The sequence below is a fragment of the Lepidochelys kempii genome, chromosome 3 (assembly GCF_965140265.1).
Source record: "Lepidochelys kempii isolate rLepKem1 chromosome 3, rLepKem1.hap2, whole genome shotgun sequence".
NCBI classification, from domain to species: domain Eukaryota; kingdom Metazoa; phylum Chordata; order Testudines; family Cheloniidae; genus Lepidochelys; species Lepidochelys kempii.
In genome coordinates, this window is record NC_133258.1 from 70,051,083 (window position 1) to 70,123,171 (window position 72,089).

A 72,089-nucleotide genomic window follows, 5' to 3' on the forward strand; every position below is an offset into this window, starting at 1 on the left:
TAGGTGAAATTTAAACATCTTTGTGGTGAGCTTTACTGTAAGGCAAACAAGTAAGCAGAGAATGGTTTGTTCTTCTAAGGACCAAACAAATATATCAGGGCTTTAGCTAGACAATGTCCAAAGCCAAGGGAAGAAGCATGACTTGCTGCAGCCAAGCTCAAAGGAAAGGTATAAATCAGGATGCACGTTAGCCAAATTCTAGAGAAGAGAATGAATTATTTCATTCATTCATATGGATCTACTTTCAAGAGCTCCCTCAAGTCTCCCTAACAGAATAAAATCCCTAACTCATCCGAGCATATCCCTTTTATATTGTGTTAGAGGAACTTGGCTAATTCCCCTTAGATGGCCCAACCCTGATACCTCCAAATTGCTGAACTCAGAGCAGACACTTCCGTTCCTTTTCTAGTTAGAGGGAGAGAGGGTCAACCTTTTCCCAGCCACATTCTGGATCTGGACACAACAGGAACACCTGCGTGTGAATTAGAGCAGTGAGAAAACTCAACTATTTCTATTCAAAAGCATTTGTGTGACATTTCTTCTGGTCTGGGGTTCATAGCCTCTGGATTTTGCTTTAATTTCGAGTTTGAACAAAACTCAATGCAAAAATGTGGTTAAACCCTTGAGTTTGCCTGCTTTCTAATCAAAACCACGTGAAAGCACTGAGTTCCCCATTGTTTCCACCTGAAGCAATAAAATGGGCCAGGGTTACTCAGAACTCAGTCCTGCTCTCAGAAAAGGCTTGAAAATCTGAGATGGGTTTTGGAATTCTAACAAGACCTGAAAACAGGCCAATTGCCCCTGGTTGTAGGATATGTAACAGAAGTTTCACCACTAAGACTGAGAGGAAGGATGGTTTTGTGGTAAAGGCAGTGGTCCAGCACTAAGAAGAGTGATATTTAGTTGCTGACTTTGCTAGAGGCTTCCTGAGTGACCTATGTAAGGTATGTAATCTTCCTGTGTCTTGGTTCCTCATCTGCAAAATAGGGGATGGTGAAGATCATCCTCACGCATCTTGTTTAATTAGACTGAAACTTCTGGGCGGGAGGAAAAGTCTCTTTCCATGTGTTCATCCAATGCCAATCACAGTGGGGACCTTGGGTCTCTAGATGCTACCCAAAGAATAATTATGCTCTAATGCTAATTGTTTTTTTCTCGTGTTCAAATGTAGTATTTTATCTCTTCAGTAGATCATGCCCAGGAACCACATGCACTATAAATATATATTTGTGCGGGTTACACATGGTAAAGAAGAGTTCTAAACAAACACATACATGCAGATAGTTGGCCCAGACACTTAATTTAAAATAATTTTGTATCAACAATAATTAAAAATGTAACAATAATGCTGTAATACTGCCTGCAGTGGTTCAAAAACATGTGTACCAACCTCAGGGTAGACTGTTAGGAAGCAGGGCACAAACCCCAAACTGGTTATGGGTTTTAATATTTAGATTTCACCAACCAGTTATCAAGGATAAACTCCTCAAGCACTATAACAGCCTTAACATGGAGTGACAGACAGTCCCCTTGGGTATGCTGATCTATCTTGCCACCCAGGTGAGCATATCTCTGTGATAGATAGTCCCTTACACTGAGAATCACAGCAATACTCAGAAAGAAAAGGAGTACTTGTGGCACCTTAGAGACTAACCAATTTATTTGAGCATAAGCTTTCGTAAGCTACAGCTCACTTCATCGGATGCATTCAGGTTACTCACAGTCCTAAAGGACCAGTCACTTACCACAGGTCAGTTGCAGTTTAGATCTCACACCAAAGACAGTGCTTGTAGCCAAACCTATAATAAACTATCTACAGATTTATTAAAGAGGAAAAGGAAACCAGAAGGTTATTTACAAAGGTTAAATCAGGTAAACATAGATAGACAAATGAGTTACAATCTTAAGTTTCAAAAGATAATAGAAGCTTCTAAAATTTGCAAACTCTTTATGTCCCTTAGGGCTAATCCAGACTAAGCAGCTGGGGATATTTTGCTTATGCCTAGAAACACTTTTTGTCCCCCAGAGTCCAAGCAGTATTGAGATACCAAATTCTTTTTTGTCTGGGGTTTCTATCCCCCTCTGGTCATGTGCTCTGAGCTGCAAACTTAGCTGAAAGGAGGAGTCCACTTGCATGACTCATCTTCATCTTCATACAACAAAAGTATTTTGTCTTTCCCTTGATGCTACAGAGGGAAATGCAAGTTGCAACGTGCCACCGTAGTCATCTGGTATTGATGGACCTTTCCTTTTGGGAAGGCCATAATGCCTTCTATTTTCTCCTGTCTGGTGATTTACATAGTTACAGAGGCTCACAATACAACTGCTCAAATATTACCTTACAATATGGGATACAGATGTTAAAAGTGACATTAATGCATGCAGCAACTCACAAGCATTCAATTAAATCTAAACTCTAAACACATTCTGATAATTTTAGCACCTATTTTAACAATGCTAACACACAGGTGAGCCAAACTGATTTCAGTCATGTATTGTTAGCCTTCAACTGAGACATGGGGACCTTGGCATGAGTTGGCACCTGCCTGTTGCAATCAGACTGCCTGTTGCAATCAGACAGCAATCATTGCTGGCATGCACTTTTAACATTTTAAATAATAAAGGATAATTTTTAGTATAATTTGGTGGGCCTACCAGCTGGATGAATTTGGGATGGGGTTTTCAAATCACTCTGGTCCCACTGAAGTCAGTGGTAAAACTTCCAATGACTTCAGTGTGCTCAGATTTAGGCTGAAGAATAATGGATTTGCACATTCCATCCTTGAATTTGTTTTGATCCCACAACATAAGAACATAAGAGCAGCCATACTTGGTTGACCAGTGGTCCATCTAGCCCAGTGTCCTGTCTTCCAGCAATGGCCAATGCCGGGTGCTCCAGAGGGAATGAACAGAACAGGTAATCATCAAGTGATCCATCCTGTGTCCACTCCCAGCTTCTGGCAAATAAAGGCTAGGGACACTCAGAGCATGGGGCTGCATGCTAATTCCTGCTAATAGCCATTGATAGACTTATCCTCCATGAACTTATCTAGTTCTTTTCTGAACCCTGTTATACTTTTGGCCTTCACAGCATCCCCTGAAAAAGAGTTCCACAGGTTGACTGTGTGAGTCAACATTTTTTCTTTCTCTCTAAGGTCCCTTAGATATTCTTGAAAAATATAATGATAGTTCTAAATTTCTTCATGGGAGAAATTATAGTGTTCCTCTTTTTGACCCAAGGTGTTAGCCAAAATTTGGGGTCTTGTGGGTTGTTTCCATTAGGAGAAATTAATACTGAAGTCAGGTATTTCTTTGATGTAATCCTTTGATGTAATTATTTAGAAAGAATCTACATAAAGTCTTGTTTCCCTGAACACAGTAGGAATCAAACGGCAGGAAACAGTTTTCTTGCTCACAGTTCCAAACCTCTTTCCAGCTAGCACTCTGCCCCCAAAGCTCTCTCTCTCTCTTAGCTTTATTTCACAGTCATGCTACAAGTCTGTCTCTGGTTGTCCTTGGATTTCTGTGGCCTTCTCTGTGTGTTACACTGGTGCTTCTTTCTCCCACACACACACAGTTGCAATCCAACCAATCCCCTACTTCTGCCATTGGTATTCAACCCCTGGGAAATCTTTGGGCCACAATTCTCAACTCCAGACTTTCATGTGGCTTGTGATTTGGGTTGTGGTTCTATTAATTCAGCTATCTATTCTGTAAACGGAGCTCAATTTCTTTTTACCTTTGTCCTGCATGAAGAGCAGCTGGTATACCCACCAGCTTGAACCAGGTTTCACCCAACCCTCAGTATAACAATATGATATGACAACAAACCAGCTAAGCTCTTCCCCAAACCTCTGTGGCCTGTCTGTAGCAAAACCAACATGGTTACACTATCCATCAGGGAATGGTATGTAGTGACCTTGACAGGGGGCATATATGGTGGGGGGTGGAGGACTTTCTTCATCTGTCTATAATTATGTGGATCTACCTGCTAACCAATCTTGCCCTGCATGCGTGTGGAGAGCAGGAGAAAACTGTAGTCTTGGAGGCTATTGTAGCTTTCAGATTATGAGATGTGGAGTGACTCCAAGACCATGACGGGAGGATTTCATCTTTCTCCGATCCCTGAGAAGAAGATCTGGCTCGTTTTACTGTATACATTAAATCCAACACTCACTCGCTGCTCCTGTTGTCATCTTAGACATAGTTTTAACAAATTGAATCGTTAATTTCTGATTTGAAATTACTATAAATTGGGGACACAACTGGTCGAAAGGCTGTACTCAAAGAGTAGTTATCAATGGTTCCCTGTCAAACTGGGAGGACCTATCTAATGGGGTCCCACGGGGTCAGTGCCAGGGCCGGTACTATTCAACATTTTTATAAATGTGTTGGATAATGAAGTGGAGAGTATGATTATAAAACTTGCCAATGACGCCAAACTGGGAGGGGTTGCAAGTATTTTGGAGGACAGGATTAGAATTCAAAATGATCTTGACAAATTGGAGAATTGGTCTGAAATCACCAGGATAAAAGTCAATAAAGACAAGTGCAAAGCACTTCACTTGGGAAGGAAAAGTCAAATGCACAACTACAAAATGAGGAATAACTGGCTGGGTGGTGGTATTGCTGAAAAGGATCTGGGGGTTATAGTGGATCACAATGTGAGCAATTACTAAAAAAGGCTAATATCATTCTGGGATGTATTAATAGAAGTGTCATATGTAAGACATGGGAGGTAATTGTCCCACTCTGCTCAGTACTGGTGAGGCCTCAGCTGGAGTACCATGTCCAATTCTGGATGCCACATTTTAGGATGCGGAGAAATTCTTGGAGAGAGTCCAGATAAGAGAAACAAAAATGATAAAAGATTTAGAATACCTGACCTATGAGGAAATGTTAAAGAACTGGGCAGGTTTAGTCTTGAGAAAAGAAGACTGAGGGGGGATCTGAAAAATATTCAAATATGTGAAAGCCATGGTGGGCAACCTTTGATCCACGGGCCGCATGCGGCCCGTCAGGGTAATCCACTGGCAGGCCACAAAACAGTTTGTTTACATCAACCATGTGCAGGCACGGCCATCCGCAGCTCCCAATGGCTGCGGTTCTGTAGCAAATACTTTTATGAGGTATTCCTAGGTTTTCTGCTATTGCCACAACCATTTATCAATAAAGTCTGATAAGCAGAGATTAATTCTCACCTCAGCATTCATCTGATGCATTGAAAGCTAGCACTCTCTCGTTATCTCTCCAGCTTCTTCTTCTTGTTCCTTTTGGTTTCCCTAATTCTCTGCCCAATATTATTGTCTTCTCACCTTTCCTTTTCCTCTCCTTTTTATTTGTCTCCTTTCCACCTTTCTGTTCCTTATTACGCTTGTGTCTTTCCTCTTTCCAGATCTTCCTGTCATAGTCAAAAAAGTCACTTATGACTCTTTTGTCCCCCCCCCCACATATATTCAAAGAAGTATCTTCATTCCTTGTGTTTTTGCAGAACTGTAACACCCTAGTTTTGCTTCTGAGATTTTGGAGAGATATTTTACCGCTCTGACAGAGATTTCAGGGTTCATATCACTGAATCAGAAATATAGCTAGTACAGACTCATAAATCAGTATTACTAAGGTGTATCTCAAGAACTGAAACATTTTTATTGCAAACATCAGTGATAATATGGGCCTCAGGATTCCCCTGGAATATGGATGAGTACAAACCATTTAGGAGCAAATATTCTGGCTGATAACTGACAGCCAGCCAAAAGCAGTCCCTGATAAAGATAAATAACCTGTACTCAGGGAAATTTTTTGCATCATTAAACATGGTGAGGATATATGCTAGCAGGGGGTGGAGCTGAATCCCTAAAGAGATAAATCTAAATTACGTGCGCTGTAGTGATCATAACAGTAATGCACCATCTTGGCTAACTAGCTGACATCAACGGGGAAGGGAATTTCAGATTTAAATGAACCAGACTACAGAGCATTGCAGTGCGCATACAGATTAATTGGAACATATTCATGAATTTTTATGCTTATACTATCTGTTATTTTGATTTGTGCCAAACACTTAGGCTTGGTCTACAGTACAGCGTTAGTGTACATACTAATTCTGTCAGTGTACATACTACAGACCTGCTCCCTCCGATGCAAGTGCCCTACCACACTGACATAACTCCACCTCCGTGAGAGGCGTAGGGCTTATGTCGGTGTAGTTAGGGTGATGCAGTGTCTGTGTAGACACTACTGTGTTACTTACATCGGCTGTAAGAGAGGTAAGTGGTGGTTGTGAGTTGACCTAACATAGGTTGACTTGAGTTTCTCACATAGACATGCCCTGAGAGCTTAGAATTGTCCCAGGAGTACCTGCATCCTTTTTTCTTTTTCACTTTCTTATGTGATTTGACTACTCCCCAACTTGCTTCCCATTAATCACCCTTCACCACAGTTGCATCAGCTCTTGGATTAGGGATTTAGATAGGTAGCATCCCTTTAGTGGCACTTAAAGACAAAAAAAACCCAGGAAAGCTTAGATAGTGGTCACTCATTTAATATTTCAAAAAAGGCAGAAGAACTTTGAAATCAAAGCAGCAAAAACATTTGGTCACATATTTCAGTGTCATCTGAAGCTCTGACAATAGCAACAACAACAAGGAGAGATTTTAAATTGGATCTTTTTTTTTTTTTTTTTTACTTAAAGTGAATCAAATATCTTTTTAAAAACATTCTCCAGGGGAGTATTGTCTTGACTAGAAAAATAATTGCCAGGCTTTGAACCCCAATTTTAATTGTTTTGAAAACAAAACAAAAAAGTTTAATCTGTTGAAAAATATAAAGGACATAAATAAATAAAAATAACAAATGTTGGCAAGGTAGTGTTTGTTCAAGTATTTTTTTATTATTCATTGATTCCCTTGATATGCTGGGTGACTATGATAAATAAGGAAGTAAATTTCTAACAGTCCAAATTTTCAAATAAGCCTTTAAAATGTATTCATTTGCATCAGTTTACATTTTTAAGTTTACATTTGCAAGTCTGTTTGCTCAAATAAAACCACGCACACGTGTTTTTCACTAGTAATTGGTGCTCCAGTGTGTACTTGTGCAGTTTGCATGCAGAAATGCCCATGTAGGCAGGGAAAAAATCTGGTCTTTCAGCATATGCAAAAAGATGAACTTGCAAATTTTCTAGGTGTGTTTGACAATATGGCCCTAAGGGCTTGGTCATGACCTTTTGTGTGAAAGATAGAGACATCCTTTAGGAAAGGATACAGAAATGTAAATGTAAAGGAGAATCTCAATTTTGGTTCTTATTATTTTTAAAGTTTAGTTTCTGGCCTCTTTCCTTGCAAAGACAGCATTAAAAATGTAACCCAGTCATCAGGGATGGAAAGAAGAAGCAGCTGGACTCCACTTCTGCAGCATGAGGCTCCAGGGAGAGTGGGAACCTAAAGCCTCCCTCCCCCACGTCTCACATACACAGCTTTAATATAAAATTAACTAGTTGTGTCTGGGGAGTATCCCTAAGAAAAGTGCCACTGCCCTCCCCAAAATTCTTAGGCTGGTGCTGTACAGAGCGTAGTGACACTGTTGGGCTGGAGTCATTAACATGGACATTAGCAAAGAATTAGGGTTACCATACGTCCGTATTTTCCAAAACCTGTCTGGCTTTCTGGTTCTTAAATCACCACCCAGGAGGAATTTTTAAATATCTAAAAAAGTCTGGGACTTTGCCATTATTATTTTTCCTCAAAGAAGAGTTGATCATTCAAGAAAGAGAGTGAATGTTGATCATTCGAGAAAGAAAGTGAATGTTGATCACTCGAGAGAGTGCCCGCTTTTCCCCTCTAGCTCCCAGTGCTTGCACTGAGAAACAGCTGTTTTGTGCAGCTAGGAGGGAGGAGGGGGAACACGGTGTGCTCAGGGGAGGAGGCGGGGCTGGGGCGGGGATTTGGGGAAGGGGTCCTATGGGGCAGGGAGGGGGCAGAGTTGGGGTGGGGACTTTGGGGAAGGGGTTGGAATGGGAACGGGGCTGGGGGGCATGAGTAAATACCCCCCCCCCATGGAGTGTCCTCTTTTTTGAATGTTCAAATATGGTAACCCTACAACGAATGGCTTTGCATGCCCATCAAGAAATGCCAATGCCTGTTGCGCGTGCACTTTGTTGCATGCAAGTGCAGTAGCTATATGCCCAAAATATGCAGCTTAGAGAGGCCTTTGCAAAACAAGAAGCTTTTAAAGTTTTAACAGTGTCTGAGAGAACTCGTCCCTCAGAGAAGCAAATAAAAAATGGAAGCAAGGATTTTACAGCTTGGTTGGACCCTGTGGGGATACAGCATTTCAAAGTGGTGGCACTGTATCTCACAGTATTTATCAAAACAGGAGATTTATCAAGATTATGATGGAGTCAGTAGGTGGACAAGTCCTACTCACATGCTCGCCTGGAAGAATAATGCTTGAGTGCAGCTGAATAAATATGTACCAAATCTGTTTATCAGATTTCAGATAGCGGGGCATTTTACAAAGTGGGTGTAGTAGAGGAGATATTCTAGCAGCCATGACAGTTCAGTGTAATGTCCTGTTTCTGCAAAGCACTTAAACATGTGCTTAACTTTAAATATGTGCAGGGGTGAAAGTAAGTCCAGTGACTTACCGGTACTCTGGGGCCAGCTCTGGCCCCCGGAAGGGGCGGGGCCTAGGGCAGAAGGGGTGGGGTTGACGGGGTCAGAGCCAGCCCCAGCCCACCCTGTAAGGTAAGTGTCCCCTTCCACCGGGGTAGCAGCAGCAGCCCGGGGCTCCGGGGGCTATTTAAAGGGCCCGGGCGGTAGAAGCAAGGGAGCCCCAGGCCCTTTAAATAGCTGCTGGAGTCCTGCAGCCGCTACCCCAGGGCTCCAGCAGCGGGGCTCTGGAGGCAATTTAAAGGGCCCGGGGCTCCCCTCTTCTACCGCCCTGGCCCTTTAAATAGCCCCCGGAGCCCTGGGGAAGCGGTGGGGCTCCAGCAGCTATTTAAAGGACTGGGGCGGTAGAGGCTGCTGGAGCCCCAGGCCCTTTAAATTGCCCCCTGTGGAAGCCGGGCTGCCCCAGTACTGTGCACTGGCTCCTACCAGTACGCCTTACCAGGGCGTACTGGCTTACTTTCACCTCTGAATATGTGCCCAAGTCCCACTTATAGTGCCTAAAGTTAAACATATACTTAAGTGCTCTGCTGAATACACACCATAATGAAGAAATGGCTAGCAAGAACTCTTTATCAGGATATCTCAAGGAACGTTTATGTGTGTGAGGAGGGAAGGTACATGAGAAAGGAGGGCATGTCTGTTAGTTGCTGATCTTTTAATGTTAGAAAAGAAAACAAACGTTTTGCTAATGATTTTTATTTTAAAGAAACCCTACCTATCCAGACAAAATAGTTGATTTTAAATTTTTATGAATTGTTGTAAAGTAATTATTAATTCTTTAGAGGTAATGTTGGATCATATTAAAGAAGTTCTGTATTAAAATCACAAATGAGTTTGATTCCCCAGAGTTTAAATTCCAGGGTATTACTAATTAAGAGGTCTCTTGGTTTTTGGTACTGTTTCTCTCCCTCTCTGTGTGAAACTTGCAAGCTGCTAATTGTGTTAGTACATTCTAAGACAGAGTCTGTTCTCAAAGCAATTCACAGAGAGAGACTCAAAGCAATACTCTAACAACAGAAACAGCACCCAGAGACTCCCCGCCCTTTTGTTGTATTAACAATTGTGATTAAAATAGAGATAGAGGATGTATGTGGATGGATGCTTGGTGTGGATAATAACTGAATGATCAGGGAGGTGCCAGCCTAAGAATCCAGTGTCCATCGGCTGAAGAAGACGTCAAGTGGAAATAACCAGAGGGCCCCCCCGGAGGGCAGACTGGAATCCACCCAACAGCCTCAAGAATGGGAGAACCAAAGAACAAGATAACATCTTGGAGCCATCAGGACTGTGCTATCTGCTGATTGATTCAGCAACAGCATGATGAAGCAATTCCCATAGACTGGCATAGGAAAAAAATCCTATAAAAATAGACTCTAAAAAGTGAGAACTTTGGGGTCTGATTCTGCAAACCAACTTCCAGGAGCATCAGATGAGCATCTGACAAGGCCCTGCTCCCTCCTCATGTCCAGGCCACCTGGCCAGTGGCTTGGCATGAGCAACTCTAAGGCTGGTAACTATGATAACAACCTTGCAGAACCTGTGTGTGTGTGTGTGAGAATAAATATGAGATTGAATGGAATGTTATAGCTATAACTAACTGCTTGCTATGATTCTTTATATATTCACAATAAATGTGGTATTTTGCCTTTTTCCCTTTAATAAGATCCTGCTGGTTTTTATTTTATTGGTATAACACCCTACCTATCCAGACAAAATAGTTGATTTTAAATTTTTATGAATTGTTGTAAAGTAATTATTAATTCTTTAGAGGTAATCTAAATTCAGATTTTCTTCCCATAGAAAATTCGGATATTTTGACATTTGTATTCATCCCAAATCATGATAAATATTAAAAATATCAATATTTTGTGCTGAATAAAATTTTGAAAGATTTCAATTCAGAGCTGTCAAAATGTTTAAATTGGGCTCCATTTAATTTTGAACTGTCACTAAGCTGCCAGGGTAACTTATGGGAGTTGTAGTTTGTGGGCATCATGCTGTATGGGCAAGGCTCCTGATTTGGACCACATCTCCCATAATACTCTTTGGTTATAGGGTTTTCATGGCACATGGTCAGTGTTCAACCAGAGGAGAAACTACAGTGCATCATGGGAGATATAATCCAGCAAGAGAGCCTGGGCAATAGGAGAGAATGGGGGCATGCAGCACCTGACCTGCAACTTCCATTTGGCTTTAGGGCAATTTAAGCAAATACAGATTAATGTTGAACTGACCTAAAATGAAAAGACAAACCAAAATGTTTTGATGTGGGATGATGCAATCTGAAACAAAATATTTCATGTAAATATTCCTAGTGGAAAACTGAAATTTTTTTCAGGAAAAATCAAACTTTTATTTTGATTTTTTTGGAAGAAACCATTTGTTTCTGTTCAACACATTCTAATAGAAAATTCCTGACCAGTGCTATGATCCATAAATATAAAATGCAGGGGTCAGTTTTCATCTCATGGATTTGTACATGCGTGCCTATGTACTCAGACATACAAACACGCAATATAAAATCAAATACAAATGTAATAATCGAGTGCAGAATAAAAAAGTCTGCAACAGTCTCTGAATGCTGAATCACTCTGAATGTGCATCAATCCATTAAAAACACCATAACTTTTTAATCTGACATTTTCCCTTAAAAATAAAAAGAGGAAGAGCAATTACACTCTACTAATGCTAATGATCTGAAAAATGTTTTTCAGATCCAAGTCTTCGTTTCCTGTATCCCCTTTTCTCAGAGGCCCTGCTTCAGTAAGGTACAAAAGTCTGCATGTAACCAGTTTAAACATTGGAATAGCCCGGTAGACTTCAGTGGCTGAACTCATCACATGCCTAAAGTTACCTTCTTGCTTAAATACTGTGCTGAATCAGGGCCATGTTCCATTCTTCTCTGTTCATTTGCACTTTTCTCATTCTCCTTGCCTCTCTTCTGCCTTCTTTCTTTGTTTTCTTTATTTCTCATCCTGTTCTCTTTTCTGTCTGATCTTCCCTCTCCTCTTCCTTCCTCAATTCCCTGGCTTATTTTAAACATGTCTGAAGGCCAAGCCATTCCTCCCTCTCCGCCCCCAATAAGCAAGTGTTTTGGGGGATTCTTTGTTAAAATCCACTTTCAACACAAGTGAAAAATAAATCCATCCCTTTTTAAACTCGATTCCATGAGTATTTTATGTGTTATGTAAATGAAACGATTGGGATTCAGGGGAAATACTAAAACATCCCAGAGTGTAAAGCTTAACAGATTTTCATAATTTTTACCAACTTCTTCATTGACCCTGTAACAATACACTTTTGTTCTTTTTCTTAGATACAATATTTTCAAAGTATCACCAGTAATGCCAACGTCATTTTTGCTAAAACCACAGCTTCAAGGATACATGAGTAAGATCAGATGAAAGAGACAGACTTTTCAGCCATTATAATAATCAATGTAATATAAGCAAATCAACAGATGTTAGCATCTTACATGTGAGCTATCAATATACATGGTTCAGAGAGGGAAAAACAACTCTCACAGTGAATGCAAAGCAGACAGCATAAATCACAGCAAAAACTTAATCTAGCATGCTTTAAAGCCAATTATATTTTTAATACACTTTATCCTCAGTAGGCCCTCAAGAGGCATACACATAATGTTGGAACTTTCATTAGGATTCAAAAAATGACTTTAAATCTTTCAGTGGCAAATATTTCTAATCATTTGTAAATTTAATTAGTGAGCACCCAAGTTTGATTAGCATATTTCTGAATATGATCATACACTAAAACCAGCACCTCAACACTTTGTCAGATGAACTCTAACCTCTCTTTGGTTCTCAACACAGTGTTCCTGTAAATGAAAATTCATATATGGAACATCACAGATATATTTCTCTCTATATTATTGGAAACGCAAATGCTTCAGATTTTCTTCATTTTATTTCCTGCCTGTTCACATTCTGACATGCTTCTGCATATGAAAGATGTGACTAGTCACAAATCATATAATAAATTGCATATCTGAAAAAAACATGGATTTAGTAAATGGTGCTCCATACTTATTTCATGGTGTTCCATCTAATTGTACAGCAGTTTTATCTCATTAATTACAAGCTCGTCAAAACACGTATTGATTGCTGTTGAAGTAAATATCAAGATTTATTGATTCAAAGGGTAAAAAGACTGACCAAGGTGATGAGACAATAGGCACAATAACAAGAGTGACATCAGTATAGGTATAAATTCAGAATGCTTTTATCTAAGCTATTTGGAAATCTCTTCATCGAAAGTCATTTAACATATTCAGTTTCCATCAATTCTCCCTTTAAATTAACATTCTAAAGAAGAGACAAAGTTGGAGATCTAGAAAAATCTGATATTCACCTACGGTGAGTCTGTCAAGAAGCAAAAATGTATATAAGCTCTCTGATTGGCTCATCAGAATTAAATAGGAGTTTTCACGAGTGCAGAGGCAGGTAATCAGGATAAATTCATTTGCCTATATTGTTCAGTTCCTTGGGAAGAAGAGAAGGATAAAAACATGATTATACATCGGATGACTGTTTTTGGCCCATCATGAGCCTAGATTTTTTTTCTCCTGTATGTAATAATTTTCAATGGTACTTTTTGATATATCAATCTTGTGTATTGTGCATGAAAAATGTGAACACAACCAAGATAGATATTCTTTAAAATAAATGCATAAGTAGTGAAGTAGGATTTATCATTGACAGCTAATAATTTAAAAACATAAACCTAGATTATTTTAATTTTAATAGATTATAACTATTATATCACTAAATGTGTTGTGCTAGCCACTTAATTTTGTTCTAGTCTCATCCAGTATTTATCTGGATGTCATAAACAAATTGTTGACATTGCAGATCATGACATCGCACAACCGCTTCAGGCCTTATCACATAAATATAAGTAAAAGGGGAAACAGGGTATATCCTTTGGGGACTTTTGAGATACAAGATGTTGGCAGATGTCACATGTTGTTAGAGCTGAGTTGTCCGCTTTGCCAATGGCTTTGCCTTTGGATGGGAAACTGGAGACAGGGCAGTACCTGGAGAGATTTTTTGCACTACATGTTGGCTCTCTGAGGATTCACTGGACTATTACACTCTTCAATGACAGGTTTTAGAGTAGCAGCCGTCTTAGTCTGTATTCACAAAAAGAAAAGGAGTACTTATGGCACCTTAGATACTATGCATCCGATGAAGTGAGCTGTAGCTCACAAAAGCTTATGCTCAAATAAATCGGTTAGTCTCTAAGGTGCCACAAGTACTCCTTTTCTTTTTACTCTTCAGTGAGGATAGCAGGTTCATTTCTCTGAATTAGACCTTCATCATTGGCCTTCAGCCAGTTAAAAGATCATGGATCTGTTTCAAAATTAGTGCCTTAAATATTTCTCAGTTTTTCAGCCTTCAGTTTATGTGATAGGGCCAAACTAAGTCAGGATGGCAGGGAAATTAGTGCCATATGATCTGGCTTAAAGTATTCTGCACAGAGTTCAGCTCATGTTCAGTTGATCTTTTGTTCCAAGCAGATGAGAGCTCTTCGAGCATAAAGAACATAAGAATGGCTATTCTGGGTCAGGCCAGTGGTCCATCTAGCCCAGCATCCTGTTTTCTGACAGTGGCCAGGGCCAGATGTTTCAGAGGGAATGAACAGAACAGGGCAATTATTGAATGATCCATCCTCTGTCTTCCAGTTCCAGCCTCTGGCATTCAGAGGTTTAGGGACATCCGGACATCTTGGCTAATAGACATCGATGGGCCTACCCTCCATTAATTTACTGAATTCTTTTTTGAACCCGGTTAACAGAACAAGGAGTAATGGTCTCAAGTTGCAGTGGGGGAGTTTTAGGCTAAATATTAGGAAAAACTTTTTCACTAGGAGCGTGGTGAAGCACTGGAATGCGTTACCTAGGGAGGTGGTGGAATCTCCTTCCTTTGAGGTTTTTAAGGTCAGGCTTGACAAAGCCCTGGCTGGGATGATTTAGTTGGGGATTGGTCCTGCTGTGAGCAGGGGGTTGGACTAGATGACCTCCTGAGGTCCCTTCCAACCCTGATATTTTATGATTCTATGATTCTATGCTTTAGACTTTCACAACATCCCCTGGCAATGAGCTCCACAGCTTTTGTGAAGAAGTACTTTCCTATGTTGGTTTTAAACCTACTGCCTATTAACTTAGTTGTGTTAACCCTGGTTCTTGTGTTATTTGAGAAGGCAAATATCGCTACCTTATTCACTCTCTCCACACCATTATGGTTTTATAGACCCCCTTAGTCGGCTCTTTTCTAAGATGAACCGTCCCCATCTTTTTAATCTCTCCTCACACGGAACCTGTTCCACAACCCTAATATTTTTTGTTGCCCTTCTCTGTACTTTTCCCAATTCTAATATATATTTTTTTGAGATGAGGTGACTAGAAATGCATGGGCGTAACATGTATTTATATAGTGGCACTAGGATATTTTCCGTCTTATTATCTATCCCTTACTAATGGATTATCTATCCCTTACTCTTTTCCAAACATTCTGTTAGCTCTTTTGAAGGCTGCTGTACATTGAGTGGATGTTTTCAGAAAACTATCCAAAATGACTCCAAAATAGTTGGGATTATGTTTTCCAGTGTGCATTACTTTACATTTATCAACATTGAATTTCATCTGCCATTTTCCTTGTCTGGTCACCCAGTTTTGTGAGATCCTTTTGTAACTCTTCACAGTCAGCTTCGGACTTGACTACCTTCAATCATTTTGTATCATCTGCAAAATTTCCCACATCATTGTTTACCCCCTTTTCCAGGACCATTTATGAATATGTTGAACAGCACTGGTTCCAGTACAGATCTTTGGGGGACCCGAGTATTTACTTCTCTCCATCATGAAAACTGAAATTTATTCCTACTATTTGTTTCCTATCTTTTAAACAATTACTGAACCATGAGAGCATCTTCCCTCTTATCCCATGACAGCTTACTCTGCTTTGGTGAGAGACCGTGTCAAAGACTTTCTGAAAGTCCAAGTATACTATATCCACTGGTTCAATCTTGGCCACACATTTGTTGACCCCCTCAAAGAATTCTAATAAATTGATGAGGCATGATTTTCCTTTACAAAAGCTGTGTTGACTTGTTCTCAACATAGTGTGTTCATTTATGCATCTGATAATTTTGTTCTTCACTATCGTTTCAACCGGTTTGCCTGGAACTGAAGTTAGGCTTACCGGCTTGTAATTGCCAGGACTGCCTCTGGAGCTGTTTAAAAAAAAATCAACATCATGTAAGCTATCCTCCAGTCATCTGGATGAGAGGCTGACTTAAGCAATAAGTTACATAGCACAGTTAGTAGTTCTGCAATTGCATATTTGAGTTCCTTCAGAATTCTTGGGTGAATACCATCTGGTCCTGGTGACTTATTACTGTTTAATTTATCAATTTGTTCCAAATCCTCTTCTTCTGACACCTCAATCTGGGACAGCTTCTCAAATTTGTCAACTGAAAAGAATGGTTCAGATGTGGGAAACTCCCTCACATCCTCTGCAGTGAAGACCAATGCACAGAATTCATTTAGTTTTTCAGCAATGGTTTTGTTTCCATTAAGTGCTCCTTTAGCACTTAAATCGTCCAGCGATCTCACTGATTGCAGGTTTCCTGCTTTTGATGTACTCAAAATATTTTGCTATTAGTTTTTGTCTCTTTTGCCAGTTGCTCTTAAGATTTGGTTTTGCCTGCCTAATTATAATTTTATATTTGACTTGCCAGAGTTTATGCTCCTTTCTATTTTCCTCGGTAGGTTTTGACTTCCAGTTTTTAAAGGATGTCTTTGTCTCTAACCATGACCTTTACTCTGTTTAGTCATGATGGCATTTTTTTGGTCCTCTTACTGCTTTTTTTATTTGGGGTATATATGTAGTTTGAGCCTCTATAGTAGTGTTTTAAAAAAGTTTCCATGCAGCTTTCAGGCATTTCACTCTTGTGACTGTTCCTTTTAATTTCTATTTAACTAACCTCCTCATTTTTGTGTAGTTCTCCTTTCTGGAGTTAAATGCTAATGTGGTGGGTTTCTTTGGTATTCCCCCCAGGAGGTTAATTTAATTACATCATGGTCACCATTACAGAATGGTTCAACTATATTCACCAATTTAGATCAGATCCCGTGCTCTCCCCTTGTGAGTTCTTGGACTTGTTGCTCCAAGAAGCAGTCATTAATGGTGTATAGAAAAGCAGCTGATGCTTTAGTTTTATGTCATCTTCAAATTTATTACCTGATTGCTCTTAGCTTTATTACAATTTTAATTAGGATGAGTAACCATACGTACAGCGGTACTACTAAGAAGCTTTCTGTCTCAATGAGTTGACAGTTTTTTGGACACTCTTACACAGTGCAGTTATTGTTTTTATTCTAAACATTCAGCAAAATGAGAGAAAACAGAAGTTTTAAAGGACATTTGAAGATGACTACAAGATTATGTGATTTTTAAAAAGGACTGTGATATCTGTAGCACATATGGATTGCACTGTACTTTCTTTTCTCACATAGTAATTGTCATGAGAATGGGTTCATATTGTGGCATTTCATAGACTTGTTAAAATTATCAGAACAAAAATGAGGAAGCACAAGATGTAATACTGCTGCATATATTCTTGGGAAGGTCATAGTAAATTCTATGTCTTTGACCTATTCAATGTTTTACAATGTGCTAGCCATTTCCATTCTCCTCTATTTTTAGCTTCAGTACCCTAGGAGGGGGATGTAAAATGGCCAGTCCATCAATACAGATAATAATGAGAAGGTGAAAGTTATATATTTCAGGGAGAATATTTTGTGGAAAAGGTGCTTGCCTTAAAGTGTGCTTCTGCTCTGAAAAGTGTCTCTGTAAATGGCACGGTGGACCTTTACACTTATTGTCTCTTAGTGGCTTCCAATGATTCAATAGGATTGTTCATGTGCTTAAAATTAAACATGTGTGTTTTCAGGATTATGCCTTAGTTCCCAATCCCATTAAGGATACACAAACCACAGTAGACTCCAGCTGACTTGTGTTGGCTCTGAAGTGCAATGGGAATACAAAATTAGTAGAATAAATAAATTTTACTGAAGTTAGCAAATAGAACTACTCGAAAGATCCACAGAGTACATCTGATCAGTAAAACAGTTCCATGTGTATTTAGTCATTTTCAGAGAAGAAATGTGCTTTAATCACTCATTGTTTTTATTTATCTGCAAGCACTCAGTCCCAATAGTGAATACTTCTGAGCATCACATTAAAGCTTTGAAAGATCTTATTCACTGGTTCTATGACATCATTCCCAGAAGTACTTTGCTTTCCTTTTCACAGACTACAATGACCTAATCAAACGGCGATGTCTCATCCTCATGGAAAAGACAGTAGTGAGAACAAAAAAGTGACTCCACACGAATCCATTCTCATGACAATGATTCTCGTGAGGTTGGGAAAAACCTGATCTTGTTACAGTCCTACAACTCTGACCTCATAGCCCCCTCTGCATGCTTTATTTCGGATTGTTGTTCTGCCATACTGATTTTCTTAACCTAGGCTCCTGACAAAAGCTACAGAGTATTCCATTACAAATGTGTTGTTAAAATGCAATGACAGGGCACTCCTGGAAATGACATTGAAGGAACTGTACTGATATATTTTCATAGATGCTAAAATTCTGAGATGGACATGAAACTTTTTATGCCAGAGAGCCAGAGAGAGAATAAACATATCATGCTGCAACAAATTGTGCTGAAGAATCTTTAACATGCTGAATATCAAAGGATTAAGATGACACAGTTGTTGATTCTATTTGTTTCATCCTGTATGGCAGTTCTCTCAATGCTAAATATTAAAGATACATAACAGTATCTTTTCCTATTCACATTTGCCATGATAGAAAGACCATCATCTTTTAAATATCTCTTCATATGGAAGTTTTTTGCCACTCCTAAGTATTTCCATCTCTGTCTCTGACCCCTATGTCTGTTATCGGGTGACCCAAAATGAACAAGATATTCCAAGTGAGAGTGGTCCAGTGAGTTGTATAATGGCATTATAATATTTTCAGCATTAGCTCCATCCTATCCTTATGCATCCCAACATTATGTCTGGATCTCTACTTTTGGCAATCTCAATTGATGACACTATGTCAACTCTATTACCTGAAAAGGATTAGTCCAGGTTAGGTATCTCCCTAATATCCTTTGTGGTGAAGACTGATGAAAAAAAATTGGACTCCTTCATTTCTCCCATTATTCCTTTGTAGTCCAGTAGACCTACCCATTCTTCTGCAGGCTTTCTGCCTCCAATATACATAAAAACTTTCTTATTTTATTTTATATCTTTGGCTATTTGCTCTTCAAATTCTGTTGTAACCCTCCTAATTCCCTGTTTTACACATTATCTACTATTGTTTATGCTCCTTTATATTGGCTTCACTAGGGTTGGATTTTCACTTTCTGTTTGGCTCTCATAACTCCAGAGCCCTTGCTGTTCAGCTGTTGAGGTTTACTTCTTGCCTTTCTGTTTCATTTTATGTGTAGAGGTATGCTCGCCTTCTGTGACTCTGTTAAGGTATATTTACAAAACCTCTATGTTGTGTCTACGGATTTTTATTTCCTTACTTTTGACTCCAGGTCTCACTTTGACTAGCCTGTTCATTTTTTAAAAGTCCTGTTTTCTAATGTTTATTGTCACCATGCATTTTTTGGATACCTTTCCTTCCTCAGAGATGTGGAACGTAATTACACTGTGATCACTGTAACTTAGTGGCTCAACTATAGTTTCTTCTTGAACCTAATCATATATGTTACTTAGGACTAGGTTGCAAATTTTAAGTAAATCCTGCATGCTGTAAAAATTCAGTCTCAGGCATGGTTTGAATACAAAATACCTGGGCTTTGGGATAATATAATAACCTCTGCACACCTGCCTCTGAAGCAGGCTGTGAGACAGAAGCAGCAAGAAGGAGACTGCTGGAATGGCGTAGAGAAAGAAGCAGATTCCAAGCCTTTCACTCAAAACTCTTACCCTTGTCTGACATTTGACTTCCTTATTCCTCTTTAAAATTCTGTTTTAATCTTCCTTTTGCTATCTTATATCTTCAGAAATGTCATCTAACAGTTCCTGGAAAGGAAAAACACAAACAAGAAGGAAAAGAAAGCACTTCCCTGGAAAATCAGTCAGTTTATAAGCATTCCACAGGAAATAACCAATATTAGTAATCAGTGCTAAGAGGTTGCTGGCGGCAGCCATGTTGGTTTGTGCCACTAATGGTACAGGGGACTTATGTAAAAGACTCTGAATAGCACTGCAACATGATTTGATACATAGCATTAAATCTTTCCAGGCTTTAGTACTTTCAGGAAGATGTCCAAACATCCAGAGAAAGAGGGCCTTTTCTGGGGGGGACAAATACTTTGATGGAATTAAGCAGAGGAAACTCCATAACACGGAAGCTCCCAGACTTATCCTATGTAGTTTTTTTCCATGTAAGGGCAGGATTTGGCCCATAATACTTAAATTGCTCTAGTATGCAAATGTTCTAATAAGTCAGCATTATTTATTTTGTCAACATTTTTTCTTCAATTTTTTTAAAATACAGCTGTAGACGTGCATCCAGTTCACTGGTGCCTCTCCCATAAATTAAAAATTGCACCATAAATAAAGGGCTGCCCATAAAAGTATCTAGCCCAGCTCACACCCTCCTCAACAGCCTTAGCAAAGAATGAAAAAAAGATGGCCTTTTCAGCATGCCCATAAGATTACCTAATCAGGGCTCTGGAGAACTAAGATGGCATTAAGGCATCTTTGCTGGCCTGGGTTTAATTTCTCCATTAACTGCTGTCTTTAGGGTCACTGAGTTACCGGCAGCTTCTGTGGCTGTCCCCGCCATTGCCACATGGAAAAATTCTTAGTTATTTCTTTCACTTTCAAATGCTAGTAATAGTTTTAACTGTGACAGTCCTGCTTCTACAAAACTATGGTTAACAACTTGGTAATTGTTAAGGTCAAGGGGCTAAGCAGGGTGTATTCATTTCAGTAGACTACTACTTTGAAGAATGTAGTAATGATTCCCTAAGTCCTTCCACAGCTCCATCCCAGTTCTGTACAGTTTGTGTGTTCACACTTCCTTGGCAAGTCAAGGGATGTAACTTCCTTGGCAAGGCACAGCAGTTTGGGAGGAAGTATGGCAAGATAGGCAAAGTTGCACACTGGCATCTAGAGTCTGTCCCAGTCAAGCTGTGGGGTGGTGCCAGGGTAAAACTAGTTGTGTGTCACCTTTGCAGACCTTTACTGATCCTGGCAGTAGCGAAGGCCTTCACTAAGCTGCCAACATTCTGCAGAAGCTATTCCAGCAGAGAGGAGGGGGTGTCATTAGAGCACAATGACCCTTTAGTCACATCCTTTCCTTCCCAGGAATGCCCTCTGTATCATGGGCTTCAGGGCTTGCAGAGAAGCTGCTATGCTAGCTTTCTGCCACCTAGGGATTCTTCCTCAGGATTCCCCCATTGTAGAAAGCTGTATCTGTTGGGTTTCTTGATGCTTTATGCCACCAGTATGTTGCAAAGCAGCCAGAGAAAACCTGAGAGTCAGGCCCACCATCTCAGGCCTTGCCACAGAGGGAGGTCAATTGAGTGTCTTCATGGGGTGCCGCAACGTGTTTGCATTGGCCCTGATTATTACAATACCTCTTGGTTCCAAATGGCAATACCTCTTTCTTCCCACCTTACCTCTACTGCTATTCCAGTTTGGGACTGCCCTCAAAGAGATCCTGACAATTGTGCTGAAGCGTGAGACAATTTTGAAATATTTACTAGTGGAAACTATAAAGAGAACACCCAACTCATTTCCACTTGCCACCTAAGACAGGATGTACATGCATTTCCGCCGTTGAGTTTCATGTGCAGGCACCGGATAGTGTTGGTGGCTTTGATGTAAGAAGGTCAGATGATCTGGTTGTCCCTTCTGGCTTTAAACTTTATGACTCTATATAATTCAAATAGAGAATAGCCTACAAAGAACACACTCGGAGCATGTGTTTCTAAAGTAATAGCTTTGGTAAAAGCTCATCTAGGAGTTTTAAAAATGAGCTGCTGGGTGATTATAAATCTCTTACCTTAGAAGATCTTAAGAAGCAGAAGTCTTGTAATTCAGTTTTTTTAGATGGTGCCATTTTAAGAGAGCATGAGCAGAGAGCCACAACTAAATTAGAAATAGAAAATATAACAGAAAAGTCAAATACAAGTATACAGATACTTCTCTGACCATGCCTTGAGAAATATGCTAATTAAGATAAATGGAGAAAGCAAAAAGACAGAGTGATCTTGTCTATGTCACACAGCTTTCTTTGGTGGATGAAGAACATTACAGACAAAAGAAATTATTTGAAATCTTTACTTTAGCTTCAGGAGATAATCGTGAACAGGACATTTTAGATCTTTTAAGGCCACGTAAGGCAGGCAAAAGAGAACCACTCTCAATAAAAGGATAAATCTTCACAATGTGTACTACACAGATGAAAGATACACCTCAGAATTCAAACTGTGCCCTGGCTCTTTCAAGTCATGAACTTCATCTCAGGAGGTCTCTAGGAAGAAACAATAGGCTGGACCATCACACAGAGATGCATGATCCATGTCATTAATTGTAACAGTTTTCTAGGTATGTGCAGCTCATGCAGCTGCCCCAAAGAACAAGCAGCTTTGAGAAGTCTGGGTTTGATTAAGATTGAATCATGGCAAGGTAGGTAGGTGTTTTTGTGCATTATAAAATGGCACAAACAGTCAATAAAATGGATGGACACATCAAGCAGTTTACATGTTAACTGTAGAACAATTGCCTCTCTGTTTAACAGCAGCAGTGAAAGCTTGCGGAATTAATAGATCTCTAAGAATTATGGCTCATTGGGGATTATCAGTGTGACCAGGCGTTTGGGATGGACCACGCTGAGAATGCCACATCCAGGGCAGACTGCAAGGAATAAGGCAGACAATCCCCCAAACTGGTCATTTATTCTATAATTAGATTCACCAAGCTAGTAAGAAAAGAGCCTCTGTAGTACCACACTGGTTAACAAGAAGTCAGACACGGTCCCTTTTAGGCATTCCAACCTTTGGCTCCCATCCAGACAAATTGGTCTAATATAGTGAGAAGTTATTGAAAACCCTATTTGCCATATTTAAAATTCTACCAATCCCAAAGGATCAGACACTTACCTTCAGGTCAATATATGTCTCAGATGTTACCCAAATATCACACTGTCAGCCAATCCTTAGTAAATCAACTAAAAAATGTACAGATATTAGGAAAAGAGGAGAATTATTGAGTGGTTAAAAGTTTATATACAGTACATTACAAATGCTTGCAGGGTCCTGACATCAGATTTGTAGCAGCGATGAATGAGTCTGCTGGCTTGCAAAAGTCTCTCTGGAATCATCCTAAAAGGTCAGACTCCAAATGCAGCTTAGATGTAAAGTCTGTTAATGTCTTTCCAGGCATTTTCCAGGGTATTCCAAACAACTACTTGGAAGATCTCAGTCCCATGGCTTAAACTTTCCCTGTTTAAAGTTCAGCAGACTAGAGATGATGATCAAGCCCAAGGTTTTACTTTTATAGCTGAAGCAGGCTATTATTTTGAGGATTTTTCTTCTTTGTTGAGCACACACTGACTCACCACTTTGAAGCTAACATTCAATTTCCTATGCATACACAGGTAATCTATGGTGACAGGTTTCAGAGTGGTAGCTGTGTTAGTTTGTATCAGCAAAAAGAGTCGAGGAATACTTGTGGCACCTTGAAGACTAACAAATTTATTTGGGCATAAGCTTTCATGGGCTAAAGTCACTTCATCAGATGCATACAGGATAGGCCATTTCAAACCTTTGACAAGAAGGTGTGAGTAACAGTAGGGGGAAATTAGCATGGGGAAATAGTTGTTAGTTTGTGTAATGACTCATCCACTCCCAGTCTTTATTCAAACCTAATTTAATGGTGTGCAGTTTGCAAATTAATTCCAGTTTTGCAGTTTCTCGTTGGAGTCTGTTTTTGAAGTCTTTTTGTTGAAGAATCGCCACTTTTAGGTCTGTAATTGAGTGTCCAGGGAGGTTGAAGTGTTCTCCAACTGGGGTTGAACGTCTGATTTGTGTCCATTTATTCTTTTGCTTAGAAACTGTCGGGTTTGGCCAATGTACATGGCAGAGGGGCATTGCTGGCACATGATGGCATATATCGCATTGGTAGATGTGCAGGTGAACGAGCCTCTGATAGTGTGGGCTGATGTGATTAGGCCCTATGATGGCGTCCCCTGAATAGATATGTGGGCAGAGTTGGCAACGGGCTTTGTTGCAAGGATAGGTTCCTGGGTTAGTGTTTTTGATATGTGGTGTGTACTTGCTGGTGAGTATTTGCTTCAGGTTGGGGGACTGTCTGTAAGCGAGAACTGGCCTGTCTCTCAAGATCTGTGAGAGTGAGGGATCATCCTTCAGGATAGGTTGTAGATCCTTGATAATGCGCTGGAGACGTTTTAGTTGGGGGCTGTAGGTGATGGTTAGTGGCGTTCTGTTACTTTCTTTGTTGGGCCTGTCGTGTAGTAGGCCTGGTCTCTTAAAATCAGATTGCCGAGCACAGAGGTGGGCAAACTACGGCCTGCGGGCCACATCCGGCCCATGGGACTGTCCTGCCAGGCCCCTGAGCTCCTGGCCTGGAAGGTTAGCACCTGGCCCCTCCACTGCTGTTCCCCCTCCCCTGCAGCCACGCCGCTATGCGGGCAGCATTCTGGGCGGCGGGGCTGCGCGCTACTGCAAGGCAGTGCGGCACCATGTCTGGCTCTGGCTGGGCAGCATGGCTGCCAGACATGCTGCTCTGAGCAGCATGGTAAGGGGGCCGGGGCCAGGGGGTTAGATAAGGGGCAGGGGGTCCCTGGGGGCAGTCAGGGGACAGGGAGCAGGGGGCGTTTGGATGGGGCAGAGGTTCTTGGGGGGGCAGGGGATGGGGAACAGGGGGGGTTAGATAGGGGATGGGGTCCTAGGGGGCAGTTAGGGACAGGGGTCCAGGGAAGGGGCGGTCAGGGGAGAAGGAGCGGGGGTGGGTGGTTTGGATGGGTGGGGTATTTTGAGGGGGGGCAGTCAGGGGGCTTGAAGTGGGAGGGTCAGGCTGTTTGGGGACATGTGCACAGCCTTCCCTACCCGGTCCTCCATACAGTTTCATACCCCGATGTGGCCCTCGGGCCAAAAAGTTTGCCCAGCCCTGGCCTAGCTACATTGCTTAGAGCTGTGCAAAATTTTGTACCTTGTGTGATGTTGTTAGGTCACTACACTAACCCTCAGTGTAGATGCAGCTAGGTTGATAGAAATTTTTTTCCATTGACCTAACTACCACCTCTTAGGTAGGTGGATCAACAACATAAATGGAAAAAATCCCTTCCATTGATGTGGGAAGCATCTGCACTATGGCGCTACAGCGGCATTGCTGCCGTGTCAAAGCCCTGCCACTATAACTGCTGTAGTGTAGACATACCCTGAGTGAGAGCACATTAGCTCATCTCAACAGTTATTGCTGTAATGTGAGTATTTCTATTGACTTCCGTGGGCTTTAGATCAGGCCTATAAGAGTGATTAAGAATTCTTACTGAATCACTGCAATTTTGATTGTCACACTGTGGCTACATATGCAGTGATAGACCACAGGCATTTTTATGTCTACAATACCAATTATAATTTTGGCTTGAGCCTCCTGAATAGTTTTTAAGCCCTTAATTTTAATCAGAAAGGGACCCAATGTGTATATTGCCCCCTTACTGCTCTTTTCCCCTGAGTTAGATGAGGAAAAGGAACCAAAGCCAATTCCAATGTAGCTTTGTGCTTTAGAATGAAATGTACTGGTGGTCCAACATTTAAAATAGGAATTTATCAGTTAAAAAAAAAAACCCACATAGCAGAAGAATAATGTTTAGGGGGTACAGAGGCAGGAAACTGCTTGTGACAAATGTGAAACACTGAATATTTCTTTTAAAAATGTATGATGCCAATTTAGTGTTTAAAGCTGCTCAATGGATGGGATAGAAACTTCTTGTGAAATACATTAGGTGTTTAGAGTCACTTAGTGGCTAGTAAAAACCCTCCTAATGAAACAATCTATTAATTGCTCAGGGCCACTCAAAGCAAACTTGTATAAAGTATTTAAATGGCTAGAGATGCTCAGAGGCTTGGTAATCAACTTTTAATAAAGTATATTCTGTATGTAGAGTTGATCAGTGGCTAGGAAAGCAACCCTTGCTCAGGAACAGTCATGCAGCCTAATAAAATTCAGAGCTGCTCAGTGGCTGTCATGAGGTTTTTAAGGCGATACTAAAATTAGAGAGACTGAATTAAGCAATGACAGTGAAGGCATAGGGTATTTCTGTAGGATTAAGGAGGGGCTGGGAGGAGTTGATGGCCCATGGCTGCACTTCAGGCCATTAACCCCAGCTAATCATTAGTTCCCAGGAAATGTCATGCACTGAGGTCATTATTGTTATTGTGAGCAGCTAAAAACAAAAAAACAAAATCCCTACACAAAGGTATATGGATTTTTTTAAAGGTAGAGGCAGTTTTATATTTGTATTTATATTGGTTTTCTATAGAATTATTGCAATACACTGTAGTTAATAAGATTCCAGGAATGTCTACTTCCCATTCCATTCAGGACACAAATTAGAATCAAAGATACAGTGCAGTGGACATCCCAGTTGGTGCTTGCTTGTCACCTTTAAAGAAGAGAAGGGGGGTGGTGAATATTTCTCTTGGGACACTTAATATAATCTGGCCTAATTTAATTGAGCCCTGGAACAGCTGCAAGCCCAGGTACAGGGTTGAAATGTTACTTCTGTCTAACTTACCCACTTTCCCCTTTGCTGTCCCTCACCCTTTTATGTATAACAGGGTGGCAGCTTCACTATTACATTTTACATCTAAAGAAATCTTTACCCAGAGTGATGCGCAAGTACTTTACATTGTGTATATTGAGATTGCTGTACTCACTGCTGAAATACAGCCACCTCTGGAACGATAGAAGCCATTCTGGGCAAGCCACATGACATAACAGTGTTCTAGCAGGGGGAAGTGAAGAATAAAACTTAATTGAAACAATAGGGGAAAGGTAGTGTGACAGCATCGGACCAGATGGTTACAGGAGAGTAATAGAAGGCAGATATATTAGCCCCAGGCTAAATAGATCCCTTTCCCCTGGGTAAGGTAACAGGGAAGGTTTTTTGTTTTTTGTTTTTTTTTTTGTTTTTTTGTTTTTTTTTTTGAAACAGAAAGGAAATTTATTTGTAACAATTACAGAGAATACAAAAAAATAAAGAAAAACTTAGCAACAAAACAACGCAATCAAAAGGTATAACACAACAGCTTTCAGGAGGGAGAGGTGTTCAGGTTAGCCCGGGCCCAGAGCGGGGGGGCTTCCTCGACACTCGTGATCTTCCACCCTCCTGAGTTACCTGGTGGCCTAGAGCGGGGGGGCTTCCTCGACACTCGTGGTCTTCCACCCTCTCGAGTTACCTAGTGCCGCGCCCAGGGTCACCGACCCTCCCTCTCCTGAGGGTGCCCGACAAGACGGGCACGGCTGCGGGGTGGGTGGTTGGGAGGGAGGGGGGTACACCCATGTATTATAGGACCCCTCCTAGAAGACAGTAATGATGGTATTCACAGCAACTAACGGCTGTGACTGGCGGCTCTCGCTCTTTCCCTCAATCAGAGGGTCAGACGGAGGGAACCGGACGGGGTCACCGAGCAGAGAACCCCGGACAGCGCCCACCGCTCCTCGAAGGTGTCAAGGGAGTCGGTGGACGCTGCCCAGAGGAACTCCGCCCGGATACGTGAATGTACTGAGAGTCGGAAAACGGCCTCGCAATCGCAGGACGCCTCATGAGCCAACCTCCGCTCTCTGGTCTTATAAATGGCTGTTTTAGCCAAGGCTAGGAGGAGGCTAACCAGGAGATCCCGCGACTTGGTGGGGCCACGGATGGGGAGTGTATAGATAAAGAGGTGGGGGGAGAAATGAAGCCAAAAGCGCAAAAGAATATTTGTGAGGAGCCGAAAAAGAGGCTGCAATCTGGCACACTCTAAATAGACGTGCGCCAGGGTTTCCCTCACGTTGCAAAAAGGGCAAGTCTCCGGAAGGGAGGTAAAACGTGTCAAAAACACGCCCGTGCTCACAGCCCCGTGAAGGAGCCGCCAACTGATGTCCCCGACGGGCCTCGGGACCAAGGTGGAGTACAGGCTGGCCCACCGAGGTTGCTCGCCCTCCAAAGGTGGTAAGAGATCTCGCCACTTTGTATCGGGGCGGGACACCAGGGTGCGGGCATGAAGGGTATGGAGCGTGAGTGTATATAAATATTTCCGTGATGCAACTTGAAAACCGACCGGTTGCAGTTCATGCAGCCGGCTCGCAGTGAAAGGATGAGGGGTGTGTTGGGACCGGCAGGGTAGGGGCCCGATGGAAAGGTCCGGCGGGCCTGGGGTAAGGGATGGGCGGGGTGCGCCCTCGCACAAGGCTCGGCCAACATAAGCCCGAGCGGCGGGGGTCAGAGCGGCCTCCACCTCCTGGAGCACGCGCCGGGGGGTGCGAAGGCTGGAGAGCCCCATGCGTCGAGCGAGCGTCAGGGGATCCAGCCAGTCCCCCCGGTCGTAGTCCAGGAGGTCCCCGACCCTCGTAACTCCCGCCAGGACCAACCTCTGGCGCACCGTGCGGGACTCCGCCGCCTGCACACAAAGTTGGGGGTTGTGTAGCAGGGGCTCCGTGAGGAGATCTGCCCCCACGATGGCCGCCACGGACCTGGTCGTTGAAAACAGTTTCCAGGCCCGGAGGAGGTCCTGGTAGAAATCCGGCAGCCCGGAGAGGTCTCGCGGAAAACCTCTCGGACAAAGATAAAAGAGCTGTCGGTCATATCGGAGCCCATGGAAGCGGCGTAAAAAGGCATGCGCCAATATGCTCCACGTCGAACTACCCGCACTATAAAGGAGCCTCTGCAGGGCCTGGAGGCGGAAAACGCGGACCTGAGTGTACAGACACTTCAGGTCCTGCCCTCCTTCCTTCAGGGGCAAGTGGAGAACTCCAACAGGGGCCCAGTGCAATCCTGACCAAAAGAACTCCAGAATCAATCTCCGGAGGTGGGACAGGAAACCCGGGGCCGGGGCTAGGGTGTTGAGCCGGTACCAGAGCGTGGACAGGACCAGTTGGTTAAGCACCAGTGCTCTCCCCCGAAGGGAGAGACATCGGAGTAGCCTCGTCCATTTCCTGATCCGCTCAATCACGCCGCCTTCCAAATTTTGCCAGTTCTCCGGCGGAGAAGGGTGCGTGGCAGAAAGATAAACGCCGAGATAGAGCAGAGGGCCAGCACTCCACCGGATGGTCTGAAGCGCGGGTGGGAGGGAGCTTACCTGCCGCCAGCCCCCCACCGCCAAGCCAGAGCTCTTGACCCAGTTGACTCGGGCGGAGGAGGCTGCCGAAAAGATGGCTTGGCATGCCTCCACTCGCGCCAAGTCGCCCGGGTCCTGGACCACGAGGAGGACGTCATCGGCGTACGCCGACAGGACCAGCCGCAGCTCCGGCTCCCGCAGCACCAACCCCGTCAACCTCCTGCGGAGGAGACAGAGGAAAGGCTCGATCGCCAGAGCGTACAGCTGGCCTGAGAGGGGACACCCCTGCCGCACCCCTCGCCCGAAGCTGACCGGTTCGGTCAGGGTCCAGTTGAGCCTAACCAGACACTCCGCGGAGGCGTACAGCACCCGGAGAAAACTCACAAACTGAGGTCCGAATCCAAACGCTCGCAGGGTGCTCAGGAGGTACCCATGATCTACCCTATCGAACGCCTTCTCTTGATCGAGAGACAGGAGGGCGAACGACAGACCGTCTCTCCGCCCGAGTTCCAAAAGGTCTCGGACTAAAAAGAGGTTGTCAAAAATGCTGCGACCCGGGACAGTATAGGTCTGGTCTGGGTGAATCACGTCCGCCATCACGGACCCTAGCCGCAGCGAGATTGCTTTCGCTACGATTTTGTAATCCGTGCTAAGAAGTGAGAGGGGACGCCAGTTTCGTAAATCGCGGAGGTCCCCCTTCTTCGGCAGCAAGGCGAGCACCGCTCGTCTGCACGAGAGAGGGAGGGCCCCGCTCTGCAAGGACTCAGCCCAGACAGTGACTAGGTCTGGGCCAAGGATGTCCCAGAACGCGCGGTAAAACTCCACGGTCAGCCCGTCCATGCCCGGAGATTTATTGGTGGGCATGCGACGGAGGGCGTCCGAGAACTCGGCCAGGGTGAGAGGCAGCTCTAGCCGGTCTCGGTCGCCCACGCTGACCGTGGGGAGTTCCTCCCAGAGCACCCCGCAAGCGCCAGGATCGGTCGGATCCGGGGAGAAAAGGTTTGCGTAGAAGTCACGGGCCCTCCCACACATCTCCTCCGGATCCGTGAGGGGGGTGCCGTCTTCCGCTAGAAGGCAGGTGACGTGTTTTTTGGCCCCCCTCGTTTTCTCCAGGGCGTAGAAGAAGCGGGAGCCGCGATCCATCTCCTGAAGGAGGCGGATGCGGGACCGGACAAAGGCACCTCGGGCCCGGTGGTCCTCGAGGGCTCGAAGTTCCTCCCGCTTCTCCCGGCACGCTCCGCAGAGGGACGGGTCCCCGGGGCTGGCGGCCAGGCGCCTCTCTAGCTCTAAGACCTCCCGTTCCAACTGCTCTATCGCCGCATTTCTCCGTCGGCTGGTGCCCCGAGTGTAGTTGCGGCAGAAGAGCTTGGCGCGCACCTTCCCTAAATCCCACCAGCGCCGCACCGAGGGAAAGGCACGCCACTGCTCCCGCCAGGCCAGCCAAAACTCCCGGAAGGACATCACAAAGCTCTCGTCCTCCAGCAGGCTGTTGTTAAAATGCCAGTAAGCCGGCCCCGGTCCCTCTGCACGGAGGGAGACCGTGACGGCAACCAAATGATGGTCGGAAAAAGGGGCCGGCCGAATGGTGGAGGAGTGGGCCTGTGAAAGATGGAGACGGGATAGATAAATACGGTCTAACCGAGAGCGGTGCGACCGACGGGCCTCCACCCGAACGAAGGTAAACGTGGAAGTATCATCTGGGTGATGGTCACGCCAGACGTCCACTAGGGAGTGATAGTCGACTATGTCTCGAAGAATGGTCGCGGCGGCCGGGCTCGGCTCGGCCCCCGAGCGGTCCCGTTCCTCGAGGGTGGTGTTAAAGTCCCCTCCCAGGATCAGGCACTCGTGTGAATCCAGGGTGTCGAGAAATTCGGACACCTGCTGGTAAAATTGCGGCCGCTGTGAGCTCACTTGCGGGGCATAGATATTAACAAAATTGACCACGAGCCCCTCCAAACGAACTCGGAGGTGCAACAAGTGGCCCGGCACGGCCTCAGTGACTCCGAGCACCTCGGGCCGCAGGGTGGGGGAGAACAGGGTCGCCACTCCAGCTTGCCAAGCCGTGCAGTGGCTAAAGTATACCCCGTCCCCCCATTCCAGCCGCCACCTATCCTCGGCGGTTGGGTCCGTGTGGGTCTCCTGCAGGAAAACCACAGAGTACCTCCCCTCCCGAAGGTAGGAGAGCACCTGGGACCTGCGGAGAGCCATCCTACAGCCCCTGGTGTTCAGGGTTACAATGATGAGAGGTGTCATGCGGAGGGCTGGGGGGGTGGGGAGTTCTCAGGGGTGGGGGTACTCATGGCCCCCGGCGGGTCGCGTAGCAACCCGTGTCCCATCCCGTGAGTAAGTAACTCTTTCCGGAAGCTGCGGGCCCGCTCGTAGGCCGCGGCACCGCCCTTCCCTTGCCCTCTACCCTCCCTCATAAGGGCTCTCGCGGCCCGAAGGAGTCGATCAAAGTCCCCCCATTGCTGGAGAGCCAGCTGTGCCCTATCGCGGGCACCACGGCATCGTTTCAAGAACTCCCGTAATGCATGCTGCAGCTCATGGGGGGGTAGGGTTACAACTCCCAGAGCAGTCCCTGGTGGGGCTTTTGATGCAGCTTCGTGGTCCGCTAAGGCGGGTAGGCAGGGTGCGGACCGCCGACGGGGTGTCTGACAGGCTGGGGTTACTAACTCCATCTCGTGCCTTGGGGCGGACGGGGATGGCAGGGGGAAAGGTGCAACTCCTGGGGAGTCGCAACTAGAAAACATAAAGACTGCTCCCTGGGGGGAATCTGCAAAAGGCGGAAAAGAAATAACCCCAGGGGCGGCGGTAGCCTTGCAGGAGGAGGGAGACTGAACCGGAATAGGGGTGGGGGCAGGGGCAGAGGTAAGGCCCTGGGCTTCAGGAGGCGCACAGCGAAAAGAAGGCGCCTCCCGAGCAGGGTCGGGGGTGAAGGGGCAAGGGAGGGGGCTCCGAGGAATGCTAGGTACTGGCTCCGGGGTGGTCGTGGCAGCCATGGCCCCAGGCGGTAAACCACTTTCCGTGGGGTGCTCACCCGGAAAGGCAGTCAGGGGGAAAGGGCATGGGGAGAGGGGGCCTGGGGTGAGATTGCCCAAATCGAGGCCGGCCGGCAGTAAATCATCCCCTCCCTGGGTGACCGGGGTCAAATCCAGGGCTTCAATCTCTGCGTACACAGAGGAGAGGCCGACTCCCACCACCCCAGGGGCCTCTCCGCTAGGGCCCGCCTCGGCGGTCACGTCGGGGTTCGTTGGGAGTTCAGGTGGTATCTGGTTAGAAGGGGCTTCCCCCGGGGCTTCGGAGGGGAGGGTCCCCCGCGGAGGGGGGATTCCACCCTCCAATGCTGGTCTATCTTCACCTCCCGACACCAGCGAATGGATCTCACTCGTGGCCGAGGCGGGAGGCTCAGGGTCGGTACCTCCCTTCCTGGTCTTCCGGGGGGCTTCCGCGTCAGATGAATGCAGCGGAGCTCGAGCCCTCCGCTTGCCTCGCTTCCCCTGGACTACAGTCCAGCCCTCCATGGCGTCGTCCGGGGGTGGAGTAGCAGGGGACGGAGCGGGGCGCGGAGGCAGAGGTTCAGGGGTTTGGGGGGGTAGCGGTAAGGCAGCATTAGGGGCGGGGGGTTCTCCTTGGGGCGAGCCCTCTCCTGCACCCGGTAAAAGCTTTGCCACACCCCCCTCCATAGGCTCTGCCGAGGTGGTTACGGCAAGAGTGGGACTCCCGTGGTCGCCCGGGCGTTGTTGGAGGGGTGCCTCTTGGGCCCGGACGGGGGCAGCGGTGGATCGGGTGGGAGGGGGGGTGGTGTCGGGTGCCGGGTGGCCAGGGGTGTCGGCAACAACAGGGCCGATATCCCGCCGGGTCTCGGGGGTCCCAGGTGCCCCTCTCCCCCGGGCCAAAGGGCAGTCCCTGCGGACATGCCCTGCCGAGCGGCAGAGGTAGCACCGGGCCTCTCCGGTGGAATAAAAGACCCTATAGCGGGCTCCCTGGTAGGGAACTAGGAAGGACCCCTCGAGCGCCTCTCCGTCACGCACCCCCGCCGGCAGTAAAATCTGCACTTGCCGGCGGAACGATAGGACGTGACGGAGGGCGGGGTCCTTGCAGCCTAACGGGAGAGGGCTAATAACAGAAACAAGCTTCCCCAGGGCAGAAAGAGCAGGTAACAGGGCAACATTAGGTAAAAAGGGAGGAACGGAGGTGAGGACGAAGCGAACGCCCAGATCTTCTAGCGGTTCCAGGGGGAGAAACACCCCCCCCACCACTAGGCCCTTCTCCACCGCCTCCTGGGCAGCAGTCTCCGAGGCCAGAAAGAGAACGACCTTCCCATACATCTTGGAGGCCGCCACAATGGCCATGGGTCCTACCACTTTCGCCAACGCCTGCACGTATGCCTCCACGTGGGGCGAGGCGGGTACTAGGAGGCAACGAACACCGTGCTTCCTGGTCAGGGCGGGAAGAGGGCCCCGACTACTAGTAATGGCAGCGGAGGCAGTGGGAGGGCGAGATGAGGAGGCGGCAGGTGAGGGGGGGCCTGTCGCCACCCGGGCATACGTCCTGGGGGCCGGGGGAGGGATGGTCGCAGAGCTGGTGGAGGGAACAGCTGGGAGGGGTGCCGCGATCGATGACGAGGCCACTGTGGTGGGGGCGGCCTCTGCCACGGAGGGTCCAGCGGCATTAGCGGGGCCCTTCCCTTTTGGCCCGCTTCGATTATTCCGTCTAACTGGGGGGGGGTTCCTAGAATCTAGTGGGGCAGGAACCAGAGCAGCGGTAGTAATCGCCCCGGTGCCTCCCACTGCCGATGCCCCAGCGGGGGCGGTGGCAGGGGTTCTAACAATGGAGGCGGTGGGGAAATCTTGAGGGGTGGGCAGGAGGGTAGATGGGGAAGGGGCAACCAATTTCGGTGGAGGGGCCTTGCGTCCCTCCTTCTCTGCCATTGTAAGCAGGGAGAGACAGGGAAACACTGGGAGGGGGGGGGGGCAAAAATCGGGGTCCGGTAGTAGGGGTAGGCTATGGGGTAAACAATCCGGGGGGGGGTGGGGGGAGGACAACCCACCACAAGTGTCCAAAGAGTCTCGCTTGGTTGGTTGTTATGCCTGGTCCAAAAGGCAAAGTCCAAAGCAAACAGCTGGATCCGAAGGCAGATGGCAGATTGCCAGCAGGGACGAAGCAGCGGGGGCCGTGATAGTTGTAATAGTGGTGGGGGGGGTTGGGGGCACCGATGGATCTGGGGGTAGCTCCCTGCTACACCCCTGTGCCGCCGCAGGCGCAGCTGAAATGCAGTCAACTCCCCCCCCCGAGGGTAGAAATTCAAAAGAAATCCCTCAGTCTTACGGCCTCTCTCCACGATGATTCATAGCTGCCCGGGAGTTTTCCGGCCTCTGGCGTCTGCTACAGCTGTTGGCTCTGTCCCAAGGCTCTCGGAAAAAGTCCAGGCAAAAAGCAAAACAGCTGGGTCTGGGGGGGTCCACTCCCCTCTCCGGACAGCAGGTTGGCAGTCCTCCCCCCCTCCTCCGGGGGTTTCAAGTAAGCAAGGAGCAAAATCCAAAAGCAGGCATGGGGGGGGGGGGGTGCTGGCGACCGGCCAGCACACTGACGCAGCTCAAAAGAACAAAAAAAAACAAAACCAAAAAAACAAAGCGTCCGGCCCAAACGCGGGGGGGGAAACTAAGCAAAAGGAAAAGTGTGAAAAGTCCGGGCCGGGGGGCTTTAGGAAAGAAAGGAAAGCAAATAGCTCAGGAGCGAGTGAAGAACGATTCCGGCTCCTTAACAGGGAAGGGTCCAGAACAATCAGGAACCTTCTGGAGACAATTAAGACAGGCTGATTAGAACACCTGCAGCCAATCAAGAAGCTGCTAGCATCAATTAAGGCAGGCTAATCAGGGCACCTGGATTTTAAAAAGCAGCTCACTTCAGTTTGTGGTGTGTGTGTGAGGAGCTGGGAGCAAGAGGCACTAAGAGATGAGAGTGAGAACGTGGACTGTTGGAGGACTGAGGTGTACAAGCATTATCAGACATCAGGAAGAAGGTCCTATTGTGAGGATAAAGAAGGTGTTGGGAGGAGACCATGGGGAAGTCACCCAGGGAGTTGTAGCTGTTGCACAGCTGTTCCAGGAGACACTCTAGACAGCTGCATTCCACAGGACCCTTGGCTGGAACCCGGAGTAGAGGACTACTCAAATCCTCCCAACTCCTGGTCAGACACAGGAGGAGTTGACCTGGACTGTGGGTTCAGAAAAACGGCCAAGCTAAGGGCTGCTGTGAAGCTCCAAGGCAAGCAAATCTGCCAATAAGCGCAGGACCCACCAAGGTAGAGGAGGAACTTTGTCCAGCAGGTAGAATGTAAACACCTGTGTTGGAATTTGGCCAGGATTAGCGTCTGAGCTAATTCTGAGTAATTCTGCAGTATATTCTGACACATAGTCCAGTAACTGAATCAGCCCATAATGTCATGGTGTCTTGGATTTAGCACTTAACTTAGTTTTCCTCCATTTACTTACTTAGAAAGCAGAAGGTGGTCATCACTCTAAATATCACCATATTGCAAAACTCACTTAGTGGCTGATTCTATCCAATATGGATAGAAGGTTATAAAAATCTTTGTTTCTTTTAGGACCAGAGATAGAGACTGCAGAGGACATTAAGCAAATAGTCGGCTGAAACAAAATGGGGCAAGACAGAAGTGAGGATGATTGGTGGGAAGAGGGAAGCACAATGGAGCACTCATCCCTATTGTAATGTCACCATCCATAAAGGACATATGCCTTCAGATCCTTAAGATGGTGTGCAGTTTAGGGGTGATCCTTCTGGACTTTCCACTGCTATTGGATATACAAATATAGCTCTAGCTGTGAAAAATGCTCTCTTCTTCCTTCAGCTCACCAACAGACTCAGCCCTATCTCTTTGGATTCAGATCTGACCTCGGTAATCCACCCATATGACCTCCAAACTTGATTGCCTAGAGTTAGGCAGCTACCTCTGTAGTGAAGCACCCCAAAATCCACTTTAGGTGCCAAAGTGCCGGTTTTGATGTCTAAAATGGGTACCTGGATTTGGATTTAGTTTCTTAACTTTTGACCCCAATTTGATATAAATGCCATGGCTGGTTTTACCAGATATTTTACCGGTCACCTTTTTAAAATGTAGAACTGAGAAATTCAGCCCAGTTTTGCAGCTCTGTGAGGCAACAGCACAGCTGATTATGTCATTGCATGTAGCATGAGTAATGCTTTCAATGCTACTAACGTCAGAGGAATTTGTCATGTGACATTTCAAAAGCCTTCCTCCAGGAGAATGATCTCATGCACAAATATGTGCCTCTGCTCTAAACCATAGCTATGGGGCCCTGGTTTGTTTCTGAAGCAGCTCTACCAAAAGAAAAGCCCTACCATATTCTTAGCGATATGTTAAAAAAAAGATTTTTGAAAGAAGGGCCGCTAAAGTGATATAAGGACTTGAGAGGCTGATGTGCAGTAGAAAGAAGTGCATTAGTTTAGCCTGGCAGTGTCAGGGTTTCACTTTACAAAGTCTGAATGAAGAAGGCAGGTATTTATATTCAGTTACATTTCTCCTGGGCTTTATCCTCATTTAGTCTGAAATCCTTACCAAACTCAGCTGGACAATTAGGGCTAGAGTATAGCATTTAAGCCCCCCTCCCACTCCCACACTGACACAAGGATGCAAGAACTAGGTATAATTAGGCTTTTAGCAGGGGACCTGCACAAACCCTTTAGATCTCAGCAGTACAGAAACCATTCTGCTTTGGTGTCTGGAGAATCAGGTAACCCTAGTCATTGACCTTCAGCCTGTTCAAACTGAGAGGCTGAGTAGTTTCTCTTAAACTGCACACAGGATCACAATGATACAAGCCATTAAAGTTAACTGCTGATGAACCTAATCCATTACTTTTAATAACATATCTGTGTTTATCTGCTTAGTGCAATGATAACTTAGTGAAGGAGAATTAATTCTACATATTATCCACATAAATGATGTTGAGTGAAATAAGTTTCCTCTACACATGCAGTGAAACGTTTAATTAAATTTTGGCATGAGCCAATTGACTTCAGAATGGTCACTAGCTTTCTGGCTGACACTGGAAAAAGACTTGTGAATACCCAAGTAAATCTGCAAGCAAAATACCACCAATTGAAGCAAATCTTCAAAATGGTGAGGAGTAAGGCAGAAAGGAAGGTAAGAGCTGCACAACATGCTTATTTGTAAGCCTGTCCTTATTAACCTTGTGCTTTGTGCTGGCTTTAACCAGCTATGAAGATGTGCTTAATATAGCCAGCCCAGTAGGAACAATATTGCTCAATCTAGACCTTCAAATGGTGGTGACATTGCTGCATATTACATCAATGGGAAAGTTGCCTACAGATCAGGACTCTTTCAGACTATTTAGGAGATAAGGTAAGATGAATTTGCCATCCAGGTGGTATGTACTCATAGTAGAGCTACTGGCACCTGAAGGGTCCTGTATATGCTGCCAGTTAAGTCAACGATAAAACTTTCATTGACTTCAATGAAAACAGATTTGGATCCACAGTTTGAGTAGAACAGATGTTCATGAACATCACAGTAAGCTTTGTTAAGCTAAACAGATTGAGCTCTTTGCGCCTATCACTATAAGGCATGTTTTCTCATCCTGTGGTCATTCTTGTGACTCTTCTCTGAACCCTGTCCAATTTTTTCAACATCCTTCTTTAACTGTGGGCACCAGAACTGGACATAGTATTCCAGCAGCTGCTGCACCAGGGCCAAAACCAGAGGTAAAATAACCTCTCTACTTCTACCCGAGTTTCCACTGTTTATGTATCCCAGGATCACATTAGCTTTTTTAGCCACAGCATAACACGAGGAGTTCATGTTCAGCTGATTATCCACCATGACATCCAAATTTTTTTCAGAGTCTTCAAAGGATAAACTCCCACATCCTGTAAACATGGCCTACAATCTTTTTTCCTTGATGTATACGTTTACATTTAATAGTATTAAAACATCATTTTCTTGTGTCTAGTTTACCAAGTGACCAGATCTCTCTGAATCATTATTTAACACTCCCCCAATTTTTGTGTCATCTGCAAACTTTATCACTGATGATTTTATGTTTTCTTTCAGGTTACTGATAAAAATATTAAATAGCTTAGGGCCAGCAACTGATCTCTGCAGACCTCACTGGAATCATACTCCTTCAGTGATGATTCCCCATCTATAGTTACATTTGAGACCAGTCAGATAGTTTTTAATCCATTCAATGTGTGTCATGATAATTTTATATTGTTCTAGTTTTTTAATCAAAATGTGTGGTACCAAGTAAAATGACTTACAGAAGTCTAAGTGTATTAAGTCAACACAGTTACTTTTTATGAAACTGGTAATCTGATAAAAAAAATTAGTTTGACAGGATCTATAATCTTGCCTGAAATTGTTGTCAGGCTGGTAGGCCTAAAATTACCCAGCTCATCCTGTTTACCCTTTATAAAGATTGGGACAACATTAGCTTTCTTCCAGTCTTCTGAAACTTCCCCAATGCTCCAAGACTCAGTGAAAATCAACATTAATGGTCCAGACAGCTCCTTAGCTAGCTCTTTTAAAAATATTGGGTGCAAGTTATCTGAACCTGCTGATTTTAAAATGTAACTTTAGTAGCTTCTGTTTAACACCCTCCAGAGATATTAGTAGAATGGAAAGAGCACTAACACCATATGATGAAATTACATAATCTGTTTTTCCCCAACTACAGAACAGAAATATTTATTCAACACTTATGCCTTTTCCACATTACTATTGATAGTTTCCATCTAGTAAGGGTCCAGTACCATTGTTAGGATTCTTTTTGCTCCTTATATCTTTAAAAAACCTCTTTATTATTGTTCTTAATTCTGATAGCCATAGTTTTTACCTTGTGTCCCTTGATTTCCCTTATCAATTTTCTACAATTTCTATCTTCTGATTTATATTCATTACTATCAGCTTCCCCTTTCTTCCATTTGATATATATAAATTATTTTTACAGCTGCATTCACTCCCCCTGTAAACCAGGCTGTGGTTTTTTTTTTTTTAACCAGTACATCTTTTTTTCTTAATTGTGGCTTTTAGGCATCTATTAGGTATTCCTAATTGATTGCCAATGATCATTCACATTCTTTTTCTGATTAAAATTCTTCCTTCCGGCAGATTGGGCTCATAATTGTTTTCAGCTTTATGAAACTGGCCTGATTAAAGCACCAAGTGTGTGTGTGTGTGTGTGTATATATATATATATATATATATATATTACTAGTCTAGACTTTATTCTGCTTGAACATTATAAATGTGATCAAATCATGATCATTTGTACCTAAACTGCCATTAATTTTTAGTTCTGTGATCATCCCCTTGCTCCAAGTGGAGATGCGGCCTAAGAAGTCAAGCTTCATGATTTGGCCTATTATTTTCAAATCATTTTTGTGACCATTAAGTTAAAAAAATGGAGTGGTTATTTGTTTCTTTTAGATCGTATTGATTTGTCATTTGGTAGAACTCAGGATTTTGAAAAAAAAAAAAAGATGTACTGTATTCCCATTATGAAATATGAAGGAACCAAATTTCAAATGATATGACAATGCTAATGTGGACTAATTCAAAACTCATTGAAATCAAGGGGGTAGTCTCCATCAATTTCAATTGGCTCCAGATCAAGGTACCGGATAGAAGCAGACTTGTATGAAGAACTAGTTACATTGAATTATGAACTCGCAATGAGGCGTCTAAGAAAAGAAACAGAAGAGTGGAGAAATGTGTGTGAGTGTCCATATAATAAAAAAGCAGGCATCGGTTTGTCTTTAATCTTTAATCTATAGGAGTTTTGCCATTGACTTAAGTGGGAGCAGGATCAAGTTGTGAATCACCAATATGTGCTGAACTTTGTCAGGATTTGCTTCCTAATTCTTTCCTTGAAAGAGTAAACTTGGAATTAGTCGGAGGGTTTTAGTGCTTTTCTTTGACAAAAGCAAGTTTGCAGCCCTAATGCTGGATTATTAGTGGGCTGCAGAGTTGCAGGATGCAGGCAAATGGGTAAAAGGAATGAGTGGAAGAGTGAATTATTTTGTTAAAATGGCATTAAGTAGTTACTGTTTATAAAAGAAAAACAATTTGGCACCAAGATATTATCAATTGTTCTATCAGTTGTTTGTAAGTATAGCCACATTATATGGGACAGGGAATGAGATGTGTTTAACTTCCAATTAGAACAGAAGATATGTCATCCTACATAGCCAGGTTTGACACATTCACCAATGTATAAGTTCATGCAACATACTAGACCAGTGTAGTCCTGCCCACCCAGCACATCCTATGAACCAGGATAAGAAAGTACTTGTAATACAGCCTATAGCTTGTCTTCCTCAGTTCCTGAGCCAGACGAGTTCTCCTCAGATGTACACGATTGGAACAGGGTTGAAAATCTCAACCAGTATAACTATTATATAAAAAAAAACTATGTTAAAAAAATGTTAAGATAGCAAAGTCAAGCACTAAAAAGGGAATTTCAGAAAGGCTACCTATGTACATTTAATTTGGCCCTCTTATGCATTTAGATTATCATATAATAATTACATGATTACATACAATTTCCACTGCTCAGCCCCTGCAGCCCTGGAATGGTGCATATTCAGTTCCGGTCAGTCCTTGTAGTTCCAGGATGGAGTATGAACAGTCATTCTGTGGGAATGATGCATGTACGTTGCAATCAGTACACAGGAGCTGTGAAGAACTGGAGCATGCTCAGTGCAGTCAGAAACTTCAGAGGATTAGCTGCCAAACTCTAACAAGTTGCTATTAAGCACACGTGGAATGAAATTTTTCAAGACTCAGAATTTGAGAGGTTTTTGGCAAAGTTATAATCCACTGAAAAAGGGATGTGTCTGGCAAATTTACCAATATAGTATGGGGTTTTTGTATGGACATGACTGAGTTCTAAAGTGTGTAATTGCTCATATATATACAAAAAACTAACACAAAGGGCCTATATTTAAAAAGGAAAAATATAAACATTGAATATTAGAGAGAGGCCTGTCCAAATCTCTGATTTTTATACCAGGAAAGTTTGGAGAGGTTTGACACTTGAACCTGGATCCACATTATTATAGAATCATAGAACTGGAAGGGACATCAAAAGGTCATCTAGTCCAGTCCCCTGCACTCCTGGCAGGACTAATTATCTGGAACATTCCTGATAGCTGTTTGTCTAACCTGCTGTCATAAATATAAAGGGAAGGGTAAACCCCTTTAAAATCCCTCCTGGCCAGAGGAAAAATCCTCTCACCTGTAAAGGGTTAAGAAGCGAAAGCTAACCTCGCTGGCACCTGACCAAAATGACCAATGAGGAGACAAGATACTTTCAAAAGCTGGGAGGAGGGAGAGAAATAAAGGGTCTCTGTGTCTGTCTATATGCTGCTTTTGCTGGGGATAGACCAGGAATGGTAACTTAGAACTTTTACTAAGTAATCTAGCTAGGTATGCATTAGATTATGATTTCTTTAAATGGCTGAGAAAAGAATTGTGCTGAATAGAATGACTATTTCTGTCTGTATGTCTTTTTTGTAACTTAAGATTTTGCCTAGAGGGATTCTCTATGTTTTGAATCTAATTACCCTGTAAGGTATCTACCATCCTGATTTTACAGGGGTGATTCCTTTACTTCTATCTACTTCTATTTCTATTAAAAGTCTTCTTGTAAGAAAACGGAATGCTTTTTCATTGTTCTCAGATCCAAGGGTTTGGGTCTGTGGCCACCTATGCAAATTGGTGAGGATTTTTACCAAACCTTTCCCAGGAAGTGGGGTGCAAGGGTTGGGAGGATTTTGGGGGAAAGACATGTCCAAACTGCATTTCCCAGTAAACCCAGTTAGAATTTGGTGGTGGCAGTGGATATTCCAAGGACAAAGGATAAAATTAATTTGTACCTTGGGGAAGTTTTAACCTAAAAAGTAAAAGTAAGCTTAGGAGGTTTTCATGCAGGTCCCCACATCTGTACCCTAGAGTTCAGAGTGGGGGAGGAACCTTGACACCTGCTCTGAAAAATCTCCAATGATGGAGATTCCACACCTTCCCTAGGCAATTTATTTCAGTGCTTAACCACCCTGACAATAAGGAAGTTTTTCCTGATGTCCAACCTAAACCTCCCTTTCTGCAATTTAAGCCCATTGCTTTGTGTCCTATCCTCAGAGGTTAAGAAAAACAATTTTTCTTCCTCCTCCTTGTAACGACCTTTTATGTACTTGAAAACTGTTATCATGTCCCCTCTCAGTCTTCTCTTTTCCAGACTAAACAACCCCAATTTTTTCAATCTTCCCTCATAGGTCACGTTTTCTAGACCTTTAATCATTTTTGTTGATCTTCTCTAGACTCTCTCCAATTTGTCCACATCTTTCCTGAAATGTGGCGCCCAGAACTGGACACAATATGCCAGTTGAGGTCTAATCAGCGCAGAGTAGAGCGGAAGAATTTTTTCTCGTGTCTTGCTTACAACACTCCTGCTAACACTTGCTTACAACATCATCCCAGAATGATGTTCGCTTTTTTTGCAACAGCAGTACACTGTTGGCTCATATTTAGCTTGTGGTCCACTGTGACCCCCAGATCCCTTTCCACAGTAGTTATGAAGTTAACTGCATCTCTATAATGTCCAGAACCAAAACATTAGACCTGAACTCTTTCTTTTGGGCCTTGGTTCTAAATACATACTGTTTCAGCTCATGCCTGTCTCTGTTAGATAGAGAGGATAAATCATAATTCTTATCTATGCAGAATTAGTTGTGTATTGAGCAGTGTTATATAAGTAGTTAAAACACATAGGACAGTAAGAAAACCGTGCTTCAGAGATACAATTTTATTCAAAAAATTAACATTGCAGATATTGCCATCAACTTTCAGGATTCCAGAGTGGTTCAACTCCCACCCCTAAAACATTCTTTGTCTGATTACCCTGGTGTGCTGTTTAATCTATAGAGCTACAAAGCCTGCTATCTCTCATTCTATGGTTATCTTTCATTGTATAGTACATGATGCTGCTGTTGTGCTGATAACAAAGAGCACACACAGAGAATGTGGCACTGCATTGTTTGTTATCTTCTTCCCAACTAAACATACCTCTTTCTCTCTTGGCTCCTATCAAAGCAAAAATTCTGAAAACAAGTTACTTTTAGTGTTAACACTGCATATGCCACTCAGATGTGGCTGTGACATTTCGTGCCTCTGTATGTTACATCAAAGATTTTCAGAGGCTTTAAGAGGGCATCGTAGCCTTGTATCTAAAGTAGCAATCAGCCAACTCTGTCCACATATTTATTCAAGTGACACCATCACAGGACCTAATCACATTAGCCACACCATCAGGGGTTCATTCACCTGCACATCTACCAACGTGATATATGCCATCATGTGCCAGCAATGCCCCTCTGCCATGTACATTGGCCAAACCAAACAGTCTCTATGTAAAAGAATAAATGGACACAAATCTGGTATCAGGAATCATAACATTCAAAAACCGGTAGGAGAACACTTCAACCTCTCTGGCCACTCAGTAAAAGATTTAAGGGTGGCAACTTTGCAACAGAAAAGCTTCAAAAACAGACTCCAACGAGAAATTGCTGAGCTTGAATTAATATGCAAACTGGATACCATTAACTTGGGTTTGAATAGAGACTGGGAGTGGCTGGGTCATTACACATATTGAGTCTATTTCCCTAAAGTTAAGTATCCTCACACCTTCTTGTCAACTGTCTAAATGGGCCATCTTGATTATCACTACAAAAGTTTTTTTCTCCTGCTGCTAATAGCTCATCTTAACTAATTAGCCTCTCACAGTTTGTATGGCAACTTTCAACCTATCTATCTATCTTCTTACTATCTGTTCCATTTTATGCATTCGATGAAGTGGGCTGTACCCCACGAAAGCTTATGCTCTAATAAATTTGTTAGTCTCTAAGGTGCCACAAGTACTCCTGTTCCTATATGGCTAACTATGCTTTGGTCATTCAGAAAGTGTAGGCAGTCAGATTGACCCTAAAGCTGTTCTTGGTTGACCTCAGAGCTGCAAAAAGAAAGTAATCCAGTTCTATCCTTTTTCATTTCCTACAATATATGAAAGCTGATAAGGTTCGGTCTTGCAGCAGTACACAACCAGTTAAATTGAACCTTCACTTCAGTTAGAGAACAATCTAGTGGTTTTCGTTCTCACAGATCTGCCACTCACAGAGAATGAAAGCTCCTTCCTCAGTAAAAGACTGTCTTTTGTGTCTTCTCTGAGATACCCTGATGGGTGTTTGTCCAGCTGATTTGATCTCCAGAATTTTGGGCATTTCCCAGATGTATGGGGAATTCCTATATTTTACAGACAAACAGTATAAAGGAAAATTCTTTTTGCAATTTTTCTTGGTTCTTTCAAATGTTATATTCTGGTTGATCATTTAAAAAATCCTAAACATGATTACTAGAAATATGAGAAATGTCTCAATAATCAGTTTTGTTTGATTTCAATGGGACATTTATAGAACCTAGTAAAATCAAACTGCATAAGCTATTTTTCTTAACCAAGTTCTTTCTATCGCTGCATTTGGAAATCAATTCTTAAAGTATTTGATTCAGAAAAATAGCTTGCATCTGTGCGCGTGTGTGTATATATATATATATATATATATATATATATATATATATATATATATATATACAGGAATATATTATGCACATTATACAATATAACTGTTTTATCAGACGCATAAAATTTTGCAAATATAATATTTTTTAAGACTATCATTTTAGTACATATATTGTCTTTGATAAGATTCAGTTAAATAACCAATTAAGTACCTTACTCCCTGGGTTGGAGCAATTTTAGAATTTGTCATCCATTGGTAGTTACTTTGCTGTTGTGAAATTTTAGATAAGAGAGAACCTTACAGTAATGGCTTATGTCCTGCCTGATAACATAGCCAGTGACAATAATATGTCTTACCAAAGGAGTCCAAAAGCTTTGTATAGTATTTATGATGTGTTGATAACCAGTGCTTAACTTGTAATGAAAGAGGTGCCAGGGCTCAAGCAATTTATTTAATTCCATAATTGATGCGGCAAGCCTAGAGGTGCTGGGACTCAGCCCTTGCACAAATTAAGCACTGTTGATAACCATGTAGTTTACTTCTTGAGTTGGGAAATATTATGTATCTTCCTTTAAACATGTTTGCTTCAAGTGTATTGATACCATGCTTGAGTTTTCTTTCTGCAAATATCCACCAAATGAGGTTAACTAGTGTGAACATTTGCGATTAGCAAATTTACTCCCAAATGCTCCAATATGTACTGAAAGCAGATGTCAGATTTTATATTCAACTGTCATATTTGAAATTCTTCTTGCTGCTAGGTTGATAATTTATATAAATCATCCAATCAGGGAACATAAATAATATCACTTGACTTACATAGCTAACCACCCCAAAATAGAATTCAAATGTTCACAACTAACTGAACAAGCTGACTACAAATTAGTCATTTGATAAATATGTGAATCATTTTGTTAAATGAATAAATGAGAAAACTGCACTTTGGACAATTTGCAATTGAAAAAAAAATAGGCAAATTGCATTTAATGTGTTGCATTACATATTATCCTTCAGCAATATTTACATCTGTGGAGAGCGATTAATGCAACTTTCTGCAAGGATCCAGAGGACTAGAATGCAGGTCTGTGGAACTGATGCTACTTGGCAACTATAGCAGAGCTTTGCCTCATGCACTATAAACTTTAAGGGACTAAGCACCATAGGAACTGCCACCAACAGAATACCCAGTTGGCAGCCCTTACCCATGACCTCTGATTGGTCCAGGCACACTATTTAAGCCTGGAGGGAGTTCCAGGAAGCTGCAACTCAGCAGTCCTGGTCTGGTGCTCCAACAGACCCCACTCTCATTCCCTGCTTCAGACTCTGGCTCTGATTCCTAGTTTGACCCTTAACTTGACTCCTGATCCCAGATTCTGGTTCCAACTTTAGGCCTGCTCCTGGTTTCTGACTCTGTCTCTGACCCGTGGCTTGACTCCCAACTCCATCTCCTACTCTAACCACTGGGCTCTATTCCTGCACTGACCATTAGGCCTGACTCCCGCTCCTATCCACTAGACCAGGCCATCTATGTTCTGCTGATGACACTCCTTATGAAAGGGCTGAAACAAAGTTGCACAGGCAACCTTAATACTGATATTTCGTAACATTTGAGTGTGCGACTTTGCGACCTTAAAGTTTTTTTAACATAGTATTTTTAGGTGCAGTAATTTAACATGCAGTAAGTACTGCGGATCAAACTGAATGCTTAAAGTGTCCGAATACCGGTAAACAGAACTCTCACCTCAGTGGTATAAGAACAAAACAGTTCATTCTATCCAAGTCTCCCACTGAAGAATGTTTTATACATATGTACAATATACATATGGTTTTGTATACAGGCCATCTGTCTCTATCGGGATACATATCAATAATGGTGTTGTGCAAAAATTTTGGGCCAGATCCTTTGTGTAAATACGCATAGATCTATATATTTCAAAAGAGCTTTGATGATTTACACTAGCAGAGGCTCTATCTGGCCCTGTATTGGCCCAAGTTGCTTATATATTGCACACGAGTGGTGTAGCGAAAAGTGTGTTATACAGATCAATCCAAACTTTTATACCACATGTTATGTATTTCATTCATGCCACAAATTTTATAGAAAAATATATTTTTGAAATGGTTTTGGGAGGTTTAAGATTTCTTATTGATGTTATTTTGGCACTTCTTTCCACATGTGAAGACAGATTGACATAGTATCATAAGTACAAGTGTCCAGGCCTCAAAATAAGAGAAATATTCAAACCAAAACAATTTTGAACCCTCTAAAATGATCTTAAGCATCTTGTCCATAAATCACAATATCACACTTTTAAAATCTGGACTATGACTACATAACTGGGCTAGACACATGCTATGTCCCATTGGAAAGTGCCGATTACTACTGCAACAAAGCAGGTATCACTAATCTCCCATACCTGAAGAAGAGCTCTGTGTAAACTCAAAAGCTTCTCTCTTTCACCAAGACAAGTTGTTCCAATAAAAGATATTACCTCACTCACTTTGTTTCCCTAATATCCTGGCACCAACACAACTATAACAACACTGCAAATAGGAATGGAAGATATTGAATTTTGCCATATGAAATGTAAAGTCTACAACATGAAGAAAAGAGAAAGTCAAACTTAACAGTGATGTCTACTTCCTGAGCAAATGCAAAAAACAAACCATCATCCTCTGAGGACTCATCATCTACAGCCCTCTGAACACTATTTACAACTCTGACTTACTCCTTATGCTACAGTATCTGTTTTACCTTGTATTTAGTTGTGAGTGTGACACTTTATCTTTCCCATACCGGAAGAAGAGCTCGGTGTAAGCTCAAAAGCTAGCCTTTTTCACCAACAGAAGTCAGTCCAATAAAAGATATTATTTCACTCCTGTTGTCTCTCTCATCCTGATGATATGCAAGAAGACATTGAACCTTCAGCCTCTTACTGGTCCGGAACTGAATACTGTCCATCCTGCACCTCTGTGTGGTGTAATTTGGAGAAGAAATTCCATTTGGGGGGAGGGGAGAAGGAAAAATATTTTTGTAGCAAAGTGATTGGTTTTTTTTAAAGCAGCTAGTTAAAAGCTGTTCAAAGGTTTGGAAGGTTGGAATGGATCCTGGCAGAGATGGATTACTAGGTAGAGTGCAAGTGAGACAGTCAAAAGTGCATAATAAATGCAATTTATCACATGGCTCTGCAATTTATCACATAGCTATTAACCCCAGCAGTGTTTGTATAACTAATCTAACGTAGCTAGGCTGCCCTCTATATTTTTAAATTAATATGGTTAGTTAAATCGTCATGATGTCTTCCTCTGAAACAGCCACCAGCAGAGAAAGGAGCATTTATTAAGGGAAATAGACAGCAATATATCTAACGATGTCTAATGTGGTTTCCAGCAAATGACTGTCCTGTCAGCCACGGTTACACAACGGCATTTTTGTTTAGAGATTGACAGCTTCTGAAGGCACTCGCCTACTTATTTCATGGCTATGAAACCTATGCCCCATGACTCCATGCTCAAGGAGCCAGCCTCAGCAGCTGCAGTACCCACTTCTTTTTGTCTTAATAATTTGGAATTATGGTGTAGAGGCCCCAGCTGAGATCAGGGCCCTACTGTTGTAGACAGGGTACAGACACCCAGTCAGAGATGGTCACTGCCCCAAAGATCTTAAAGTCTAAATAGACAGAGCAGAAAAAGGGTGGGAAAAAGAAAGAATGAACATCCCTGTAAAGTGTCTTGCTCAACATCACACAAGAAGCCAGGAATTCAGTGCACATCTCTAATACCTTACCTATGAATTAATCCTTCTTCTCAAGCTGGTGATGGGAAGAAGCCAGCGCCAGCTTAGAAAATAGGATTTGCATTTTCTTCTGCTCTGCCAACTATGAGGATGTTGTGGGAGCAGGCACTATATATCAGTTAATAACACTCATGTCAGGAAGATGGAGGTGAGTCCAATGAGAATGGGACAAGGAGGCAAGAGAAGAGAAATAAGAGGATCTGAAGAGAAGTAGTGGAAACAAAAAAGGTGCTGGTATGGCAAGGCACAAGAGAAAGAAGGGTTTGTGGAGACAGATGGGAAGAAAGAAAAGTGTCTGAAAAGGGGGATGCTAAAAATAACCAAGCAAGATAATAAAGGAGGCAGAGATGAGCAAGTGGGGGGGGGTCTTGGTGGGAAGAGGTGGCATGTGGGTGGGGCCTCGCGGAGAAGGGATGGTGTGAGGGCCACTGTTTGGGTGCCAGTGGCCCCCCCGCTTTTAGGGAGCTTCCATCAGTCCTGGTAATATTAATAATATGTTGTGCTCCCATTGCTCTTTCCATCTAAGTGTCTCATAACACCTTACAAACTTACAAGGTGTCTTTCCCTATGTACTCTAAAGCGTAAGTGATAAAGTCAAAAATGCACCCCATTCCAGGGATCTGCCTTTATCAACAAACACATTAAGAATAGAATGAGCTAACCTTATACTTGACTTTGCTCCTCAGGCTTGGTTGTTCTCAGGATTGTTCAGTGTACATCCTAGATTAGACATAGTCTCTTTCTCTCTCTTGAGACACGCAACCACCACGGCAGAGTAGTGAGCCAACTATCCCAATGAGTTCTCACAACCCATTAAAATTTTTTCCATCAGGATTCAGTATCTCACAATAAGGTGAGGGGTTCCAAGAAAACAAGAACAGCCAATTCCATATATATGACTGTACATGAAAACTACCATACTGGGAAGTTCATTTGGGAGTGGTATGTGCTCATTCACTCTAATGATCAAACTACTTTTATTTATGTGCCTAAATATGGTTTTAAATATCCAACTTGAAGTACTCACAGTTGAAAATTTTGGCCAATGTTTCTTGCTCAAGGTCCAGTGGTGCTGGAACAATTTGTATAGTGGGGGTGCTGAGAGCCATTGAATCAAACTCTAAACCCTTTATATGGTAGAAACCACTTCAAGCCAAGGGATGTGGCAGGACCCGCAGCATCCCTAGTTCCAGCACCTATGTCAAGGTCACACAGGAAGTTTGTGACACAGCGATTCATTCAAATCTAAATACCCTGATGTCAAGTCCTGTCCTTTAGCCACAAGGCTATCTTTCCCCTCATAGAGTTGCTCAGCATGGCAATCATTTTTCTCTCTTACCATTTTATGTAATTTATTATTATTTATTTTTATTATTTTGGTTAGTTTTGCTAAGAAAATGTTTTATTCTTGATAACCTAAAAAACATAATAATAAAAAAGGCTTAGAACAGTGAAATTCGCAGGCCCTTAGGCCCTGATTCTGAAAACACTTTTCCACATGCTTATATTTATGCATGTAAATAGTCCCATATAAGTCAGTGCAATGACTCTCAAATGTAACATTAAGCATATGCATAAGGGTTTGCAGGTTCAGGGGCTCAATTTGGATATTGCCTCCCTCCGCCCCCTAAAAATCAGTGGTCACCAAAAATGCTGATATTTAGCATTAATGCAGCGTTACCAGTGTTCCCTAATGCTGCATTAATGCTAAATATTGACAGCTTCTGTTATGATGTAAACACATTTAATGCAGCAAAAATGTAATTTAGGAAATACCTGCAATATTGTGATGATGGTAATTAATGATAATTATTTTCATCTAGGAAATATTAATATTTTAATGATGACCACTCATATATAAAATGATTGAACTATTGAAGTCCAAATAGGCTTTTATTACACATTATTGTATAGGTAGTCAGTATAGGTCGTCAGTAATGCACAATGACAATATTTGGTGAATCATCTGTTTGAAATGTTCTTATTTGTTCTCTACAGAATTCTACACTGTAAGAAGATTTATATATTAGCAATTAATGGAAACATTTATTTCGGACATCAGCTAATCAACTGAAATTTCATTATGAAACTCTCCTTGAAACAGGTCATCTCATTATAGCACATTTTTTGTTAACTCGTCAGATTCTGGCCATACACAGTAGGGGATGTGACATTAATATAGCTCAGCTTTAACTGTGTGTGGGCTCATAAATGTAGGTTCAACAGTGATGCTCTGCCTATATGTATTGCAAAGATATTTTATCAAGGGCCTCTGAACCATGAGACAGGATAAAGCAAACCAAAGACTAATGTTTTGACCTTGAAATGCTTATGCATATGCCTAACTTTATGTATGTGTCTGAGTTCGTCAAAGCTTTTCCATCTATTTTTTTTACTGACTAATATCTTTTTTTTTTTAAATGAAAATGTATGTGGAAAGTTTTCGTTTAATTCAAAATTTATGCAAAAAAAAATTGAAAATTAGCTGGTTCTTTTGAAATGTTTTGCTCTAAGGACTTACTGTTTTCTGACCAGCTTTAATGTGAGTACTTCCATAGGCTTGAATAGGACTACTCATGTGAGCAGTTGCGTGCTTTCAGCTTCACAGATTTGGGGCCTAATCTGACAAATATTAATGCCCTGATTCTGAAAAGACTTACATATGTACTTAACTTTATGCAGTATGAGTAGTCCCATTGATTTCAATAGAACTATTCACAGTGTGTAATGTTTAGTAAGTGCTTAAGTCTTTATAGGGTATAGGTCTTAAGCACATGATTTACTTTAATCACATGAGTGGATGTATATAGGTTTATATAAGAAATGGGTTTATGTTACAAACTTCAGATCCAGAGTTTTATTTTCTATTTCTATCTTGTTTTGATAATATATAGTGAAAATTGCCTGACTGTACCCTTTTGGCGGTGTTGCAACTTGTTTCGAGGAAAAGGGGAGAATCGATTTTCTATGAGCTTCTTCAGAAACACAGGACTTCAAGATGTCCAATTTTTTTTCATTAATTCAAGGAGAACTGGTTTTTACAACATTGTTTAAACCCTAATTTTTACTCTGAAGGCATAATTTTCCTAAAAATTAATATTTAAAATAAAAATAAATAGCGAAATAATTAAAACCAGGTACCTTAACTATAATATATGGAAAAATGAAAAGGTTAAGTGATTGCTACTTCACACATCCTTCCAACAGAGCAGCGAGCAGCACACCTCAATTCATGAATGCATCAGACAACTGTATACTATCTAAAATTATTTTGAAAAAAAAAAGTACTTTTTTTCTTGATCAAATAAGGTTGGCTAAAGGGGAAAGAAAAAAAACTACAATACACCAAAGGCATCTCCAGTCAAGCCTGGTTCTGATGACTTGTATGATTTTTTGTGTTTGTGAGGGGGTGGTACAAAGGAAAGAAGAAACTGAAAAACAGCCCCAGGATAAAGAGCTTTGTGTGAAGCAGAAAATCATACTCTTTGAGGGTCATTTTCTTTGAGTTACTGACTCAAGGAGATAGGAGTCATAGACTGCATCTGTGAGGGACAGTCTCTATTCAGTTGCATGGCATAGCTCCACCTTAAAAGACTATGAAAGCAGACATTTTAAGGCTGAATTTTTTCTGATAAGCATTCTTGTTATAAGCATGCAGATGACAGCACATATATTCTGTATCTAAATTTGTTGTCTTTTTAAACCTTACCACCTGATACTTCAAGGAAACAATTTTACATAATTGCAACAGTTGTGATTCAGGAAGAGGCAGGAATCAATGAGCACACGGGGTAAGTGATCATGGCCTGTCTATGAGGAATTCAGCAGGTACAACTCTAAAATAAGTTTGTAGTTGTGCTTGTTCAGTGTGTTTGTGGTGTCTAGCCAGGTATTGAAACATTCTCTGTTCAAAATGTGTTTTTTAAAGGAATAGTAATGTTTGCCCACTAGGTGGAGCCTGAATTCTTTGGTCTTTCCAGGTTCATTCATTTCCTCTCTATTATAGCGGAGCTTGGATTCTGTTAAAGTTGAGAACCCCTTTCTGTTTAAAGGTCAACTCTTCGAAGGGCTATAAAATCCACATGGTTACTTGGATTCTCTTGAAATTTGCTGTGCATCGCAGGAGAGGAGGATAGGGCTAGTGGTCCATATTTAGTGTGATTTGAGCAAGGGGTTCTTGAGATACTACCTCCCCCCCCGAAAGAAACAGCATTTCATAAAGTCCACAGATTCTACTAACTTTTTTTTGTGCACAGATGGGGGTCAAACCACGGCTCAGATCATTCCCCAGCTGATTTCAGTTGCTCAACATTTAACTCAGCAGGTGCTTGGCATCCACTGCCCTTTGGGAAAGCAATATTGAAATCATTATCAAAAGAAGAGTTAGGCTCTCTGTATTAGTGCCTACAAAACACTCATGCACCAAATCGAAGGCCATGGTGTTTGTGCAGAAAGACTTAGCCCAGGTCGACACTACAGACCTGTATTGGCATAACTACATAGCTCGGGGTCTGAAAAATCCACACCCCGGGTGGCGTAGTCATCCCAACCCAACCCCCCCGTGTCGACAGCTCTATGTTGACTTGAGAGCTTCTCCCGCCAACATAGCTATCACCGCTTGGGGAGGTGGATTAACGACCCAGGTGGCAGACACTCTCCTGTCGGCATCGTAGTGTCTTCACTAAAGTGCTACAGCTGTGCAGCTGCATCAGTGCGGCTACACCACTGTAGGGCTGTATATGAAGACAAGCCCTTGGCAAGGGGCTTTCCAGAGGTTCTGATGAGCTTGGAAGCCTGAGGGGACACGCTGCGGCCATTGAACCTGAGCTACTAGAACTTCACCATCACCCCCTTAGAAGAACTCTGAGAATGATCTTTAGCCATGCTGCTGCTGTCCAACTCCGTCAAAGGGGTTGCTCACTTTTGCAGAATGCTTGGTGTACAGCTTGGCTTTCATAACCAAGGAAGTGTGACACTCTCTAGTAAGCTGAAGCCCGTGGTATGTGTATGCAAGACCAGAGTATGCCACACTACGAGAAACATGTATTTATGTGCTAACCGTTTCTAAAGTGCTAATGGCTTAATAGGATGGGAAGGGTTAGCTGGAAATGTACCAGGGGGCTACGCATTGTGGAGGGGGCTGGTGGAAGGGGATGGAGAAGGAGAGAGACACATCAATCTTCTCGCATGCGTATAAAGTTACTGTAAAAAACATAGAATAAAGCTGTCAAGATTTTAGGACACAGACAATGTCTTTAATTTTTCTCCCTGCCCTGTCAGTAGCGCCGCACTCCAAACATTTCAAAGCATGATCATAATCCTCATTTCACTATAATAAAGTGTATGGGATAGACTAGGAACCCCTTAGGAATCACTGAGCATCCTTCACTATTAGTGTCCTCAATGATCCTCCAAAAAAACCTCTTTCGATACAAAACAAAAATAAAAAATACATGAACAGCTGAAGTAAGTACTGGACCAAAAAATACTTGTTAACTCAGAACTAAGATTGCTCAGTGATGTCTCATGGCCTAGCAGAATGTTGTGTTCAGCAAAAATCAAACCTCTGAAAACCAGGAAATAAAGAGTTAAGGGAATTAAAATGATAACTTCTGAAAATCAGAAAATGCAGAATTAAAATATATTCCAATGCAGCCTTCATTCTGCCCTCACTGTGGGCCACAAACTTCCCAAAATTAGTTTGCATCATTCTTACCCTAATATTTCAGCTCCCATGCAGTTTGCACTTGCTGTCCAAAGTTACTGGAAATTTGTATCCAGTTTTTAGCAACAATTACACTAGCTGCTTGTTATTTTCACAAAGTTTAGCAGAATACTATCTTGTCCTGGACTAGCTTTGCATGTACCAAGAACAAAAGCTGATACACCATTTTAAATGTATTTCAGTCTAGAAGATGATAGGAAGCTTACTTTATCATAAGTATAGATCCTCTTAGAAATACATAATATTGGCTAAATAATTTTGGGTAACCATAGTAACTGCAAAAGGGTATTACAGGCCTGATTTTCAAACTGCACCTCTATTTCATGCCTAGAATTTTGCCTCCCCAATGTACAGTAGCATAGATACAATTCACTGTTGAGTGCAAGATTATGTCTGCAAAGATGGAGGCGGATTTGAAAAAAATCTGGCTACATATATATCACTGTTCCTAAATGTCCTTCATTTGGTCGATGAAACCTGTAATTTCAGCTGAGAACAGACTAGCCTGAAGCGGTTCAAAACCTGCACACTAGTCATGTATCGAAGAGGTGGCATCTTCTGTCTCAACCTAAGAGTTGTGCTCCTTTTGTGTGTCCTGAATTATAGAGCAGTCCAGAGAACCACAATTTTCTTTCATGAGAACTTTTGTGGTCCTGAAATTTTCTTTCATTCCACAGTGCAACAAAACCAAAACCTTTCAAATGTTTTTGGGAAAAGGAATGGTGTCAAAATGTCTGTTTTCAGACTGAAAAAGTCAGGCTTTAGATTCATCTCTCTCCTCTCTGACTGCAGAGTCCACCCTGAACCTCAGAGACCTTCCTGTTGAAAATCTTTGTCAAAATAGTTTCCACCAAATGTTTTTGATAAAATAGCATCTTTCTGGAGAAAAATGTTTCACAAAAAATGTGCTGACCAGCTTTAGTAAGGAGTGCTGTTCACTATTTTGTGGATGACTTGCAAAAGCAGCAGATCTCTCTATCGTAGGGATGCTTGTGGCTCCCGTCACTGTAGTTTTGGCGGTCTTTGCGATCTCTAATGTTTTTAGCCTCACCATATCCCAGGGAAGTAATATCATCCCCCTTTTGTAGATTGGCAACTGAGAAGAGAGACTAAGGGATTTGTATAAGGTCACAAAACAAGTCTGGTAAGAAACTGAACCCAGGTCTCCCAAATCCTACACTGGTATCTTAATCACTGGACTATCCTGGCTCTCTCCTTCAACCTAGATCAGCTGGGTCTAGTGCTGGAAAGCAGGGGGAGTCACTTGACATGCTTCCCACATGTGAGAAATCCAGGGGTGTAGATGGAGTGTGGGAGGGCTGAGTCCACCGGGTGCGCCATCTGTTGTCCAGCTGCTCAAAAAGACAGCATCTATTTCCCCATTTCCCATATTGAATGTTTTTATTACTTTAAAGACATTCAGTAAGAAACCTGATTGCTGTGTTCTTGTACTCTCATTCCCTATTGCCCTTCTTTATTTCTTGCTCTTTCTTGTTGTGTCATGTTGGCTGCAAGCTCCTTAGGGAAGGGAATGAGTCTCCTTTATTTACCTATGAGGCACTTTGCATATTGGGGACATGATATGAGTAATAACGCAAGGATGAAAGAGAGAGAGAGAAAATGAGACAGAAAGACCATTTTTGGAGAATGGAGAAAAGACCGTAATTTCTCTCCCCTCAGGAGGGGAGAGTAGTGTCATTGTACAGCAAAGGATCCCTGATTATTCATATCAAGAAATGAAAATAATATAATCTCAAACTGTTTTTATGTCTTGAGCTATGACAATATATGCTACCCTGTCCAGAGCTGTCAGTCCACATAGTTACTTGCACCAGCCTCTTATGTGTAGGGATGTTGATACTTTCCAGCAGTCCAGGGTTCCAGAGTAGAGACTGAGTGTAAAAGGGAGAGAGGCGAATAGAATTTGGGGGCCAGGAACAGAGATTACAATAGGCACCACACCAGGGAACACTAACACTGCATGGAAAGAGTTCCAACGGAGCAAATAGGATTATTTAGACATGGTTCTACTTTAAAAAGTGACTCTGTAAAAATGGCATTGTGGGGATCTTGTCTACCTACCTTGCCTCTGTCTCCATCATCTAAGTACCTGAGCACCTCCCAAACTTTTGTAAATAGAGATACAGACAACCTCTTTGTCTTTTACTTCCTTTCCAGCCTGTGGGAGAAACAGCTTGATTAGTTCATAAGCTTTCTGATTGTTTACATCTTCTTTTATATTTGAGGATGAGTGGGTGTGATTTGTGCATATGGGAAGAACTTACTGAGGGAAAGTTAAGTCTCAAATGTGATTTGCATTTAGCTCTGAACTGGTGAGATTAGCCATCATTCTTGTCTGTTGAGGAAGTGAATCATATAGGTCCAGCTCTCATGAAGGTTATGTTTCTTGACTATATAATTTCATTACTCCAGTGAAACATAATTGTTGTAGACAGTCATGATCATGGAGGTAGTGGCAAGCTCTCAGGTAGCTATGATCAGCCCCAGGGATTGGAGATCAGGGCTGAGACCTTGAACTGGACTCTACATTCAATGGAGAGTCAGTGAAGAGAGTGGAACACCAGAGTGATGGATTCCTGGTGGCCTGTGTTGCTAAGCAGCTAGTGTATTGCATTTTGTACTAGTTGGAATTTGTCAGAGTGTTTGGCTTCATTGAGAAATATAGAAACTTGCAATAGCCTCACCAGGAGGTCACAAAGATGTAAATTACTGTGGCAAGGTCTGAGTCTGATAGATTCGGATGCTATCTACCAGCCAGGCACATATGGAAACAGGTGACTTTGTGACCACCAGTACTGAGTGTCTAAAAAGACCCCAAAGCTATGGACCATTTTAATGGCAGGAGGGCAGATGCTTTAATAGTGGAGGGATGTTATAGAGGATGCAAGTTTGTTAAAGTACTTCCCTCCTCCTAAGGCCCATCTGATTTGGTTAGGCCATGGGAAAGCTGAAAAGTCACTGCTCCTGTAAAGGAGATGTACAGCTGAGGGTCGTCCATGTATTGCTGGCACTTCAGTTCCTGTTTTCTCACCAGTTCTACCAATGGCTTCCTGTGAAAGCTGAATGCTCTGCGGAAGAGGATTGAGCCTTATGGTACTCCATCAGTGAGGACTTTGAAAATGGAGAGCAGCTTCACATAACAATGCCCTAGATTTGGTCTGGGAGGAAGGATCTAACCCATGCCAGGGCATTTCTGTTTACATCTGCAGGGAACTTTTCACCTCTTAAGGGTTAGCAATATGCCTGTGGGAGACTATGTGCTTACAGATATACATGCCAGATTGGAAGTGTCAGATCATACAAGGGTTAAGTTTTAAATGAAAATAGAATTCTAATATCTATTTTTACTACAGGATGCCTTAAGAGGGTGACCAGATGTCCCGATTTTATAGGGACAGTCCCAATATTTGGGGGTTTTTCTTACATAGGCTCCTATTACCCCCCACCCCCGTCCCGATTTTTCACACTTGCTATCTGGTCACCCTATGCCTTAATCATTTTAGTTTTTCTACTGTTTGGGAATAATTTTTAAATTAATCTTTGTGATGCTGTTGGGAAAACTGAAGTTAATTCACACACCAAGAACACCCTTCATCACTTCTTGCTTCTTGTCAGAAAAACAATTCTCCTTCTCTGGAAGCATATGTCAGACATTTCCCTGCTGGCCTAGCTTTCCATTGCCTTGGAACATCAAAATGCTGAACTTGCAGCCTGTAGACAGAAGTTTCTTCCCAGAAAACATGAAAGTCATCTTGAGGATTTTTTAAAAAAAATTCTGCACTTGTAATATAATATGCACCTTTCTCCTTTCCTTTCCTTTCTTGATATAATCGTCTCTAAAAAGATTTGGATCCACTTTCTTGGCATCAGATTTGCAGCTGTGATGTGTTCATGGTTCAGCTGAGCCACTTCAGCAAAAAAAAAAAAAAAATGCAAATATGCTTGTGAAAAAACCCTACTGATTCTTTTCTCTTTGGCATTATGTTTGTGTATTTGTGCAAGTTCAGGTGAATGTTCGCCAGAAAGTCTGGAAGCAAATGCTTCTGAAAAATATTGCAAATAAATACTTCCAAAAATATTCATATAAAAAGTTCTCTCAAGGTCATTTTTGCAAAGCACTTTTTATATTGTTGGCTTAATAGATCCATCCAAACAGTGCTGAATGTTTGGAAATAATTTGAGAATAGGAATAAGAAAAGACTCAAGGAACAGAAACTATCTGATGTGATTTAGGTGGCCAATCGTACTGTGCAGCATGACAACTAATGAATACTCATTCAAGTTTGTGAATAAACCCTTCGGTGAGATTTGGTCATACAAACCATTTTGTCGAGCAATAGCAGAAAAAAAAAGTGATAAATAAGAACAAGTCCGAGACAGGGAGCTCTTGTAAGTGGCACAGGAAGTAAGGAGTGGTGTTAGTGTTGGAGTGAGAGCAAGTAGGAAATTCTAGAATAAAATCATAAGTGAGACAATTTTTGATAAAGTTTGTGATTCTGTCAAAGCTTCCTAGGCCTGATTTTCCACTACAATACACCAGTTTTATGATGTTGTAAATTCCATTGAAGCAGATTAAAATAGATGTAATATATAATTTCTCCCAAATGTTCCAATATGAAACAGCTGCAGCCCTAGTTATGATGTCTTGCAAATTCTCAAGACATGTTGCACATCCCACTCAAAAGAAGGGATTGTGAGGTGGCATCTTATTATATCTTCTGACATAAAATCACTCAGAAGTTTTAATAAATAAATAAATAAATAAATAATTATTATAATACCTACGTTTTATATAGCACTTGTCATTAGTAGATCTCAAAGTGCCTTACAAAACAGGTCAATATCATTATCCTCAATTTACAGATAGAAAAACTGAAGAATAGGGTAGTGAAGTGACTTGCTGTAGCTCATGCGGCAAGTTAGTAGCAAAGCCGGGACTAGAACTAAGGTCTCCAAGTCTAGAGCATAAGCCACTAACCCACACTGCTCTGAACTGAAACTAGCCTACCTGGGATGTGGTCTTGTATATCTCTCAGCTACTGTTAGGTATACAAATTATCTTCTACAACTACAAGCTTATCCAAAAGGAAAGAGGAAGAGGCCGTGGCACTTTCCAGCATGGCAGAGGGCTGTTTAACTTCAAAAAATCACACTGGCAAGGTTTATATAGAAACTTAGCTCGCAGAATCATTGCATTGAGAATGTTTATCCTCTCCACATATTTCTGTTTACTGTATTTAGCTGGCATCCCATCCAGGCTCCTTAGACATCAGCTTGACTCCTTAGTATCATAGAACCACCCATGACTCCAAGATCACTTGATGCACTGTAATGGCATCTCTTGAACTGGAGAAAGGAAGGCAAAACTGACAGCTTCTGACTTTAGTCTCTATTAATGGGCAGTGATACAGCAGGCTGACTCATAATGGAGCTTGAGTCAAAATATTTTCATTTGCTAAGGATAATTTTGTTGGCTTTTGGAACATATCCCTTCTCAGCTAAAAGTAAGGAGCTTCAGTGATAAGGTAACAGAACATTCACCTCTGGGTTGCTGGTTCAAATTCAGCCTAATTTAGCAGTGGGCTAATTGGTGTTTAGTAAGCTATGTGAAATGAGTTAGGTAGATCAGTGCTGTGCCCAGTGGGCAGGTGTCCACATCACAAATAACTGCCACCACAACTGGCACCCTTGTTGGCAATCTCAGCAGATGAACCAAATAGGCATAGAAAAGGAACTGCACTTCTCATCTGTAGCATTGTTCCCAGGGAAGTTTATGCTGTGGCTACTTGTGCTGTAGCAATCTTGTGGATAAATAGAATAGTTTAGTTCTAGTACTAGGTCCATCTGTCTGGCCTCTTTCTTCTACCTAGATACATCATGATACTGTCTGAGTATCTCCCCATTAGTTTTGAATAGAGCCTCATAACTACTGTGCGAAGTAGACAAATGTTGTACCCATTTGACTGATGGAGAAACAAAGATTAGGTGTGAGGATTTCGAAAGCACTCAGAGCTGGCCTATTTCTGCTCACATTAAAGTCAATGATAAAACTCCCATTGACTTCAATGGGAATGGAGTTAAACCAACATTCAGCACTTGAGGACATCCCATCTTAAGTCCATACACAGGGTCACAGAGGAAGTCAGTGGCGGAGCTAGGAAGTGACCATTTCCTTAACCACAAGACCATCTGTCCCCTCTTCTAGATAATAAAATTCTCATATTTTTACCCCCAAAAGCAGCTGGAAGTGCTTCGTTTACCTCAGTCATTTGAACATTTGCCCATTTCCCAGACAAGTTTTCCAATCTTCAACTTTTTCATTTAGTAAACTTAGTTGTCACAAGGAGCTTTTGTGGGGGAAGGATGGAACAGTTGAATGAAGTTCAATTTTAGTACATTCCATTTTCAATCCTTACTTTTGCCTGGCCCCTGCCTCCCCACCTTCTATAATGTGGACCATTAGTACCCTTAATCCTTTAACTCTCCTTTGAACAGAGTTGCTTTACTATCTAGACTGTGCAAAGTTCTCATCAAATCTGGTTTGTAAACATTCTTGGGGCACTTAGAGGGCAAATGGCTCTATATCTGGAAATACATTACAAAACAGTCTAGTTCCTGTAGCTTAATAGAAATTTAGGTCAATGTCCTATAAAGAATTTATTTGTTACTGTCATGTTGATAAATTCTTTTCACCACACTGGACCTAATCCTGTGTGAGGTGCTAAACCACTCCCCAACTCCCTCTGACTTTTCTTGCCTGGGAATCTAAATGCTCTGCACCTCACAGGATTGGGTCCTGTTAGAGTGGATGTAAAACAAAAGGATCCTTCATGCATATGTATTGGACGTATCAATTGGAGTAAAAGCTGTGGTCGGATGTGACCTTGCTTATGTAGAATATTTCAGGTAGTGTGTTGAATAATGAATGGTTTAATCATTCATTGATAGCAGCCAAGAGTGTAATTGCTTGGTTCCGGAAAAGAGCGAGGATCCTATTTCAGAAGAGTGGTTCTAGAAAGTGTAGATAATTGGCTCTAGGGAGAAATTTGAAGATGAATAATAATTAATGCAGGTTCTCTTAAAAAATAAATAGCTTGTCCCAATGATTGCATGATTCTGTCTGTCTTTTTGCATTTTTACCTCACACATATTGAAATCTTTTTTAAGAACATGTTGTTGGGCTGTCACTCAAAGTCAAGCATACAGGGCTCTGGATATTTTGCAAAATAAAAGTAATTCAGCTATCAATAACCCTTCCACTTAACATAAGCCACTTGGGCCGTTATGTGTATCGGCTTATTAAATTCAAAGGCATCTATTGTCCTCACTAATTAGTCCAACTTGGTGTTGAGCTAGATGAACCTGCAAAGACAGTTAACCTCTTCCGAAGGGTTCTCTTGCAAATTTCAAATATATCTTATAAAAATAAACATAGGATTAATATCTTTTCCCACTTTTTCTACCATACTAATAACACAATTTACATGGGACAGTTTTCAATTGACATAGCAGTTTACCCTACCCTGCTGCACTCACTCCTATCATTATATTTTACTAGTGCTCACACTTGGGTTGTACTGGGAGTTTGGTCCACTTTGAAAGAAATGTACATGTGAGAATAGTGAGTGATGAGAGACACCATAGCTCCTGTCAGGCTAGTGGCCGGTTGAGAGGGCACCAGACGGGGCTTATGAAGACTTGAGATCTATTCCTGCTGTTGACCTGCTGTGTGGTCTTGGATAAGTCTCTTCATCTTGGCTTCCACTCACAAAGTTGTCTGTCTTCTCTGTTTAAACAATAAGTTCTTAGGAGAAGGGACTTTCCTTATCATGTGTTTCTACAGTGCCTAGCACAGTGGGGCCTAAGTCTTGGTTGGGGCCTACAGACACTACAGTAGTTCAATAATGATTAATAAGAACATAAGAAAGGCCATACTGGGTCAGACCAAAAGTCCATCTAGACCAGTTTCCTGTCTTCTGACAGTGGCCAATGCCAGGTGCCTCAGAGGGAAAGAACAGAATAGGTAACCATCAAATGATTCGTCCCCTGTCTCCCATTCCCAGCTTCTGGCAAACAGAGGCTAGGGACACCATCCCTGTCCATCCTGGCTAATAGCCATTGATGGACCTATCCTTCATAAATGTATCTAGCTCTTTTTTTAACCCTATTATAGTCTTGACCTTCACAACATCCTCTGGCAAGGAGTTCCACAGGTTGACTATGTGTTATGTGAAAAAAATACTTCCTTTCGTTTGTTTTAAGTCTGCTGCCTATTAATTTCATTTGGTGACCCCTAGTTTTTGTGCTATGAGAAGGAGTAAATAACACTTCCTTATTTACTTTCTCTACGTCCAGTCATAGGTCTTCAGAAGGCAGCAGGTGCATGTCTTATCTTAGTAGCTGTCAACTCTGTAGTTTCCTTGGGTGTTTATGAATTTACCAGAGCTGGTTGAAAAATTGGGAAAGATTTTTGCATAGTCCTTCCGCTTCCCCAGAAAATTTCTGAATTTGAATTTTTTTCCCAGTTCTAAAGCATATTTTCTGTTATAGTTATTATTTGTTACACAATACACACTACTGCGAGTTATTCTTTATTATTTTGCTACAAAATTCCTATAAAGAAAAAACATTTTTAATTGCTTGACTTATTCTCCATTCTTAGGTGTTTTGATTAATGAGTCTTATTTCAAAATGAGTGATGTTTAATTAAATATAACCTCCCTGGTTGCTGCTAGGACAATGACAGTATGAAGAGAGATTACACTAGTGCCTTATGGACACAAACTGGGATACTATGGAGACATTAATTCTTTCCGTATTTAGGGAGATGCAGTGTCTAGTGAAAAAGAGTGCAATGTGTGCAATATACAAATCAGTATAACTGTGAAAGAAATATAAGACAGTACAGCATACAGGAAATTGAATAGGCAACTTGATTCTGCTCTCCAGGTAGAGGGATTTCTTTGTATATGAGATCAAAGGGACAGATTCTGACACCTTTGTTCATGCTGAAAAGGCAGTGTCCTACTCTGAGTAGTTCCCTTTTCTTCACTGGAACTGTTTGCAGAGCATGGTGGCTAAAATGATTAGAATGTTTTGTGGAGTGCAGGGGGCTAGTTTCTCCATTGCTTTGCGTCTTGTATAGTGAATTATATTTTTTCCTGACCCCCATTCAAATGGCATCCAATTGCTAAGCTCCCTAACTGAGGTGGTGGGATGGACCTCTGGGTCCTTGTGTTTTATGGGGTTAGTTTAGTGGTCTTTACTGTTGTTGTGATGTCCCTTCATTGCAGAAGTTCCTCCACTTTGCCTCTGTTACCCATCTAACAATCTGGTTCCACAACCTGTGTTTTACTGTGATGGAGAGTGCTTGAGAGTATTCTCCAAGAAGTCATCTTCAAGGGGAGCTACTGCAGTTAAGAAGGTGCCTGATTCACCATTTGTATAGCTTAGCTTTTTCTCATGCCCCATGTCTTGTCTGCCATTCCCTCATTCACCTGCTGTGACAGTTGTATTTGGCTCTCACATTTGGCTGAAAATTGCCTACTGCTAAATTGTGGGCCCCTAGATTTCCAGTGGTTATTAGCATCATTCATTAGCATATCCTAATATCCCAGTATGAACAGTGCTACATTTGTTGGAGAGCTTCTCCCACTGACATAGCTACCGCCGCTCATTGGGGGTGGATTAAGTTGCCGCTGTAAGCTCTCTGTTTGTACCAATCGGTGCATGGAAGAATGTGTAATGTAGACTTTTCTTTTTCCTCTGCCTCACACTGCAGTCTGAGTCTGGACACAGAATTCAATCCCCATCGCTAGCTCCTCAGTGAAACACAGATAGGAGAGGTTTTGGAAAGTACAAAGAAGTGTAGTGATTTATTTGTGCATCTAGAGTCTGTGAGCAATATCAGCATTCCTTCCTGGCTGCTGCCTAGCGACAGGTGCTGGAATGGGAATGGGAGTGGGAAAGGAAATGATGTGCTGGCATTAGGTGGGGAGAAGACAGTCACATTTAGCCTCTCAAAATTTGTTGATTGTTGCTCAAATCTTGGCTCAATCATATTAGAAGAGATAAACAATTTTTTCCTATGGCCAGACAGCTGAGTAGGTGAGCTGGCAAAGCCACACAAAGCCTCCGTGTCACAGTAAGTTGCTGCAGAGAGCCATTGTGGGTGTGGGGGACATGCTTTTGACTGATCCAGCAAACTTTGATAACTCCTCCCATGTGCTGTTTTGGGAATTTTGTGAGCTTTCAGGAGGGTTGTATAGGGATGTCCTCTAAGGCTGTTAGCATACTCACCCTTTCGTGTAACAAGAGAATGTATCCATCCAAACTTTTCCCATTAAGTAAGCAGTTACATATTTAACTAAATAGCCCTTACCATACATGGACAGGCTGCTGGTCCCAACACACTCCAGTGAATGTCCCGTTATTGTGTAAATGACAAAGGATGATTCATGACATTTAGAGACGGTTTTATTTGTTTTTTATCCATCTGGGTTATAGTGAAAAGAAACTGCCCCTTATCTCCTCCCCATTCCTCTTTCACAACATCACTGTAGAAACTGTCAAAAGCATCTACTATATCTATGCTAAAATACAGATGCAAAAGCGGTCCCCCATACTCTGGTTTTCATATAGGTCAGGTCTTTGTGCTGTTCCATTAACTTACACGCCTCTCAGATGTTTCTTTTACAGGAGTGTCTTGAGTGACCTTAGATATTGGTCCTCACCAATATTTGCAGCACCCCCCAATTTAGCATCAGCTAGTTGGATCATATTAAAGAAGTTCTGTATTAAAATCACAAATGAGTTTGATTCCCCAGAGTTTAAATTCCAGGGTATTACTAATTAAGAGGTCTCTTGGTTTTTGGTACTGTTTCTCTCCCTCTATGTGTGAAACTTGCAAGCTGCTAATTGTGTTAGTACATTCTAAGACAGAGTCTGTTCTCAAAGCAATTCACAGAGAGAGAGACTCAAAGCAATACTCTAACAACAGAAACAGCACCCAGAGACTCCCCGCCCTTTTGTTGTATTAACAATTGTGATTAAAATAGAGATAGAGGATGTATGTGGATGGATGCTTGGTGTGGATAATAACTGAATGATCAGGGAGGTGCCAGCCTAAGAATCCAGTGTCCATCGGCTGAAGAAGGCATCAAGTGGAAATAACCAGAGGACCCCCACCCCCCGGAGGGCAGACTGGAATCCACCCAACAGCCTCAAGAATGGGAGAACCAAAGAACAAGATAACATCTTGGAGCCGTCAGGAATGTGCTATCTGCTGATTGATTCAGCAACAGCATGATGAAGCAATTCCCATAGACTGGCACAGGAAGAAATTCCTATAAAAATAGACTCTAAAAAGTGAGAACTTTGGGGTCTGATTCTGCAAACCAACTTCCAGGAGCATCAGATGAGCATCTGACAAGGCCCTGCTCCCTCCTCATGTCCAGGCCACCTGGCCAGTGGCTTGCCATGAGCAACTCTAAGGCTGGTAACTATGATAACAACCTTGCAGAACCTGTGTGTGTGTATGTGTGTGTGTGTGTGTTTGTATGAATGAATGTGAGAATAAATATGAGATTGAATGGAATGTTATAGCTATAACTAACTGCTTACTATGATTCTTTCTGTATTCACAATAAATGTGGTATTTTGCCTTTTTCCCTTTAATAAGATCCTGCTGGTTTTTATTTTATTGGTACAACAAGCTCTGAATTTTATTAACATGTTGTTTGTCTTCTTCCATATCATTAATGAAGATGTTAAATAGGATTGATGTTTTGTCCAATCTATAACTTTGGATTCAGAATGAACAGGTTCCTCTCTGTACTTTTTTTTGTTAGAGATTACTTAAAAGACAGCATCAGAAATGGATGTTTAGCAAAAACAAGAGAAGGAAAAATGTGTTGGGTAAGAGCAACTGTGCATTTGTTATTGGTTAAAAAGTATATATAAATAGGAAAAACAGAGGGTTTTCCTTTCTGCATTTCTGTGAGCACAAAACCAAGACAAAAATAGATACGCAACCGTGCGTAACAGGACAATTATTCTACCAAAGGGTTCTGTGAGAGAGTGTGTGAAGTTACCAGATGCTGGAGGTGGATAAGACAGCATTGTTATACATGGTCGCTTAGTTGTATTATTATTTTTTTTTACAATATATGCACGTGAATAAGAAAAATGTCCTTCCCTGCTGTCATGGATTTCTGGCTGTGGTACTACTGTGATTTTCAAAAGTACTTCCCAATAATATGTGGAATTATACCTTAGAATTCTTCTTTTTTTCTTATGAAAGAAAAAGTTTATAACTGATGTAGATTATTTAAAACAACACAGGCTAGTACAATATTGAATCTATCCATATATCTTCCTTTCCACCTGTTTATAATCTGGGTACTTATCTTGTCCCCATCAAGTGTTATAACAAATGTGGCCAGCCATTTCACATGAGCACTTACCACACACTTACTTCTCAGTTGGTGTAAATCAGCATAGTTCAGTAGAACTAACAATTGAAGATCTGGCCCTATTTTTAATATAAAGTTACCCACCGATCTGACATCAGTGTATGTTATGGAAATTTCTTGATTGTCAAGCTTTGTTAATATAGGAATCTAAGACTACCCAAAGTGCTCATCGTTGACCTTACTCTCTTTCCACTGAAATCAATGGGAACTTTACCAGTGACTTCATTGAAAGCAAAGTTAGATCAATGCTGCTGAGTGCTTTTGAAAATCCCTCCCTGTTTTTTTTTCTATCTACAGCACATGTTTAAATTATATGTATTGATCCTTTCATGCATGTAATGCTTCACAAAGACACTGAAAAGGAGTATCAACCAGAAAAAGACCACACCCAACCCATACGCTTATTTAGGGCTAGATTCTGCCTATGCCTTAGACAGTTGTGCAGCCATAGAGTGAGGGAACAAGAAGCACCTTCTTTCTTTGTGTAGCCTGCAGAATTGTTCAAGAGCACAAAAACTGCTCTCTTGGGAAAGGAGAGTGCTAGGATGTAGGCAGAACTATGGCTCTACCACTTAGAATCATATCAATTAAACATGAAAAAGCCCAGTTAGGTAATTTAACTCATCTCCCTCCCTGTGCAAGATTGTTCCTTATAATACCTTTCCTAGGGGTTTTTTTAGTTTGGAGTGGACAAAATAGAATTATAGCTGTTGTATGTTAGCAGAATCTCTTTTGTTAATCTGTGAGAAACTACTCCCTGTAAGCAGATTGTCCATATCGTTTTATCTCCCAGTATTTTGCGTGTGCTTGCATGAAAGACAACAATGAGGATGAGACGAAAAGAATGACAATTTAACTAGAATTATAGATTCTGGTGAGAAGCCCCATTCCTTGTTATAACAACTAACCTGTGATCCTTGAAATTCTGCTTTTTGTTCCATTTCTGGTGTGACGCTTGATTGTAACCCTCTCTCTCCCCTAGGGGTAATCTGTGAGAACCCCCATCTAACTGAAGCCTGATGAACCTGAAAGTTCAAGATAGGTTGATCAGTGTCAGCTGTTCTTTTCTCTTTTAACAGCAGAACTGGTTCCTGTAAGAAACTTCCTGTGTCATGAGCTTCTTCAATGATTCCAGAGCAATGCCATTTAACAGGGCCTCACTCATGTTCCTTTTCTTACCCTATAGGTCCCACTGACCTCACTTAAGTCACTTAGACATTTTTCCCATCCACTAAGTAGTCCTCAACATTTTGACAGCTATAGCATTTTTATCTTGAATATCCCCCTTGAATCCTGTCCCTACTCAGAGGTACTGGAACTATTATTATAGTGGGGGTTCTGAGAGCCACTGAAACAAACTATAAACCATGTATATAATAAAAGGAGTACTAGTGGCACCTTAGAGACTAACCAATTTATTTGAGCATAAGCTTTCGTGAGCTACAGCTCACTTCATCGGATGCATTCAGTGGAAAATACAGTGAGGAGATTTATATACACACAGAACATGAAAAAATGGGTTTTAGTTATCATACACATTGTAAGGAGAGTGATCACTTAAGATGAGCTATTACCAGCAGGAGAGCGGGAGGTGGGGCGGGGGGGGGAAGAAAACCTTTTGTAGTGATAATCAAGGTGGGTCATTTCCAGCAGTTAACAGGAATGTCTGAGGAACAGTGGCGGGGAGGGGAGGATGGAAAATAAACATATGGAAATAGTTTTACTTTGTGTAATGACACATCCACTCCCAGTCTCTATTCAAGCCTAAGTTAATTCTATCCAGTTTGCAAATTAATTCCAATTCAGCAATCTCTCATTGGAGTCTGTTTTTGAAGTCTTTTTGTTCTAATATTGCGACCTTTAGGTCTGTAATCGAGTGACCAGAGAGATTGAAGTGTTCTCCGACTGGTTTATGAATGTTATAATTCTTGAAATCGATTTGTGTCCATTTAATCTTTTACGTAGAGACTGTCCAGTTTGACCAATGTACATGGCAGAGGGGCATTGCTGGCACATGATGGCATATATCACATTGGTAGATGTGCAGGTGAACGAGCCTCTGATAGTGTAGCTGATGTGATTAGGCCCTATGATGGTGTCCCCTGAATAGATATGTGGACACAGTTGGCAATGGGCTTTGTTGCAAGGGTAGGTTCCTGGCTTAGTGGTTCTGTTGTGTGGTGTGTGGTTGCTGGTGAGTATTTGCTTCAGGTTGGGGGGCTGTCAGTAAGCAAGGACTGGCCTGTCTCCGAAGATCTGTGAGAGTGTTGGGTCGTCCTTCAGGATAGGTTGTAGATCCTTGATGATGCGTTGGAGAGGTTTTAGTTGGGGGCTGAAGGTAATGGCTAGTGGCATTCTGTTATTATCTTTGTTGGGCCTGTCCTGTAGTAGGTGACTTCTGGGTACTCTTCTGGCGCTGTCAGTTTGTTTCTTCACTTCAGCCACCGCACACCATAATAGCTCATCTTAAGTGATCACTCTCCTTACAGTGTGTATGATAAACACCCATTTTTTCATTTTCTGTGTGTATATAAATCTCCTCACTGTATTTTCCACTGAATGCATCCGATGAAGTGAGCTGTAGCTCACGAAAGCTCATGTTCAAATAAATTGGTTAGTCTCTAAGGTGCCACAAGTACTCCTTTTCTTTTTGCGAATACAGACTAACACGGCTGTTACTCTGAAACATGTATATAATGGAAACCACTTCAAACCAGGGGATGTGGCAGAACCCCTAACATCCCTGGTTCCAGCACCTACGTCTCCCTTGCTTCCGCAGTAATGCCTTGATATGAAAATGCTGCTGATATGACAATGCATTGCCGGTTAGACAAGTCACTGACTTCAGTGAAGGTCTCTCAGTTGCCCAGTTACAATAAATTTTCATCTGTAAATGGGATTTCTCTGTCTAGAGTCCCATTTACAGGGGAAATTAGCACTCTTTGCTGCTACTTAATACTTTTTGGCAACAGAATAAGATGATCATATCTTCTGTTTTATTTTCAGTGGATTATTTTTATTTTTTCATTTTTTGGCTGGTATGGTTTTCATTTTGCTGAAGCTTGTTACTGAGGGGCTGCCTTCTGTGTGCTGGCCACCAAGAAAGTTTTGCAAAACTGCTCTGCTTCCCTCTTCAAAGTCTTCAAAGTAGAAGAAGAGGTTGTTTATTTATTTAGATTTATACAGAACCTTACTAAGTTTTTGTTTTTTTTTTGAGAAAGAGAGAGAGAGAGAGACCCCCACAGGGAACATTTGATATTTAGGACAAGAATCAGGAAAGCAATGACAAGCTGATATTTTAAATTGCTGTTCCTGTTAATCTATTGCTACATTTCATGCTTACTGCATTTGGCAGCAAGGAATATGGAATGGCAGGTTAATAGGAATAGTGAGGCTTCTGAGCGGCTTGCTATTTATCATCACAACCGTTGGTCTAAATTAGAATATGGAGCATGCTGGATCAAAGCATGCAAACGTATCTTGGGATCACTTATCACTTCATTAAGATTTGCTATTCATCTTTTCTCTATTTTCAAATTTCAGCAAACAGATCTTTGTGATAAAATTTAAAGGCTTGATCCTGAGTCCAGTGAAGTCAAGGGCAAAGCTCCCATTTACTTCAATGGAGCAGGATCAGGCATTAAGTGAGATGTGCCAAAGCCAGAACATTTTATCCAAAGTTACCCTCCTGTGGTTAGAAGTTGATAGATGTTTGGCTGTGTGTGTGCGTTTCCTCTGTGTGCTGCTGCAGCCCTGTGCAGACAGCTGGCACGGAAGACCTTGAGTGAACCGCCCAACAACTACAAGAGCTGTTAAGGGACAAAGGCACCCAGCTAAGTTTATTGTCGACCAAGCACGGTACTATAGTATCCTGCAGACTCTACTGGACCACTAATATTTGTATGCCCATAACAATGGACCAGCTCAGTGAATGGCAGGACTTTCCATTCCTCCCTAGGCTAGACAAAGATACTCCCTCTGAGATACATCTTTATACCCCAATACAAACAAGTGGCCAGTTATTACCCATTACCTTGTACATATTGGTTCAATTAAAACATTTCTATTATGTACTGTTATTCTGACCTTATCTTTTAGGAGGGGTCAGTGTGTTCCTCTTAGTCTTGGGGAATGTTTTTGTACCATTTTTGATTTTGTGATGTTTTGGGACCACTTGATATCAGGATGTGTTTACGTGAGTACTCTCTGACTAGCACTTCTTAGGAATGTGTATTTTTGCAATATCAGCCCTGTTCTTGCCAGATTTTGTGAGCAGGTCTTGCGTCATAGCAGGCCTCTGATACAAGGGCTTATGTCTTAGGCACTCTTCCCACTACATTCCCCTGCTTTTTTTCTTTTTCTAGGGATGATGTTTATCCATCATCCTGGAAAAGCATAATGAATGGACTGAAGATGGCCCATTGGGCTAAACACTATTATGTGGCTGCTAGAGGTGTTTGAGAATTCTTTTGATTAAACTTTTTTTTCTTGGAAAATGTTGATTTGTCAAATCTGAAACTTTTTGCAAGAAACAGTCTGGTTTTGACCATTCTTTTTACTCAAAAACATTACGTTAAAAAGTTTCAAAATTGTCAGTGTTTTCTTTCAATATTTTTTCAAAAGAAAAAATTCTGGTTTTCCCATTTGAAATGACTGTTTTGAAATTTAAACTAATTATAATATATTTTTTTAAACAGTCAAAAAGAAATGTTTCAAAAACTTTTTCAGATCTTGAGGTCATAAAAAGTTGAGATTTTGACTTTTTGTCCTATTTGAGACAAAAAATTTTTGTGATATCTTGAACAGTTTCACAAGTTGGGAAAATCATTCCCCACCTATCTTAGAAACACTTTTTTATTGCTTGTGTATATGTTAATTTATATTGTGCTGACCCCCGCAGCTTTCAAAGTGAAGCATTTAGCTTAGAATGTATCATTCACCAAACAGAATGATGAAGTCAGTAATAGAGTAGATAAAACACTTGCACAGAGCCACTTGGTTTACAATAGTTTACCTGTTTTTGAGGCCGAATGCAATAATGTCATTCTTATTTATCAGAATGTTTGGAACAAAATGAAAGATTTAATAATTACTCTGACCACCATGCTTAATTTAAATAGATTGTATACATTTTGTGCTAAATAAAATAGATGAAACTAGTATAAGTTAGTTGCAATTTTCTCTGTAGATTCCTCTAGAACAGGGATCGGCAACCTTTGGCACGTGGCCCATCAGGGAAATCCACTGGCAGGCCAGGTCAGTTTCTTTACCTGTAGTGTCCGCAGGTTCGGCCAATCGCAGCTCCCACTGGCCACGGTTCATCGTTCCAGGCCAAGGGGGGCTGTGGGAAGCAGCATGGGCCAAG

At 42.2% G+C, this 72,089-nt stretch overlaps 1 long non-coding RNA gene across 1 annotated transcript; it reads right to left on the minus strand.

Annotated features, from left to right (window-relative positions):
* Positions 1–12,951: 12,951 nt before the first annotated feature.
* LOC140908863 (uncharacterized) lies at positions 12,952–34,618 on the minus strand. Its single transcript, XR_012157993.1, has 4 exons — positions 34,124–34,618; positions 21,792–21,877; positions 19,703–19,798; positions 12,952–13,171 (listed from the first exon to the last, which is right to left on the minus strand). It is a non-coding gene; the product is annotated as an uncharacterized lncRNA (long non-coding RNA).
* Positions 34,619–72,089: the final 37,471 nt, after the last annotated feature.